Source organism: Lycium barbarum, chromosome 11 (genome assembly GCF_019175385.1).
Source record: "Lycium barbarum isolate Lr01 chromosome 11, ASM1917538v2, whole genome shotgun sequence".
Lineage (NCBI taxonomy): Eukaryota > Viridiplantae > Streptophyta > Magnoliopsida > Solanales > Solanaceae > Lycium > Lycium barbarum.
In genome coordinates this window covers 115,087,968-115,160,056 of record NC_083347.1, presented here as the reverse complement: position 1 = coordinate 115,160,056, position 72,089 = coordinate 115,087,968, and the positions used below count along the sequence as shown (strand labels likewise).

The window sequence follows — 72,089 nt, the reverse complement described above, 5'->3', positions numbered from 1 at the left end:
GCTCACACTAGAACTGGAATCAAGCACAATACCTTGTCGGGGGAAAAAATTAAACGAATTAGTGGCCGATTAAATCAGTAGAGTAACCAACATACTGTTAATGATTTTTTGAAGACAGATGCAACCAATAAGGTTGAAAATATGAATAAAAATATGTCATCAATTTCATTAACCGTAAGGCATTAAACAGCCGCAAAAACAAAATAGTAGACTTCTCCTAAAACTAAAGTATTATACTCTTACTACAACTAAGAAACTGAAAAGGAGATGTTGAATGAATTGATTGTAAATTATGAGATTTGGAAATCATTTTGCCTTCAAAAGAGGATATTAACCGTATCAAATATTAGATTCCTCTTACAACTAAATAACTAATTATTCTAGAAAAACTATAGCAATAATGGATTAACATCCAATACATATGCTGATATTCCTATCTGCTGCTTACCAGTTGTACGACCACTAGCGAACAGTGGAAGAACGGTCCGGTTTGCAATATACATGGCTGGCAGGTTGAATGCCTCAAACATGATTTGAGTCATTTTCTCTCGCTTTGCCTTTGGGTTAAGTGGTGCCTCAGTCAAGAGAACGGGATGCTCCTCAGGAGCAACACCGAGACCATTAAATGTGTGGCGCCAGATTTGCTCCATATCATCCCAGTTTCTTATGATGCCATGTTCAATTGGATGCTTCAGATGCATCATACCTCTTTTAGAGGAATGAGTTTCATAACATACTTAGGCTAGTTTATGTCCCATTCCAACCATGAGATAAGCGTGAGGAATACGACCAACTATACTTGGAAAATCAGTCCTTGGAGAATCATCCCCAGCAAACCAACCTAAAGAAACAAAATAATGCGGTCACATTGGGAGTAATAATGCGGTCACATTATAACACCATACATGGAGTTATAATTGCAAGCAGTTTATTTCTAACTAACCTTGCATATTTCAGTTCCGTTATCAATAACAAGTGGTCGGATATCTATCCCATCAGCCATCTTGCAAGGACTTCAGATATTTATTTTGCAAATATTAATTTAGGGGAGAAATCACTGGTGGTACGAACACATAGCCAAAGTGAAAATTCTTCACAGAATCAGCTCAGCCTGTGAAAAGTTGGTCAAGTTGAAACAGCGAGCTATTCGCACGAACCTCCCCTTAGTCGATTAGAAAACAAGCAGGGGATTCGTGCAAAAACGCGCGAGGGGAAGAAATAACAGAGGTCGATTGGTGCAGCGAGAGCTCATTCAAGCAATTTGAAGATATCTCACTCATGTTAAAAGCCCAACATGGACTTTCCGAAATCCTATTTCCCCTTCCTGCCTATGAAAAGAAAGAGCAAAATGCTTAAAATTAGGTAGTAATATTTCAGAAGTAACATATACCCTCTCTAGCCCAAGATATACTAGTGCACTTTAGCTTCACATATACTCTAAACCAGAAAAAAAATCAAATTTATGAAAGAATGACGGTTTTAAGATTCACAAATCTTAAGAAAACATGAAGAGAAAGGAGTTGCAGACATGCGATGCAAAGTGTTATGTATGGTGATACTGAAATATAACTTGCAACATTTGAGACAAAATTTAAGCAAAGAGTTCAAAATAATTAGTTGGGGCCAAGCCCACTTTTGCATTCTGTATAGAACCAAATGTCGCACACCAAACAGATAAAAAGAACTAAATCAAGAAAAGCCAAATGTAAATGGTGATGAACTTAAGCCACAGAATGATAATCACCATTGTAAAACAATAGTAGTAACCTTTAAGAAAACTCTACTGATGCCAATATTTGATACTTGTTTCAACTTTAATTGGCATCTCTTATTGTTTATGATGATGTTCTTCTTTTTAAACACAAATTAGCTATTGAATGTGTGGCGGATCCTCCAAAAATACGTATTTTTGGAAGATCAGATACGAGTACAACAACATTAATTATTGGAGGATCCGAGCAACATAACAAATAAGCACAAAACTTCAAGTAGATGTAATCACTTGGTGGACGGGAATCATGTTACCATACTTTTCTGCAAATATATATATCACATATGTAAATCTTGACTACCTAATTTGCATGAGCTAAACAGAAAATTATGTATCCTTATTTAATTCACATCGTGGAATCAGCCACCGACCCTTAGGGTAAGTTGCCTACCGTGGCGGAACTAGGATTTTATTAAAGGGTGTCATGATATAAAAAAGTAAATTTACGAAGAAATTAATGAAATTCAACACATAGTATTTAAACTTATACATAAAAAACTCTTTTTATGTATCTACGTAGTGTAATTTCCCAACGAAGGGGTGTCGGTTGACATCCCTTGTATGCATGTGGCTCTGCCACTGGTTGGATACATCACACACTCAACTGAATAAAAGTAAAAAATACACAAATACCACCAACAGGTACCATAGGATGGATGTGATCCTAGCATTGTTAACTGGATGTGTCGAGTTCGAGCCCAAAAATGAAGAAAGCCTAACTTATTTGGCACCAAATCTAGATTTAGAGGCAATATCATGATTGGATTCTGGATTTAAAATTTATGGGTTCCGAAGCTTATTATATGTGCATATCCATAGATTATTCAATGCATATACACAGTTTGAGTCAAAATTACTGAATTCTATCAAATCCGTACTTTCCATACTAAATCCACTCCTATCTAGAATAGGTTATAAAGCAAAAACAGGAGACGAACCAATTCAAGATCGATCACCAAATAGAATTGAATTCATCGTGATGAAATCGAATCCATTATTGTAAACTTACGCCAAACCAATGGATAGAGAACTTATATTTCTGTTCTCCATATAGATAAATATTCATAGCTTTTTTATTATAAAAGCTGAATGAGAAAGAATATTAGTATAGCGCGAAATTAAAATCCAATCTCCTTGATTTGGTGTCGCAATAGCCTTACAACAACAACACTAAGGCAGACCTTACCATTACGTACTTTGTAGGGTAGAGTCATAAAGAGGTTATTTCTGATAGACCCTCAGCTCAAAATAAGTGTAATCAAAGCATGATAGAAAAGAAAATACCGACAGTAAAATATCAAGATAAACAGAACAAATGAAACAACAGGTAATAGTGAACATTAGAAGATCAAAGATACAATGTGAATACTAACTAATACTAATATTACAACGCTCTGCTACCTAATATTCTTATCCTTGACCTCAAAATCTTCCTATCTAGAGTGTGTCCTCGTAAGCTGAAGACGTGTCATAGCCTTATCTTTGAAATTTTTTTTATCTATTATTTTGGAGACTTATATATGATTCTCATTTCATTGGTTTCCAACTTTTCCTCCAAAAACATGATACCATGACGAGAAATAGAGATGCAATAGTATTAGATTATTAATCAAAATACTCGGTCATACACACGTAGATCCAATTCACTTGAAGTTGATCACCCAACAACTATAAATTATATAGTAAGAGAACATTTTGTTGCATACAAGTATCCAAAAAGATAAAAATGAATTGGTCATCTCAAATTCTTTAATTTGTACGTAAATGTCATTGATTTGGTTTTAGATTTTGAAATAGTAATGATCATTTGATGACTTACTGTTTTTGTTTTTTACAATATTTATCATCTACTAGCAGACAAATGAATTCAATTAACAAATTCATAATGACTGATGGACTATGTAATAGTCTATGTAATTATTGTAAATATTCTCTTCCTTATGTATAGTAATTAGGTCCTATAATTTAGCCTAGTATCATTCTGATAGTGAGATACCTACTTTGTATATAATGACTTTGATACATCAATACAAATCACGGATTGATTTCCTACATGGTATCAGACTAGGTTTCTCCTAAAAACCCTAGCTTCCTAAACCCTAGCCGTCCACCTCCCTCTTCTCTCCTAACGCTAGCCGTAGCCGCCACCCCTTCCTTCTCCCTCTTCTCTCTTCAATGGCTAACAACAAAAATTTTCATTCTGCTTTAACCGTCACGAATGTGAAATCTTTAATCCCAATCACTCTAGACATGGAAACCGGCCATTATCACGAATGGGTGACACTATTCAAAGTTCTAGCCCGCGTCCACTCCGTACTTGAACACATCATACCACCAACTGACACCACTGAACTCACCGCGTACAACGCAACAAAGGTGGCTAACCTTCCGCTCTGGAAATGGCTAGATGCGGTGGTCCTTCAATGGATATACGCCACCGTATTCCATGATATTCTTACCTTTATTCTCGTGGCAGATGATGTTGCAGAGAAGGTTTGGAATCGAGTAGCTCAACTTTTCCAAGATAACAAGCACTCAAGGGCAGCGTACCTTGAAACTGAATTCACCACCACAAAAATGGCCGACTTCGGCTCGGTTATGGCCTATTATAATAGGCTCAAGTCTCTCACGGATCAGCTTGCCATCGTGGGGTCGCCGGTGTCCGACCAACGTATAGTCTTACGCCTCCTTGCAGGCTTACCGGAGACATATGCACACTTTGTCACCACCATCCAGCAGAAGGATGTGCTGCCCTCTTTCTCTGAAGTGTGCTCCAGACTCAAGCTCGAAGACGCAGCAGCCAAGGAACGTGCCCGCGATTCCAGTCCCGCGGCTCTACATGTTGATAATGATACTCCCTCCCCGCCACCTGGCGACAATAATAATTCAACTAACCGTCGTGATAATAATCGTGGCAGGAATTCTAACAGGAACAAGGGAAAGGGGAACAACAACAATAACAACCGCGAGAAATCCGGCGGCGGTGGACAGACCAGCAACGGCCAGTGGCCGACGGGACAGCCACCGGCAGGGGGGATACTACTGGCCTGCCTGGCCGCCCCAGCAGTGGCCAATGCCCCCTGCCCGTATCCGACGAGACAGTGGCAGTAGCGTCCCACCACACCGCGGCCCGGCAGCGGCATTCTCGGTGCGGGTCCACGACCTCAGCAGTCCTATTCCATGCATGGTCCGACCTATTCTGGGTACACTCCGACAGACGTGGAGGCAGCCATGCACACTCTGTCCATGCATCAACCGGATGATAATTTGTACATGGACACCGGAGCGACTTCCCACATGACTGCCAACTCAGGTACTCTCACGTCTTATTTTAATTTGAGCAATAATTCTGGAATCATTTTTGGTAATGGTAGCACTATTCCAATTCGAGGCTATGGTCATACATCTCTACCCCCACCTAATCCTCAATTACGTCTCCGAAATGTCTTGCATGCTCCAAAACTCATCAAAAACCTTTTTTCCGTACGTAAATTCACTAAGGACAATAATGTTTCTGTTGAGTTTGATCCTCTTGGGTTTTCTGTGAAGGATTTACCGACGGGGAGCCGCCTAATGAGATGTGAGAGCACCGGGGAATTGTATCCTATCATTGCCACAAAATGGACCACTCCACCATCCACCTTCATTGCCGCATCACCTAGCTTGTGGCATTCCCGACTCGGCCATCCGGGAAATGCTATCCTTAGTTCTCTTCGTAGTAATGCCTTAATTGAATGTAATAGGGCCCGAACTTCTTTTTGTGCCTCTTGTCCTTTGGGGAAACATGTTAAATTGTCATTTTATGATTCATTGTCATTTACTACTATGCCATTTGATATCATTCATAGTGATTTATGGACATCTCCTGTTTTAAGTTCTAATGGGCACCGCTATTATGTTTTCCTTCTTGATGATTATAGTAATTTTCTTTGGACTTTTCCAATCTCTGACAAGTCCCAAGTCTATTCCACTTTTCTATCTTTTAAGGCATTAATACGGACTCAATTCGAAAGAGACATTAAATGTTACACCTCGGAAAATCCCCCATACATGCACAGTGAATAGGCTAACAGATGACGTAGCGTATATGATGTTTTGACGAGTAAGAAAAGGGTATTAGATGACCCTCAACGATGTTTCAAAAGCATACGAAGCAAGGAAAGAAAGTTGCTAAGTAAAACGAACCATATGTTGTGTATCGGACAAAGAATAACGAGTAACGAATTGAGGATGATATAACGATGTCTTAGAGAAGTGTAATGATGTCCCTAAGATTGATATTGAGGTGTTAAATAAGTGCCAAGAAGGTTCCATAAGGATCGGAGATCAAAAGAGGCAACGAGAACAAAAATGGAATCACTGGGCGTTATACGGTCCAATCTACGGACCGTATAATTTCTACGGGCCGTAGAATTGGCCGTAAAATTGGAAAGGGTAAGACCAGCCTCTGGACCAGATGTACGCCAGTACATACGGTCCGTATAAATAGTACGGACCGTATGTTGGTCCGTAGATTTTATATGGACCGTATGTTGGTCCGTATAATGGTCCTCGGCCAGCTTTTTATTTCACTTAAGGGATCATTTTTCTCATTCCATTTTAATTCATTCTCCACTCTCTCTCTCTAGAACACCCTAGAATATTCTCTAAACCCTTCAACCACAAGAACACCAAGGGAATCAAAGATCAACAACATCAATTACATGAAATCAAGTGTGTAGATTCAAGAAAAGCTTATCTTCTTCAAGGAAATTCAAGGAAGAGTGAAGTAGGGTTTTGGTGCTAAGGAGGCATCTTCTTTCAAGGCTTGTTCAACCATCATCCAAGGTGAGTTTTATGATCATTCCATGTGGCTTAAGGTATTGTAAAGCTAAAATGCATGAATTTTAGCAAAACATAGAAAATGGACCATTACTGAGTGAATAGTGACATAATTGGGAGATAGCTTGATTGAACCATGAATGTTGTTATACTATGATTATGAATGCGTTGTAAATGACATGTGGACCACGAGATAAGCATGATATATGAGAAAATACGTTAGCGAACCCAAAACCATAAATGTGGGAAAATAGAGAGAAATGGTGGATTTTGCCAAATGTGATCGAATGATGATTGTAACTTGATATATTGTGGTTGTTGTTGGTAGTGTTGGGAGTTGAAATGGAACACGGGAAAAGTAGTATAAACAAAGGAAGTGATGTCCAAATTTCCTTAGAATTAGTAGTGCGTTCTTATGGCTCATTGACTAACGTTAGAACGACTCCTCATTTGAAGGTAACGACGCGATATTGAAGAAGAGCAAGTGAACGAGATTTAGCTAAGCAACCAAGGTATGTGAGGCTATCCCCTTCTTTCAAAGGCATGAATCTTATGTTACGATTTCATAAACTCTTTCATGACCTCTTTGTTGTCAGTAAAGATAGAGTTCTACGATTCCAATGCATAATTCCTTTCTTGATGACCCGTAAATGTCTTTCAAACACCTGTAACCCTCCAAGCAATGGTTTGCGATCTTGTAAGCTTTTATGATGACAATGATGAACATATTTTATTACAATGACAATGATGCCAAATATGAAAATGTTTTTCTATGATGACTACGATGGGAATGATTTCACGCTAAAGGTTTCAAATCATGATTTCAATGATGATTTAAGAATGTCGAGCTGTTTCTTAATTCCTCAATTTTATTCACAGATAGATGACTATTTTAAGACTCCAAAGTACATGAGCTGACACGTTGCGAGATTTATGATTTAATTCTATGTTCTCCTAATGTCACTCTTCATTGATAGTCCCGCCTTATAATAGTTGTTCCTTAAAGGCGAGGCAAAGCTATGACGAGTAGTCCATAATTAATAATCGGAGGTTACCGACCTTACGTCACTCCGATGGAGTTATAGCTTTTCCTTGGGTTCTCCTGCATGATATGTATATGGTATAAGTATATGATATGTATATGTACACAGGGGATATGGGGAAAGGTGAGGCGCTATAGACGCATAGCCACCTGATCAGCTGGCATATCATGATTTCATCCCGGACGCGGGGTGCCCGGACGCGGGGTATATGGGTTATGGATCGGGCCGTACGTTCCTCGGCACTAACATATTATGATTATGGATCGGGTCGTACGTTCCTCGGCACTAGCATATTATGATTATGGATCGGGCCGTACGTTCCTCGGCACTAACATTGTAATGATATGAGGATCGGGCTGCACGTTCCGCAACAAAGTATTATTAAGCATGCATGGATCCGCCTTAAGAGGCAAGCAGATATCAGTTATTTTCTTGTTCTCCTTTACTGTATTACTCTTACCATATCTACTGATGCATGCCTTACATACTCAGTACACTGTTCGTACTGACATCCTTTTCTTTGGATGTTGTGCTCATGCCCACAGGTAGACAGGGAGACGTCGCAGATCCGTAGGAGCCATCCGCAGATTACAGGAGCACTCCATTTCTCCCGAGGTGTTAATTGGTCGATCTTTTTGTGTACATTGTATATGCCATTTACTAGAGGCTCGTAGATGCTAGGTGTGGGTTATGTGGTTCCACGATGTGGATAGTATGTATGTGTATAAGTTTATTGAAACATGTTCCTGTATTAAAGCAGTATATATTTGTAACGCAAAATCCGATACTTCTTAGAGTTGACAGGAAATCGATGAATGATCGTTAAATAGGTTAAGGAAATGGTAGTACGAGCGGTGCTCGGTGGTTAGCCCCGGGTACCCGTCGCGGCCCTCAGCTGGGTCGTGGCATTAAAAACATTCAATGTGATAATGGGCGGGAGTTCGCCAATGGGCATTTTCAATCTTTTTGCGCCTCAAATGGTTTAAATTTCCGATTTTCTTGCCCCCATACCTCTCCTCAAAACGGCAAAGCGGAAAGAAAGATTAAATCCATTAACAACATAGTGTGCACTCTTCTTGTCCACTCTTTCATGCCCCCCTCTTTCTGGCATCATGCTCTCCAAATGGCCACATACCTCCTTAATGTACTTCCCACCAAAGTCCTTGGGTATAAATCACCAACGCAAGTTCTCTATCAACGAACCCCCTCCTATTCTCATCTCCGGGTTTTTGGGTGTCTATGCTATCCACTTTTCCCATCTACAACTATTCATAAGTTACAAGCAAGATCCACCCCGTGTGTATTTTTGGGCTATCCGTTGAATCATAGAGGATATAAATGTTATGATTTATCCACCAACAAAATCATCATCTCAAGGCATGTCATCTTTGAGGAAACTCAATTTCCCTTCTCCAAATTGCACTCACCAACCCCAACTTCTTATGATTTTTTGGACCATGGGATTTCTCCATATACCCTGCATTTTTTGTCACAACCTCCAACCTCCTCCACCCGTCGTTCCCTCGGTCCAGCCCCTCCCCCCACTGCCGAGCAGCCCCTCCCCCCCCCCCCCCCCCCACCCGTGACTGCCCAGCAACCCTCCCCCCCACTGCCCAGCAGTCCAACCCCACAGTCACTGCCCTACAGCCCCTACCCCCCACTGCCCCACCCGTGACTGCCCAGCATCCCACCCGCATGGTCACTAGAAGCCAACATGGGATTTTTAAGCCCAAACAACCGTTCAACTTAAATACTTCTAGCACTCCCTCCATCTCGCCTATCCTACGAAATCCTGTCAGTGCTCTAAATGACCACAATTGGAAAGCTGCCATGGTTGATGAATATAATGCTCTAATTAGTAATAAGACGTGGGAGTTGGTTCCACGTCCCACTGATGTGAATCTTATTCGTTCTATGTGGAATTTTCGTCATAAAAAGAAATCTGATGGTTCTTTTGAGAGGCACAAAGCCCGTCTTGTCTGTGATGGCAGGTCTCAACAGGTTGGAGTTGACTGCGACGAGACTTTCAGTCCGGTTGTCAAACCGACTACTATTCGCGCTGTCTTGAGCATTGCACTTGCACACTCTTGGCCCATTCATCAGTTGGACGTCAAGAATGCTTTCCTACACGGTAATCTTAATGAGACTGTTTATATGCATCAGCCTATTGGGTTTAAGGATCCAAAGCATCCACATCATGTCTGTCTCTTGAAGAAATCGTTGTACGAACTTAAGCAAGCTCCCCGTGCATGGTTCCAACGCTTTGCAGACTATGTCTCCACTATTGGTTTTTCACATAGCCGATCTGATCACTCTCTCTTTATTTATTGTCGAGGTTTTGACATTGCTTACATTCTGCTATATGTGGATGATATTATTCTCACAGCTTCCTCAGATGCTCTCAGAAAATCCATCATGTCTCTGCTTAGTGCCGAATTTGCTATGAAGGATTTGGGCCCTCTAAGCTATTTTCTGGGTATCGCTGTTACCCGGACTTCACACGACATGTTCCTCTCTCAGAAAAATTATGCAGCAGATATTATAGAGCGTGCGGGCATGACTGCCTGTAAGCCAAGTCAGACACCGGTCGACACCAAAGCCAAACTTGGTGCCACGACCGGGCCTCCTTGCGATGATCCCACCCAATATCATAAGTTGGCCGGCGCGTTGTAGTACCTTACATTCACAAGACCAGAGATCTCCTATGCGGTTCAACAAGTATGCCTTCACATGCATGATCCAAAGGTTGCACATATGCATGCTCTTAAACGCATAGTCCGATACATTCAAGGTACTATTGAGTTTGGTCTCCATCTGTACAAATCCTCCATTGCCTCTCTTGTTTCTTATACAGATGCAAATTGGGGTGGTTGTCCAGACACTCGCCGATCCACGTCAGGTTACTGTGTCTTCCTTGGCGATAATCTCCTCTCATGGTCATCCAAGCGGCAACCTACTATGTCTAAGTCGAGTGCCGAGGCTGAATACCGTGGCGTCGCTAATGTCGTCTCTGAGTCCTGTTGGCTTCGCAACCTTCTTTTGGAGCTCCGTTGTCCCATCTGGACAGCCACATTGGTTTATTGTGATAATGTTAGTGCCATATACCTATCAGGTAATCCAGTTCAGCACCAATGCACTAAACATATTGAGATGGACATACATTTCGTACGTGAGAAAGTTGCCCGTGGAGAAGTTCGTGTTCTTCACGTCCCGTCCCGTTACCAGATCGCAAATATCTTCACTAAAGGTCTTCCGCGCGTGCTCTTCGATGATTTCAGGGACAGTCTAAGCGTACGACAACCTCCCGCTTCGACTGCGGGGGTGTGATAGACTATGTAATAGTCTATGTAAATATTGTAAATATTTTCTTCCTTATGTATAGTAATTAGGTCCTATAATTTAGCATAGTGTCATTCTGATAGTGAGATACCTATTTTGTATATAATGACTTTGATACATCAATACAAATCTTGGATTGATTTCCTACCATGACAATAAAACACGTACGTAGTAGATTCAACAATGACTTCGCAGCATGTTAAAAACTGAACTCGATGTATTGGAGTCAAATATATATGTTGCAAAAAAGCTATTATAGACAACGTATTGGAGTCAAAGCTATGATATACGTTCCACGAAGTCTAAATTCTCAACCTACAACTAGATATTGAATAAAGGATATGATAATAATTTCGGGCCCTCAATTATTGCTTTCGATTTTGTTCTTGTGATATATGACTAGTCACATTTAATCTTTAATTAATTAAAATTTGTATTTTGTCCCTTATATAGGAAATATGCTATTTTTGAATTATTTACGGTACATATGAAAAAATAGTACACAGAGGCGAAGTCGGGATTTAAAATGAATTCTAATTCCTTTAAGTTATTGGGTTCTAAATAAATAATTTGTACATATTCAATGAATTTCTGAAAGTAAAGACACAATTTAGACTAAAGCTACTGAGGCTGAATTCGTAATCTGCATTTTAGCTCGCCCTGACAGTACAAGTGTAACATAACCATTGAAAATTAAGTGACAGAAACATATACGCCAGAACTAAGATCAATATTTATGAATAATTGAGGGACCAAAAAGATTACTAACCCTCAAATAAAGAATTAGAGAATTTGACATATATAACTGTCCACCAAAATAATAGTCACCAAATGTATATTTTTTTATATTAATATATAATATACGTAAAATAATATTAATATATCAAAAAATGTTGAATATTTGACTAGTGAATGTAATTATTTTTTGCCGACAGGCTAAATGTGTACTTGCCCAGCAAAATAGCGGCATAATTAATACCTAAGTCTGTCCACATAGATCCTCTCTCTCTCTTCATTTATGATTTAACAGTGCTTAGTTTACGATATTACATATTTAAGGTTGTCTTCCGTCTTTTCTTAACTACTTTTGTTTTCTTTTCCTCGTCATAAATGAAACTATATTAAACATGTTCACGTCTTTGTCAATAGCCAATCACGATCTATATATATATATAATTCTTTATAATAATTCTAGGTTTCTACTAAATAAAATTATTCAGTCATGTTCACAAATCACAATTCAGAGACCTAGTCAAGGGTGAGGGTCAAGATCGATCAATAATAATAATAATAATAATAATAATACTTAATAAATAAAAAATATTTCAAAAAAGTACAATCACAAAGTATATAAAAACGGATCTTCTAACAACCATTGGGAAGTTACTGGGGAAGAGAAATTGACGAGCTGCATAATTTGTTGCTAACTCACGTTATGAACGTGTCATGCATGTGCAATTAACCTCTACTAGGATTATTGCGGGCCAAAAGCAGTGTTTTAAAAGACGGGGCGTTTTACAGAATAAATTAGTTAGATCATTTGTTTGTAAATTATTATGACATTAACAATATCATATGCGGACTTAAGACTTAAAATTTATGATTTTTCATAGCGATCTCAAATTAATACTAAAATGATAATTAGATTCATAGTTAAGTATTTATTGATGTTTAGTGAACTTTTAACATATATATATATACTGGACAAAAGCTACTGGGTTCACCTGAACTCTTAATCGGGCCTCTAAATCCTCTCACGAATAATATTATTCAATACAATATAGCAATAATAATAATCATGTTTGTTTCACTCATAAATATCTTGGATTAGCTATATGAATCATCACTAACCATTTCTATTCAATTAAGCTAAACTCATGCCATCATCTGTTAGAATAAAACTAAATATAAAAAATAAATTATATATAAACAATAATAATAATAATAATAATAATAAATAAAAATTCTCTATATTCTTACTGGAAATATAATAATCGTAAAATCCATAATCAATATAGTAATAAAATTTAAATTATGTGCATTAACAACAATATAAAGTATGGTACACAATTGAGTCATGTGAAGATAATTATAGATAATCTTTTATGATTAGTATTATTTATATATAAAATAGTGACTAACATATGATTATTACAAGTCAAATAACACTGAAAATATATAACATAAATCATAACTAATTATTATAGCAACAAATTAAAGCGGGTGAACACAGCCCTTTGTCTTTAGTGATATTGGTTCAAATTTTATTTTAAAGGGACTGTCATTCTGTGGTATTTTAAAATTTTGTATTTCTTTGTCCTTATGTTTTTGGGCTTTACATACATCTGCTCTGAAAAACAAAATGATAGATATAGACCTCTAAATGTTCTTATATGGGCTGTACAATCTAAAGTCAAAATTCACTGATTGCTTTGTACTTTGTAGTATACATATGTAAGAACAAAGTTAATTCGCTTTAATTATATTATATATAAAAAAAGAGAGTTAATTACACAAAATATTTCTATAGTACGATTCAATTTCAGATATAGGTTTTTATTTTAAAATTAAATACTTACACCGCTTATATTATAAAAATCCTATTTATGTCCATTTCTTATTTATGCGTTTCAAAATATACATATTTTGGAAAATGTTTATTCTCTTTTTTTTTTTATAAATAAAAGACTTGAATGAGAATATTCAACAAAAATGTTTATCTTCTTTCCAAGAATTGTATAAAATAAATAAGTAAAAACATTTTATCTATAATTTTAGTTTATATTTAAAGGATTATATTTTAGTATATCCAGCCATATATATACCTTCTGGGAATATAATTGTAGGATTTTCATATATAGTATAAGGGGTATAAGTGTTTGATATTAAGATACAGAGGGTGTATACAAAACTGAATAGTATTATATGGGTGTTCAATGATATTACCTCTTAAAAACTTTTTATAATTACTTAAACAATTTATATGAGGCCATCCAAAGTCTTTAAATTAAGGCTTCTTCTTATCAGCCACAAATTATTTTATAAACCATTTTTTTAGGTTTCTTCCTATTCAGCAACAAACTAAAAACCTGTACTTTTTCTTTTAATTCCTATTTATAGTAGGTCATCAATTTCAAATGTATTTATTTGGTGCTAGCTTGATTGTGACATTGATGCTATCTTTCCATGTATGCTTGACACAGGTATGAGGAGGACAATATGGTTGAATAAAACTTTCCTTCTATTTTATTCTATTATTCGGTAGCATGTTCTAGTTATAATTTAATATATGGGGACCAAAAAAGGAAAAAATAAATAAATATATATATATATATATATAAGATGATAGCTATTATTGCGCACGATGGTATGAAATCTGTGATACTTTATTGAAAAAGATGAGCATTTAATTATACAGTTTTGGTTAGCACGAGTGATGAGTCATAAGCAGTTATTATTATTATTATTATTATTATTATTATTATTATTATTAAGCTGAATTTGGCAAAGAACAAAATCTAAGGCATGCTGATAAAAGAGTTGAAAATATTTTAAATGTTAAAATTAAATTTGTAAATAAGCAGTTTTTGTTTGGTAAATAGTAGAACAGATACATTGACATTACTATATCAAATTACCACCTTTTTTCTTTTGTTGACGTGATGCGATCTTTATGTAGATTTTATTCGTCGACATTCTTTTAGAAGATGTGTATGTAAGATCTTTTCTAAGATACTTTTGCCAACTTATTTTCATGTGAAGTTCATATTTTCAGAAGTTCATATTTTCACTGTGTTATGTATAAAATAATCCCAATAATTATAGAAACGAAATCATGATTTGAATGTTTTTGAGTTTGAAAGATTAATCCTTTAAAATTAATATTGAATTTTAAATTAATAATTTAAGCATATTCTGTGAACTTTTTCATACAAATATGCTACTCCCTCTATTCAGTGACAGATTTAGGATTTTCATTCAGGGGGTTCGAAAACAACAACAAAAGCTAAATGTAAAAAATAATGTTATCGATGGAAATCGAACCTAGGACGCTAGAGACAATTTTGAACACTCTGGGCTACTTGAGCTAACATTTTGCATTTGTTTAGGGTATTCAAAAGTTAATATATATACATACACACAGAAAATCTACCCTATATATACACTGTAACTTTACCCGAACACGAAAATCTACCCTATATATACACTGTAACTTTACCCGAAATCCCTCAACACCCTCTAAATTCGTCTCAGCCTCTGTTTCTATTTATGTGAACCTATTATTATTAGGGGAGTCTACGAGGTGGTTCTTTGACTATGCGTTCCTTATATTTTTCTAAATTATTTGGATTATAATTGTCATGACTTATAGTACTTTTAATATAGTTTCTAATTATATAAATTTTATTTTTACAAATTTGAAAAATCTATGTCAAAATTTACGGTCAAAGTTATATATAAAGTTTGACCCTCGTACTACAAAAAAGTTCACATAAATTGAAACGGAAGGAGTATAACTTAGGAGCCGTTTGGACATGATTTGAAATCATATTGATTTGAAGTCGAAATTTTATTTGGACGTGTAATATGGATTTCTTATGTTGTAATTTTTTCTCATAACTATGGAAACCTCACAATTTGTGAAAACTATCAAAACTTCCCCATCTCTTATACAATCTTACCAAATGAATAAATCATAGTTCATTAAAAAGGTATCGCAATATCTTAAGACACCGCATTAATAAATCGCATATCTCCATGTTCCTTTTATAAATAAATGCTTGCAATTACATGCTGTTACAAACATTCAAATACACATAACTTGACAAAGATTCATTGGTAAAAAAAATCGACGGTATTAGTAACTAGCAATTCTTTAATATAATCCATCTACATGGTATGAACTATTTTTTCACGTCGAGCATGGGTCTTTTTTTGTGAAATTTAAATTGATTGATCTTCTTTTACAAAATATAAACTTATGGGTCAAGTTTTACATTATTTTAAAAAATATTTGATATCACGATTTGGAATTCGTAATCCTACTTTTTGGAGAATCTAAGATATAAAATCATGATTTGAAGTTGAAATTTTATGCAGATTTCATAAACAAACGTTGATTTAAAAAATATAAGATCATGCTCCCAAATTGCATGAGCAAACACCTACCTCGACAAAAATATTGAGTTTTTTCAAATAATTTTTCCATATTTCCACTGTGTTATGTGAATGCACCCAAAAAAATCATTTTGAACCAAAATACCCCAACAAAAAAAATGTTACTAAAGTACCTTTAGCGCAGTAAAATATTACGCTATAGCACTTCACGGAGACGGAGCCGTTAAGTGCTATAGCGCAGTATTTTACTGCGCTATACGAATGTTTCTCTCACCTATAACGCAGTAAAATACTGCTATATAGGACTCCGTCATTTTCCATAACATCACATTTTCACTTCTTTTTACTTAGTTTATCTTTTTTACGTAGTTTAGCCGTATATTAATCATGCTTTGAGATTCCGAAACTTCAATATTTTATATAGAACTCTAATTATATTTGTACAATTAATAAAATAGGCTCAACACATCAAGAATACGCAATACTTTGAATTGTCGTTTTAGTGGTAGAAAAGTGCTCGAAGTCCTTTTTTGTTTGAAGACTTGTAGTCATTAGCTTTAAGTTATTTATCTTTTAGGATTTCGTCTTAGTTTTAAATTAATGCTTAACTTTATTTCGAATGTGTCACGTTTTTTTTTATTATCAATTTAGGATGTGAAACTATAAACAATAATAAAGACTAAGATAATATTTATAAATATGCAAAAAATAGATAATATTTACGATAAATTGTACAACACTAATGTATATACACTATCGAGGATGGGTCCCATATGTAGTATGCCGGAGACTATCCCTAGGCCTAAGGCTCATACCATCCCCACCGCCCTCGCTATCGTTTCCATCGCCCTTTTTCCTCTTAATAACCGGGCGCTCCAAGTCATGATCATCTCCTCTTCTTCTAGCCCTTGCGCCCTTAACTAGAACGTGATTCTTTTTGGGATCTAGTCCCGCTGGCACGGTCAGAACCTCAGGCTGAGTTGGGTCTGGAAACTCGACCTCTTCCTCGTCGGGAGTCGCCACCGCAGGCGCCGAAGGATGAACCTGAAAAGTATATAAATAGTAGTACCATTTCTTATTTATATTGAATACATTAACGTTATTTATTTAATCAAACCTGTGTGTCAACGGGCGCCTGAGTAGGCTCTTGAGATGGGTCTGTAGGCTCTTGAGATGGGTGTGGTGGTGAATATGAGGTAGTCTCCTAGACGAGATGTTGTTCGAGGTCCAAGTAAAGGTTATAAAAATTAAATAAATATTTACCTTATATTGAATAAAATTAGTTTTAAGTAAAACACTTGCATGCAGCTCGGTAGTCTCATAAGAAGACACCTCTGCCTCAGCAGGCTGATGAGAATGCTCCTGAATGGGCAGCTCCTGTGGACCCACTGGCGCCGAATCCTAAAATATGAAAAAAATGAAATAATAAGTAACATACATATTTAAAATAAGTACTTTATATGATCAAATGTGTATATTAAATATTGACCTTATATTGAATAAAACTAATTTTAATTAAAAGCTTACATGTGGCTCGATAGTCACATGGGAAGACATCGCTGGCTCGGCAGGCCCATGAGAAAATGCCTGAGTGGGTGGCTCTGGTGGACCCGCTGGCGCCGAATCCTACAATCTAAAATATTACTAAATAATGAGTAACATATATATAATTAAAATAAATAATTTTAAAGGAACAAATAAGCATTTTAAATACTAACCGGGATCGAAAACTCATCGAAGTCAAGAATCCTGGCTCCCTCTAAATTCCTCACAGGCCGCTCATCAGCTAATGAAGCGCGTAACGCCGCCCAATCAACGTTATCACGCTCCTCCATGTATGCATTCTGGCTCGGCTGTGATGAAGACCCGGGTATCTCAACAAGTAAGAGCGCCGGCGTAAACGTAGGTGAGTCCCCACGTGAGCTGCCACCGGCCTGGAACGACTGCGGATGGACTAGACCGTGAACGCCCTCTGGAATGGGATCGGCCTCATCCGCCTCATCTACCAGATGGTGTCCTCTATCACCAGGTCCTCTAGCAGCAGCGCCGCATCCTCCGGTAGCACGGCGTCCTCTGCCAGCATGGCCTCCTCCTCTGGGAGCACCCGGTGCTGCCTGATACTCATCCTCAGGAACAGGTTCCGCCATGTGCCTAATCTCGCCTGCCTGCCGGATACCATCCTCGGATCCAGGTACAAACGGGCATGACGATCAACATCGTCCTGTGGGGTGCCGTCCACAACCGGATCCAAACCTTCCAAATAAGTGCAGAGTGCACTAAGCTGAACCCGACTCTGTCCCGATATCTGGGCCGTGACATCAGGCACGAAGTGGGTGAGCCTAGTCAACTCTGTCACTCACTTCTGACCAGGAGGAGGCTCGTACCGAGTGTATAGTGGCTCTTCATCTACCCGCAATCTAAAGAGGACCTCCACATCCTGAAGTGTAATCGTGGCCTCACCAGTGCGAAGATGGAAGGTATGTGTCTCTGGCCTCCACCGCTCAACCATGGCCGTGATGAGCGCCCAATCATGCTGTACCCGACCAACGGACACGCAACGGTAGATGCCGCCCCGAAATAATATCTCCAACACGCGAGGGTGTGGGGGGTGCTAGCGTAAAAGAGTTCACGCTCTCTGCAGCCTACGGGGACGGAGCCTAGTAGATATCCCTATAGTACCGGCCCATAATAAATCTGACCTATAATTGTCTTGCAAAGACAATATTGATCTATCAGCGGGCCCCGGGTGAACAGCGGGCCCCGGGTGAACAGCGGGCCCCGGGTGATCATCGGGTGCCGGGGGAACATCGGGCGCAGGGGAAACATTCGGATCCATGAAAGAGTCCAGTCTGTACAAACTAAATTAGTCATTATTCTTGAAATGAAAGATAAATTATATTAACTAATTAATAATTTGTAGAGAATATGTGAATTATGTAGTATTATATTTTGTGAATAATTAACATGGGATATACAGTAAATTTAATATGTGATAGTAAGGACACATATGTGATGGCAAAGATTTTTAAGTTAATTACTTTTGAATTATGTGATGACAAAGACTTGTTAAGTTAATTAGTTTGGGAATCAAAATTCAGCAGTAATATTTGTTTGGAACTCTATTTTGAATATGTGATATATTTTTAGTTGACCAAATAGCCAACACAACTACGATAAAATTAAACTAAAAGAGTATATTCGACGACCACATATTTTCCTACAAACTTTACATTTTTGTCGTTAGATTATGTATTTATGAAAAGAAGAACTTTAACTATTCTTTTTAAGATAATTTTTTTTTATTTAACATATATATTCACGCTTTTAAAATTATATAGATTAACATTTCATAATCATTTACAACTTGTTTGGATGGTTGTTATCTATTGTATTATATTATGTTGTTAGTTTAAATAAAATGTTTGCTTTGATTGCTACTTTAATTTTATTGTTATGTAACGACGAAAAGTCTTATTTTATGTAACCACTGATTTGGTCCTATACAATACAACACAATACGATAAATGTCAAAACAATATATAACAATCATCCAAACAAAGTGTTAACAACATAATAATTCATTACCAATCAACTTCTTTCAATTCATAAACAATATTTAACAAATAATCAATTAACAAAATAATAATTCATTAAAAATTCATAAATAATTAACAAATTAACAATTCATAAACATAGAACAAATTAACAATTCATAAACATTTAACAAATTAACAATTCATAAACATTTAACAAATAATGAATTAAACAAAAAAAAAAAAAAATCGGAACAGTGGCAAAGCCACTGCCCAGTCCGAACAAGAGCAAAATTTTTTTATTTTTTTTTAATTTTGGAAAATAGAAAGGATTAAATGTTAAGCATGCTTAGAATATAATGTATATAACAAAATAATAACAAAAGTTCATAGTAGAAAATCTTAATCGAAGATTTTTTTGTAGAGTTATTTTAATTGAGTTGTACGCGCTTTTTCCCAAAATTCGAACTTAGAACCTTGCTCCTTGACTTGAATACACCGAGAATCTAAACTTTTCGGATGAAATTTAATAGAAAACGACGTTTTTTGGATGTGGGGACCACCTTGGCTCGCCTCCAATGGCGTTTTCAAATTTTTTTTGGCCACTGGAGGGACCAGTGGTGGAACCCGATGGGGTTTTAGTTGGGTGATATAGCGCAGTATTTTACTACGCTATAGGTGAGAGAAAAAGTCCTATAGCGCAGTATTTTACTGCGTTATAGGTGAGAGAAACATTCGTATAGCGCAGTAAAATACTGCGCTAAAGGTACTTGGTAATTTTTTTTTTATTGAGGTATTTTGGTTCAAAATAATTTTTTTGGGGGCATTTTGGTTCCGGACTCAAAAAAGAAAGACATCATATGATTCGTGAGAGGGTAAAAAGGTTCTTGGGAAGAGAAATGGTCGCATTGTTTTCATCAATTAGTAGGGAAGTCTTTTGTCATCATTGAACAAACAATCCCCACGAAAATAGAAAGTGGCCAAAGAGAAGAATAAAAAAAAAAAAAAAGAACAACTAATTTTTGTTTGAAATTTTATAAATTTCATTAAAAGATTTTATTTTAAAATTTTCAAGAAGTTTTTTTTACATTAATATTCATAAAAGTTGTTTTAGACAATGATTTAAGATGATCTTCCAACTATCAACCATATTTGTCATGTTGAAAGTAATTGATAAGTATTAACTATCAAAAAAATGTTGGAACTGATTTATAAATAAATAGTATTATAATTGGATAAATATGATGAAACAGATAATAAATCGTTGATATATTTGGTAAAAAGTATTAACTAAAATGTACGAAATATTTTTAAAGTTATTTACACAAAAAATAAGTTGATTATTACAAGATTTTTAATTCCATGTCCAATATAAATTATTTAAGTCTCAATTTACTTAAGTTATAAATTTATTAGCTAAAGTTATCTTTAATAAATATAGAGTAACTTATGATAAACTAAGTAATTAGAAGCTAATTTATTAAAACTTCCAAACCTTTAGAACAATATAACTAGGGAAAAAAAAAGCTAAAATCTGTCTTTTCTAATATCCGAAATTGATTATTTTTGGTTTATTTTTACCTCTGTTGTTAGTTAAAAGTCTCCTTTTGTCCATGATCCCTCACGAAATTTTTATTTGAAGATAATTTTAAAACACAGTGAAAAGCCGAGAGAGTAGATTCTGCATTTTTCCTCGAAGAAATTTAACAGGTGAAAGTCTACCGCATTTAAGGCTGGTGTTCCATTAATAATAATGACAAATATTAAACGATACATTAAAAGTTCAACGGGAGCAAATTTGGATCTTTTACGTTTTTTTGGTTTCTCAACTTATGTTCAATACTCGCATTATGATACACTTTTAAACCATAGTCAAAATTCGGGAGGGTAGAGTTTGACTTTTCCCCCCTCAAACGTGTGAAGTCCACCACACTTAAAGCTAGTATTCCGTTACTAATAATGACAAATATGAAATGATAGGTTAAAAGTTCAACGAGTATAAATTTGGATCTTTTACGTTTTTTGATTTCTCATCTTATGTTCGATACCCGCATTATGATATGTCGAGAAATCATAGTTAAAATTCAGGAGAGTAGATTCAGACTCTTTTCTCGAAGAATTTGAACACTTGAAGTACACCCCACTTAAAGCTGGTATTCCGTTAACGATAAATATGAAAACATATGTTAAAAGTTCAACGGGATTAAATTTGGATCTATTATGTTTTTTGGTTTCTCAGCTTATGTTCAATATCCGTATTAGGATACACCTTTAAATCATTGTTAAAATTCAGGAGGGCAGATTCTGACTTTTTTTTCTGAAGAATTTGAACATGTGAAGTTCACCCCACTTAAAGCTAGTACTCCTTTAACAATAATGACAAATATGAAACGATACGTTAAAAGTTCGACAAGAGCAAATTTGAATCCTTTACGTTTTTGGTTTCTCGGCTTATGTTCGATACTCGCATTATGATACGCCAATAAATCTAGAAGGGTAAATCCTTTCTAACAAAGGCGACTCGACTCAATAAATCATAGTAAAATTCAGGAGGGTAGATTCTGACCTTTTTTTTTCGAAAAATTTGACCTCGTGAAGTCCACCCCATTTAAAGTTGGTATTTGTTAATAATAATGACAAATATGAAACAATACGTTAAAAGTTCAACGGAAATAAATTAGGATCTTTTATGTTTTTTGGTTTTCAGCTTCTGTTCGGTACCCGCATTATAATACACCTTTAAATCATACTAGTAGTTAAAATTTAGGAAGGTAGATTCTGACTTTTACCTGAAGAATTTGAACATGTGAAGTCCACCCCATTAAAGCTGATATTCTGGTAATAATAATGACAAATATGAAACAATACGTTAAAAAATCAACGGGAACAAATTTGGATCTTTTATGTTTTTTGATTTCTCAGCTTATGTTTGATGCCCGCATTATGATACACCTTTATATCACAACAGTTAAAATTCAAAAGGGTAGATTCTGACTTTTTTCCCCGAAGAATTTGAACATGTGAAGTCCACCCCACTTAAAGCTGGTATTCTGTTAATAATAATGATAAATATAAAAGCAATATGTTAAACGTTCAACGAGAACAAATTTGGATCATTTACATTTTTTGGTTTATCAGCTTATGTTTGATACCCGCATTATGATACGCCGGAAAATTCAATATTAACGGTAAAACCTTTCTAACAAAGGTGACTCGATTCCAACTCGGAATATATCTGATTAAGAATTAAAGAATTTTGGATCTTTTCAGGACTATTGGCAAACCACATCAATCTGTTTTTTTCTTTCTAAAATAGTCCAAACGTCTCCAAATCAAGATTTGAAGTAAAATGCAGGTAAATATGGCAACTGATATACACAAATAGAAAAGAAAATTTTACAGATCCCCACTTATCATGATGTCAATAAGTGACAGATCAAAATCTGAATCTTTCCAAAGGATAGTACATAGAATAATGAGTGTATACAATGTTTTTCTATAGTAACAGATCATCTAAGCACGTTCCTCGGTCACATCACATCATATACCCTTTTTGAACTGGTTTTTAAGATCCCATCTATTTCTTTTTCTCTTTCATTGTGTCTTATTCAAAAGTCTTTCTTTTTTTCGCCTGTTTACATTAATATTACTAATGTTTACTCAGTTTTAACAAACCCCATTTTCTTGCCTTTTGAAAAAGAGCAATTGGGGTTATCTTAAAAGTTTCTTTCTTTGAATGTTTCCATACCAATTGTCTCTATATAAAGTTACAATCTTTCTTGACGTTTTAAGCTTTACATGTGGAATTTAGCAAGATTTTCCAGTTCTTGGTAGCCATTAACTGATTTTTTTTCTCTGTTTCTATCAGGTATCTTGAATTCTGCTTTTGCCATTCTTTTCTGTTTCATCATTTCTTAAATCTATTCTTGGATTAGTTGTCTTTGTTAGTTTAAAAGTGTCTTTTGGAATGAGGATGTGACATTTCCTTCATTACATGCAGTTAGAGTACTGTAGTTTCTTTTTAGTTTCCGCCCGGTGTCTGGTACCCCAATGTGGGCCCTGACTCAATCCGGATTTGCGTCGGAAGTCCCACACTGGGGTAAAATGCTTCCTAACAAAGGCGGCGACTCTGTACCCAATAGGGCTCGAGCTTGAGTAATGTAGTTAGATCTGTTAAAGTTATTCTTAAGGCTCTGTTTGGGTCTTTGAAAAGAGCAAATAGTTCTGTTTTCTTTAGGCAATTGGGTTTTTATAAAAATTTCTTTTTTGGAATGTTCCCAAACTCAATTGTCTCCATATAAAGTTCTAATCTTTCATTACTTTTTAAGCTTTACGTGTGGAATTTAGCTAGATTTTCCAATTCTAGTAGCCTTTTAACGATTTTTTCTCTATGTCTCTTAAGTTTCAGGTATCTTGATTCGCTTTGGCAATTGAATCATATTTTTGAGTAATGTAGGTAGATCTGTTAAAGTTACTGAAGGGTCTGTTTGGGTCCTTTTGCAGATTCATGACTATGCAATCGAGTCTCTATGTATGTTTTTAGGTTCTTTCTTGATTGAAGTATATCCTTTTTTGAATCTTTATGTTTTTTATGGTTCTAAATGTAGCACAGGAAATTTACTGAAGTCTAAAGTTAGGATTTTTCCTTTTGTTCTTGTTCTGATTCAAGAAAAAGAACCCGTGTTTTGTATTGACTGGTTATATTAATCATCTTGATATTTTGACATTTATGCATATTGTATACATAGAGGTATTTTTCAAGATTCAGTGTCTAATCTTCTACTGTGTTCTGATTTTGCAGGTGTTTCTGCAATTAGGGGAAGTTGAAAATTCATTTTTTTTTCTGTATAAAATCAAGAATCTGATTTATTAAGGATGAGTGGAGCTGTGCTGATTGCACTGGCTGCAGCCATTGGCAACTTGTTGCAAGGATGGGACAATGCCACAATAGCAGGTTTTACCTCATTACACTCTTGTTCTTCAATTATTTTGGAAGTAATTACATTCCAATGCCTTTTAGGTGATCTACTTTACAAAATAGCCAGCAAACGTGTATGTTATGAATATTACGTGTAAATATACATATAATATACATAAATATACATAATCAGTTACATATATTGTATATTTTGGCTAGCGCCTGTAATTAATTTGGCTGACGGGCCAGAAATGAAAAAAACCCTTTGTTTTCTCCTCTAGGGTAAACATGTCTTGCACTGTTGTTGGGAGTTCATGGTGATCCCTAATATGGCCATCATTTTCAGTATACTGTGAATATCACATTTCTTGGAAATACTTACTTGTTCGGCTTGGCCATCAGTATTTGCAAATACAGAACTTCAGCATTTGAAACGATGATGACATATTTAAAAACTTGTTTGAGGAGTACTTCAAGAGAAATTATAGTTGTTACTCACAAATCTTCAACATTTTTTCCCCGACTGAAATTCATCTATGAGCACAACTTGAACTTCCAGAAGCATTTTACCAAATTCTGAAAGAAAATGTATCTAATTTGTTTCAGGGTCTGTTCTTTACATCAAGAAGGAATTCCATTTACAAACACAGCCAACCATGGAAGGGCTAATCGTCGCGATGTCTCTAATCGGAGCGACAGTAATCACGACATTCTCGGGACCCGTATCCGACATGCTCGGGAGACGTCCATTGCTTATAATTTCATCAGTACTTTATTTCCTCAGTGGATTAGTGATGTTATGGTCTCCAAATGTTTACGTGTTGCTTTTAGCAAGGCTCTTAGATGGATTCGGAATTGGTCTTGCTGTGACGCTCGTTCCAGTGTATATATCTGAGACGGCCCCACCAGAAATACGAGGGCGCTTGAATACCTTCCCGCAGTTCACTGGTTCTGTTGGAATGTTCTTGTCATACTGCATGGTTTTCGGAATGTCGTTGACATATGCACCGAGCTGGAGGCTAATGCTTGGGGTTCTCTCGATTCCTTCTCTTGCATATTTTTTTCTTACATTGTTTTACTTGCCTGAATCTCCAAGATGGCTGGTCAGTAAAGGTCGAATGAAAGAGGCTAAACAAGTTTTACAAAGACTACGTGGCAGGGAAGATGTCTCAGGTTTGTCTCGTGGTTCCTTTCCTTGTTAACAATTTACTTATTTCATTGTTGTATGAGAGAATATATTTGATCCCTTAATTTTAACAGCTAAGAGAGCTAACTCTGTGATGCCCTCAGTATTTGTGTGATCAGCAAAGTTTCTTTTAGTGGCTTGTTTTGAAGCTTTACTTATCAGAAAAAAGAGTTTCTTTTGAAGCTTTAACCCCAATTCCATATTGTTCTTATTGAAGTTCGAAGAGTAGCTTCTTAAGTCTGTACTAGATCCTCTGCTCTAGGTACTTCAAGTAAATATAAGTGCAACCGAAATAAGAGTTTAGGCACTTTGTATGCTGTTGCAAGAGGGGCCAGTCCCATTATCCTCGAGTTTCAAACCACGTGCCAATAGCCCTTGGGGATTCCTCGGTTATCAAAAACGTGTACATTAATTCCATTGAACTATTAAAATGTTTCTCTTTAAGGTTTTGTTCTTAATGTCAGGTTATATTTTTTCATACTCAAAGTTCATGATCTGGTTTTAACACTCTAGATTCTAATGTTCAATGGAATCTTCTCAATCTACAGGTGAAATGGCATTGCTGATGGAGGGTTTAGGTGTTGGAGGTGAAGTATCTATAGAAGAGTATATAATTGGTCCGGACCATGAACTTGCTGACAACCATGATGAGAAAGATCAGATCAAGTTATATGGAGCCGAAGAGGGTCTTTCATGGATAGCAAAACCTGTGACTGGGCAAAGTACTCTAGGTCTGGCTTCCCGTCACGGGAGTATGGCAAACCAAAGCATGCCTCTTATGGATCCGTTGGTCACTCTATTTGGCAGCGTACATGAGAAGCTTCCGGAAATGGGAAGCATGCGAAGCATGCTCTTTTCGAACGTTGGCAGCATGTTCAATATAGCAGAGAATCAAGGTAAAACTGATCACTGGGATGAAGAAAGCCAAAAGGACGAGGAAAATCATCATACGTCTGATGGTTCTGGTGCAGAATCTGATGACAGTTTGAGAAGCCCATTGCTCTCACGTCAAGGTACTGGTTGTCAAACTTTCTATCTTAAAAAAAGTACTTGGACAAATTCTATTGACTACATGGTGACACATGCGACCATGCACAATTCCCTTGATTTGCAGCGGGACATGTCTCACACCCAGATTCATCCAACCTTTTTCTTATGCCTATGATTACCTCATTATGACTTCTTGACAACACTTGGCGGTCACGCGAGATTGGCTCTTGGCGACTATGCACAATGACACGTGTCACATCCCTTGACTTGCAGCGTGACACAAGTTGCGCACAGATTCATCCACCCTTTTTCTTATGCCTATAAATACCTCATTATCACTTCTTCACTTCAAGAACATTAGAAGAGTTAGCCTAACCGTCAGCCCATCATACCTACAATTCTTTCTGACTTGCTGGTTTTGTTATTGAAATTTTGTTGTTCCTGCATCCCCTCTCTTGTGGAGGTAGGCTTGTGGGAAACATTTCACATTGCTGAAAATACTTTCTTAGGACAGTGTCTAGCAAGACTCAAGCCATTTTTCTATATCTGTTCATATATAATATTTATTTTTACCCTCATCTCCCAACAGGTACAAATGCCGAAACAAATATTGGGCCTCCAACCACATTAAGCATGAGGCAAGGCAGCAATTTCATGCAAGCAAATGAGCAAGCCAGCATGGGTATTGGTGGTGGTTGGCAACTAGCGTACAGAAAAGACGAGACAAAAGAAGGAGCACTTAAAAGGATTTATTTACATGAAGAAGGAGGAGACACTGGATCACGGCGAGGGTCCATTATTTCCCTTCCTGGAGATGCTCATGCAGACGGTGAATTCATTCATGCTGCTGCTTTAGTGAGTCAGTCTGTTCTTCGTGCGGAGAGCCTCTTGGGCGGTCAACAATCTATCGTAGAAGCAGTTGAGAAACAATCTGAAAATGTTACGAAGAAGTCAGTCTGGAAAGCACTTCTCGAGCCAGGAGTCAAGCATGCACTATTTGTTGGAGTTGGAATTCAAATACTTCAGCAGGTAAAAATTGTTCTATTAACTTGCTGTTTGACCTTGATAATCAAATGAGGTGCTGGCTTAGTGGCACCTAAATTGTCTTTCTTTTGAAGTGATGCTAAAAATTGAGATGCGTCTGGTTCAACTGATCTGAAATTTCAAATGTCTTCCTTTCTTTCTTAAACTTTGTGCGCAGTCAAACGGTGCCACATAAATTGGGAAAGATGGAGTATTTGTTTTGGCATAATATCTCACTAAAGTATATCTTTTTCTTTCTAAATTTCTTATCTTATGAATGCCCGTTCGTTACATTCCCTGGTTGTGCTAAATATTAACTCCCGTTTGCCACATTATCTTCCATATGAACCAAAGCATTTACTTTCGATCCTGCTACTGATTTGCTTTTGGTCCTTGTACAGTTTTCCGGAATCAACGGGGTTCTTTATTACACTCCTCAAATTCTTGAGCAAGCAGGGGTAGGTGTTCTGCTATCAAATATGGGCATTGGTTCTGACTCTGCGTCTCTCCTCATAAGTGCTGTCACAACTTTGTTAATGCTTCCCAGCATTGGTGTTGCAATGAGACTAATGGACTTAGCTGGCAGAAGGTATCCGTGATTCTATAATTTTACAATTTATGAAACTCTGAAAATGATAACATATCAATCCTTGCTGAATTGTTTACTCGTCATTCTAGAAGCATGCGTTTTTAGCTCTTGAACTTTCCATCTAAGCAAAAGTTTAACTGTCTGTTTCTTCTTCCAGGTGGCTTTTGCTGGCTACTTTGCCCGTCTTGTTAGCGTCACTTATTGTGCTAGTCCTTGGCAATGTTATTAAAATGGGCGAGGTAATGCACGCCGTGATCTCCACCGTTAGTGTTGTGGTCTACTTCTGCACGTTCGTTATGGGGTTTGGTCCGATCCCAAATATCCTCTGCTCCGAGATATTCCCCACAGGCGTTCGTGGAATCTGCATTGCTATATGCGCTCTTACTTTTTGGATCGGAGACATCATTGTCACCTATTCACTCCCTGTTATGCTTACCTCCATCGGACTAGGAGGCGTCTTTGGCATCTACGCAGTTGTGTGTGCCTTGGCTTGGGTATTCGTTTTCTTGAAGGTTCCGGAAACAAAGGGCATGCCCCTTGAAGTCATAACGGAATTCTTTGCTGTTGGGGCTAAGAAAGCTTCCTAAAGAATTACTACTCGAGAGATTTGAAACTTACATGCTAGACCTACAGAAACGGTTGGTGATTTTACGGAAGGAATTGAAGTAATCAGTCAACAAGATTGTGGTCAGAAAGATGACTCACTTAACTGTTATCCATTTTTCTATCTTCCTTTTTTTCTCTTTGTAACTAGTCTTTCTGCTTGCTTCAAAAAAGGATCCAGCTCCTTCAGAGTTTCAAGATTTGGATATCAGTTTGCCATCAGCACCATCTAATGTTAAGTTTTGAACATTTTATTGATACACTTGTTTATTCTCTCTTTCTTCCTAATCTAAGTAGGCGTTTTGGGCAGTATTTGGTTAAAGTTGAAAAAAGAGTATTTAAAGTTGAAGTTGAGAAAGAGTGTTTTGAAGTTGAAGTTATATTTGGACATGAAGTTCACTTGGAAAAAAGTTTGTGAGTGAAGGCTGTCATTTCACTTGAAATATTCTTCAAACAGGTTTTTCAATATTTAACAAGACACCGATACTTCAAATACTGTGGCTTAAATTCACTCAACACGGGGAGACTTATCAAGTCCAAACATAGCAAGAATTGACAAACTGAAAGTTCTTTCTTGAATCTATAGGTGGTGGTGCATGACTTGTACATATGACCAAACCAATACTTGCAATGCTGAATTTTAAATATTTGCAAACAGAAGAAATGTCCATAGGTTAAGATAGAAATCAGAGAAGCTAGTGACTGAACTGTCAGTCTCCACACGATGGAGTCATCTAAATAACAGATTTTTCATACATGACAGTATAAAAAGTTTGTTACTGTCGGATTTGAATAATTAAATGTAGCCGTCTAAAAAAGCGTGAGATTTAGTAACCTGAAAAATAATACTCCGTAGTATATAGGTTACCTGCTATACAGAAGTACAGTGATAGTGTTAATATGTTTTTTTAAAAGATCAGTATATCTTAAGTCAAATCAAATATAGGTAAATATCCGTGTACGTGTAGTGGCTAGTATAAAATGGATAAAAAGAAAATATCGAGAGACCTAAAGTTTTTAAACTTGCCAGCAATTATTAAAAGACAAAATGTTTTGAGTTACATAAAATTAAAATGACATACCTTAAATAGTAATTTGCCATAGTTATATAAAACATGAAACCAATTTAAAATGTTCTCTCCCAAATGGTCACATCATCTGCTTTCCAAAGAAAGAAGTAGTGACAATGCTGTTGAATTGTTTTCATTTGTTTACCTTCTATTCTTCACTGTCATTAGTGACTTGAGTTAAACTAAATATACAGATTATACTGTCTTATACATATTGCACTTTACTGAAAGGCTTTCCCTTATAACACCAAAGGTCGTGGTGGAGTAGTAATACTCCTCCGTGCTTAACTAAAAGTCTTGGGTTCGAGTCTGGTATGGAATCGCCTTTGGTAGAAAATGCTTTACTTGTCAAAGTGGGATTTCTCGTTGTGAATCCGATTAGTTGGACTCCAAAGTGAGTTTCGGCCCCGTTTGGACATAGATTAGTTAATTAATATTTTTTTCCATTTTTTTTGAAAATATTGTTTGTGCATGGAATTTGATCAGTTTTTGGGTGAATTTTTTTCTTCTGCTCACTAAACTTCAACCTTATTTCAAGTAAAATGCATATCCAAACATAATTTCAATTTTCAAAGACTATTTTTAAAAAAATATGATATCACAATAGCACGATACAAAGCAAATGCGCAATAGATACACATCAAAGAATAGACAACTACGTGATTACTAAATAATACTACTAATAAGGAAACATGGAGAAGAGGGGGCTAGCCCCTATTTCAGTACAACAACACTCGTCTACTTATTACCCTTTTACCCTAATCCTCGATCTACATACTTTGTTATCTAGGATCATGTCCTCAGTAAGTTGAAATTATCCCATATCCTATTTAATCAATCAGCCTACCTCTACCTCTACCTCTCCTAATTCGTGCGATAGCCAACTCTCACACCTCTTTACTGGCACATCCGAACCATCTCAGTCTCACTCACCCCATTTCGTTCGCAACATAGACCACTCCTACCCTTCACCCAATTATAACAAAATATATAAATGGATTTCTGGCACAACAAAAATTGGAAAGAAATAAAAAAGTAATATTGACAAATTACCTTTGTCAATATAATGAGTATCTACGAAAATTTAAGTGAAGGTGACTTTTAAGTTTGGAAATTACTAGAGGTGACTTGTAGGGACCACATTAAGTCAAAACCCAATTAAATTTGGGATTAAGAAAATTGGGGTTGAAAATGTATTTTTCCAAACTTGTTAATCTATTATAAAATACAAAAAAGACCCCAAACCATTTAATCCAACCCCCCATTTATTTCAAACTCAACATCGGTCCAATATCAAACCGCACGAACTTCATTCAAAACACGAACTGATCTCAACTGCTCCTTCAAACTTTCAACTTCAAACCCACGAACTGATCTCAACTGCTAAATGTCACACCCCAGTCCTGATAGGGCATGATGGGCACCCGACCCTTTACTTAGAGCCGAGCGAACCCGCTGGTTCTCGTTATATTCATAATCTCACTGGACTCTTAAATCACGAAATGAAATGCATAATGAGAGCTTTAAAAAAAAAACATTCTTTTCGTCTTTCTCAAATCAAGTAAAAGCTTTAATCATATGAAATTTGTAACATGATGCATAAAGATACATCGGCTTGCAGAGCCGCTTGCAAGACTAACATGCTATATACGTGACTCTGTCTGCAAAGTCTCTAACATAAATCAATATACCATAACATAGATACTCTGACTCGGCAACGCTCCGGAAGGAAATGGAGCTCGCTAATCCAGCTGGAACATCTTCTAGCAATATCCTCTACTCATCTGTATACACCTGCGTGGCATGAAACGCAGCGTCCACAAAAAGGGACGTCAATACGAATATTGTACTGAGTATGTAAGGCATGAGTAACAACATAACACAGATATGAAAAGTAGCAAGGGATAAGAGAGATAACCTGTACATCTGAATGCCTCGTAGGGCGGATGTCATGCATGCTTAGCCTTTTAAAAAAACATTTCTATACATATACATAGTACCATGCCCAGCCATTAAGGCTCGGTGTCATATATATATATATATATATATATAGTATCATGCCCGGCCATTAAGGCTCGGTGTTATCATCATTAGCCCGCGTCCGGGACAATATCATAACATGCCTACTGCAGTGGTGTGCACATCTACGTGCCATGCCCGGCCGACTATAGTGCGGCACGGTGTGAGAAATATATATATATATATATATATATATATATATATATATATAAAGCATGCATGAGAGCCAAGTAAAAGCTATAAGTACATCGGAGTGACGTAAGGTCGGTAACCTCCGATTATATTATGGAATAATCATCGTCGCTTTGTCTCACCTTGAAGGAACAATTATTATAAGGTGAGACTATCAATGAAGAATAGCATTAAGAGAAAACATAGAATAAGATCATAAATCTCATAAGACATCAATTCATATACTTTGGAAGATTTAGAAATAAAGTCACCATCTATGAATAAATTGAGAAATCAATAAATAGCTCGACATTCTCATATCGTCATTGAAATCGTAAACTTGGAACCTTTAAACATAAAATCGTTCTCATCATAGTCATCATAATAATATTCTCATTTTTGACATCATCGTTGTCATGGAAAAACATATCCATCGTTTTTATCATAAGAGCTCACATAATCACAAACTTTGGTTTGGAAAATACTAATATTTTGGAAAACATTTATGGGTTATCAGGAAGGAAATCATGCCTTGGAATCTTAGACTTTTTAACTTTTGATAACAAGGAAAATATGGAAACATTTATGAAATCATAACCTAGGGATCATTCCTTTGAAAGAAAGGGACGAGCCTTAACATACCTGGAAGATAATTTCTCGACTTCCAACTTACTTCCTGCCTTGCAATTCACTTAAGATCATTCGTAGCTTCGTAATCTACATATATAACCATTCATAATATTGTTAGGATCATCATCTTACGCTCGTCTTAAGCCATTATCCATACCAATATACTTCCTAAAACATCCCACACAATGTCTTCTAAATTTCTCAACTAACCAACTTGTGATACGACTATTTGATAACTTTATTTCCGTAAAGAAGCCGAAATTAATACCAACAACATCCTCAACATCCTACAAGATAAATATATATATATATTATCCAAAATTCTCTTCAAACCTCAATCCATAATTCAACAACATCATCACAACAAACTATAACCTTTATTCTTGCAAATATTCCTTAATCAAAGTCGATAAAGAAAAGATTCAATGATTCATACCTTATTTTTATGAAGGTAGCAAAATCTTCAACATTTACTTGTTCCCAAGCCAACTCCAACACCAAACGAAATTATAATCGCGTCTACGCGTCGTCCGGACTTCGATTAGTATTTCGTAGCTTGAAATTTGCTCAAGATTCTCACTTTTATGTGAGATTTAAGGGCCCTTTTGTTGCTGAATTTTCTGGAACATTTGGACAATTTTTTATGATGAAAAATGGGGTTTTAACCCCTTTTTATAGTGGCTAAGTCGGCATCACTGTAGCGGTACTGTAGCAGTACTGTAGCAGTCTTGTTTCTGTGTTGACAGCTCAGTTTGTAACATCTATAATTCTCTGCTCTAATGTCCTATCGACGAACGGTTTGTTGCATTATAAACTAGACTCGACGAACTTCATTTTAGGATTTTGAAGCACCTTAAAACTCCTAATATACTAGGATATATGCCCCTCCAAAGTTGACTAAAAATCTGCCCAACATTTCTCAAATTTTCGTCGAACTTATTTTCTTCAATTCGCTTGATCTCGAAATCTTCCGAAACTCTCCATACATGATATTTATCATTTATTATACATGATAATGGCCATGTTCTTGTGTTTCAAAATAGTCTTTCCCGATTATGATTTACGAGATCATAATCATCATTTACTTAAACAATATACTTAATAATGCCTCGTTCCTCACACTCCAAAATGGTTTTACCTAGCCATAACTCGACATACTTACATTCAAATTTAACCAGTGCTCCTCCGAGGTACGGGGTGTAACACTAAATGTGCTTCTTGAAATCGTCTTCAACTTCTTCAAAAGCCGACTCTCATACGAACTGTTGCTCTCCATTTCTCTCAGGTAAAATCGCTCAACTTTTTCTTCTTTTAAAGTTAGGGTTTTGAAATCAAAGTGATAAAATGATGATTTTGGTCAGAGAAGAAGAAGAAGAATAACATGGGTTTGTCTCCAATGTTGTTTATTTTGTTGTTCAATGCTTGAGAAACCCTTATTTGCTGTATTTGTTCGAGTTGTTGGGGTTTGTGTGTTTGTAAATAGTGTATGTGGTTGTGAAATTCTGGTTTTTGGTGTTGTTTGTGTTCTCGTTCTCCTTAGGAGTTCGAAAAAAGGGCTTGTTGGGCTTGACAAAACCCGTATTTGCTCTATTTGTTCCACTTGTTGGGGTTTCTGTGTTGTTAAATAGTGTATGTGGTTGTGAAATTATGGTTTTGGTACTGTTTGTGTTCTTGTTCTCCTTGGGATTTCAAAAAAAGGGTTTGAATTTTTTTTTGGATTTTTTCCAACAGCTGAGTAAGTTGTTGCAGCAACTTCAGCACTTGTTTGACAGTTGAGGTTGGTTTATTTTGTTTAACTTGTGATGGTTGTGTGTTTGTATTGAAACAAATGTTTTTTCTGGTTCAAAAGTTAGGGTTTTGAAATAAAAGTACGAAAATGACAAATTTTGGTTAAAGAAGAAGAGGAAGAACATGGGCAGGGTGTCTATGCAATGCTGTGTATTTTGTTCAATTTTTGACTGTTGTGTGTTTGTAATACACTGATATTGCACCCTGATAATGAAATAGATGTTGTTGTCCTGTTGTTGTCCTTGTAAGGCTTAGGAAAAAGGGCCTTGGCATTTTTTTTTTGTTTTTACCCAACAGTTGAGTAATCTGTTGCAACAGATTTCTAATCTGTTGGTAAAAATCCAACCAGTTGCTGAGGTTGTTGCAGCAAGTGAATATGTTGTTGCAACAGATTTAAAATCTGTTGCAAATTATTAAAACAGTTGCTGAGGAAGATGCAACAACTGTTCTGATGATTTCCAACAGATTAGTCTGTTGGAACAACTCAATCATATGTTCCAACAACTTTACCAATTGTTGCAACAGATTATCCATCTGCTCGAATTAATCAATACAGTTGCTGAGGAAGCTGCAGCAACTGTATTGATATTTTCCAACAGATGTATAATCTGTTGCAATAACTTATGAAGTTGTTGGAACATATGATGAAGTTGTTCCAATATATTACACACTTGTTGCAACATATGCTTCAGCTATTGTAAAAATTCATTATTTATTTACTTTAAATGGTGCACAAATCAATTGAAAGTGTTTTTGCTTATCTTCTGTGTGCAGATAAAATGTCTTCACGAAAAAGAAAAGGGAGGGAATCATCTACAGTTAGTAAAAGAGCTAAGGGGGCATCATTAGATGATCTTGTTGAACAGGCAAACATTCTTTCTGAACAAACTGCTGAACAGGAAACCTCTCAAGTAGGAGTTTCTGGCCAAGAAAGTAAAAAAGATCAAGTAGATGAACAAGATAAAGAAGAAGGACAAAAAGAAAATAAAGAAGAAGAAGAAGAAGAAGAAGAAGAAGAAAACAATGATGAAAATGATGAAGAAGAAGAAGAAGAAGAAGAAGAAGAAGAAGAAGAAGAAGAAGAAGAAGAAGAAGAAGAAGAAGAAGAAGAAGAAGAAGAAGAACATGATGTAAATAATGATGGCAATGAAGAGGATAAAATTGCATCGTTTGAAAGGTCGGCGACTGGGGCTGTTGATTCTTCTATTGGGACTGATATTGACAGACCTTCCACTGATGAAGTTGTCAAAACTTCCAGTATTGAGAAGTTCCGTGTGCAGATGCCGATGGATAAACTAGGTGATTTGAATGGTGATCTTGTTGTAAAATCAGTCATGGGCAAGCCCTTTGATTACTTTAGGAAGATACTTCAGGAGGAGGACTTGGAGGATTTCTTCAGGGTCACATGTTTTGGCATGTATCTAGATTTGCCCGAGGACAACAATGCAAGGTTTCAAATGACCATTGTGTATGATCTTCTCAAACGAAGAATTATTTGCAGCAAAACTGATGAGATATGGATAAACTACTGTGGCATGCCAGTTTGTTTTGGCATCAAGGAGTTTGCCATAATCACCGGATTGAGGTGTCATGCTCCTTCTCAACCTCTTCCTACAGTTACATTAAAAAAGGGAGCCATAACACCCAAGTCATCTAAGACAGCCGAGAAAGGCAAAGCCAAGGTTGATGATGATTTGGATTTAGTGGATGTTTGTGGAAAGAGCTACAAGGTAGCGGATTTGCTAGCAGACTTGAAGTAAAAAACTATGTCAAGAAAGCACAAGGAGTCATTGTGCTTAGTTTGGTTTGTGAATTCTATTCTTTGGGCAAGGGATGTAAAGAATAATATACAACTTGGTTTGATTAAACTGTCGGAGGATTATGAGGCATTCAATAACTATCCATGGGGCCATAAAAATTTTAAGTTGACTGTTGAATATTTTTGCAAAGCTTTGAACCCTAATGTGAAGACTTCCAACATCTATGGCTTCCCTTGGGCCTTCATGGTAAACTTTCTTTCTTCAATGTTTTATCTTTTTAATTCTTTTCCTTCATTGATTATTTTGATTTTTGGTGGCATAATTTTTTCTAGACTTGGGCATTTGAAGCCATTCCTCACCTATGGAGTCAAGTCAGGGACTACTCGGAAGAAGTTTGTTTTCCAAGGATCCTCAGATGGTTGACTACCAAAAACAACAACAAAAAAACGAGTCTTGATCCTTTTTACCCCCCCCCCCCCCCAAGGAAGCAGTAAGTCAGAATCTGTTGGAAAATATCCCTGAATAGTTTTATAACAAGTAACTACTTGTTGCAACAGATACATTTATCTGCTGCAACAACCTCAGAATATGTTGGAAAAATCAAAACAGTTGCTGAGGAAGTTGCAGCAACTGTTCTGATATTTTCCAACAGATAGTGAATATGTTGCAACGACTCCTCAGATGTTGGAACAACTTTCTCAGTTGTTGCAACAGGTTCACAATCTGTTGGAAAATATCAGAACAGTTGCAGAGGAAGCTGCAGCAGCTGTTTTGGTTTTTCCAACAACTAAAGAATATGCTGCAACAATCTAGGAGGTTGTTGAAACATATGTGGGGGTTGTTCCAACAAATTACACACTTATTGGTTTAATATATCTATTTGTTTGTTGTAGGTTGTACATCCAAGGCTTATCCCGACAAAACGAGAGGTGCAGATGCCATGCCTTGTTAGTTTAGGGTATAGGGAATCTGTGCATGATGAATTGATTGATCAGATAAAAGAAGAATTGGCTGGAGCCACAACCATCATAAGGGCTGGTGTTGTTGATGGTGGTGGTGATGGAGTTGGTGGTAGTGTTGTTGATGTTAATGCTATTGGTGATGGTGATGGTGTTGGTGATGCTGATGATATGAATACTGTTGTTGATGTTGCAAGACAAGCAGTGGAAGGTCTTGTTGATAAAAGAAGAGATAATGATGGTGGTGGTGATGGAGTTAGTGGTGGAGTTGGTGGATATACTCCCCAAAGTGGTGGTGGTGGGCAGACCACAGATATCCCTTATAGGTTGGGTAGATATTCTTCAGTTGGTGCCAGTTCCTCCAAGGTGTATTCTTGTGCTTGTGAATGCAGTACTTGCAGGCTGAAAATGGAAGGTTTGATAAACATGGTTGAAGAGTTGCTTCAGGCACAAAAAGATACGAATTCAGCTATAAAGAGTTTGATGTCCAAGAGGGGTGTCCAGCCATTCAAAAAGCTCAGCTCACCCTATACTCCTATTGGGATTCGCAAGAGGGCAAAAAAAAAATTTCAAGGCACTTGCTGATTGTAGAACAAGGAAAACAAGTACTCCACAAAAGTCTATTGCTACTCCCCCTGCTGAAGTTGTGCCACAAGTGCTGAAAAAAGTTGATATTTTCAAGCGTGTAAACCCCCCTCCCCCCCCCCCCCCCCCAAAAAAAAAGAAGCTTGAAACCTTGATCAAATCCAAAAAGAGTGAGAGAGCACTGTACTCGATGCATGAATTTGGGGTCGAAGACTTCAAGGTTATGACAAACATGCACGAATGGTGGGAGGATTGGGTAAGTTTCAACACTCATATATATGTATATAATTCAGTATGTTGTTTGAACAAGTCATGTAATTCGATGAACTTGTTGCAACAAGTTAACTAGTTGTTACAACAAGTTACTAACTTGTTGCAGCAAGTTAACTAGTTGTTCCAACAAGTTAACAACCTGTTGCAGCAAGTTCACTAGTTGTTCCAACAACTCTAACTACCTGTTGCAGCAAGTGGTTGACTGTTTTGATACTTTTACTGCAGTATGTAGATGAAATCTTATTGCTGATGCGTATGAGGCAGCTCAATTTCCCTGAGCACTATGATTCCTCTGATAGAATCATGGACCTCAACTTCTACCATCACTGTCGCAACAGGTACTTAGGGTTGTCCGATGAGTCTACAAATGTAGGTGTCGTGCCCTATGATCAAATACTTGCTCTCTTTAGGTGGGACGATTATGGTCTCGCTTTTCCCAGAGGTAGTGTGCCCTACCCAGGTGGCTGCGAGTAGATTGGTGCTAAAAGGATCATAGCTGTCATGAATATTAATGACAACCATTTTGTCACTGTTGAGATCATCATTGAGGAGGGTATCATAAATGCTTATGATTGCAACATCCCATGTAATGAAGACAATGCTTTCTTCTGCCACATGCAGCCGTTAATGGATTTGTTCCCCAAGTTGCTAAAGCAGAGTGGCATGTTCTCACACTTACCTGAAAAGTTGCTGAATGAATCGTGGAAGTTTGTTCGGAAGAAGGATATCCTCGGCAATGAGACCAATAAGGCATGTGCTTCCTGGTCACTTGCTTTTGTTGAAGCTTTGCTTACCCGCACGAATATGACCAAGCCCGATACCTTATTGAGTGACAATACTGTGGAGAGGATGCAATGGAGGTGGGCTTGTGGAATTATTGATAAGGTGTTGGAGCCCTAATGTGGGGACAAACAATCTCTCTTAAACTATGTTTGCATTAAACAATTTCTCTCATATTTTGCTTGCATTTGAATTATGGTGGATGAACACATTATGTAAATTTGTTAAATATATATTATATGCTCAGTACCCTTATATATTGTTTAAGGTGTTTCAGTAGTTTTACGCGAGTGACAGATATGTTGGAACAAATACCTAAATTGTTGGTAAAAATAAAACAACTAGTGCAAATATTGCAACAGATATGAAGATGTTGCAACAAGTAAGAATCTGTTGGAACATATGGATCTTCTGTTGCAACAATTTACTTAGTTGTTGCAACAAGTAAGGAATATGTTGGAACATATGGATCTTCTGTTGCAACAATTTACTTAGTAGTTACAACAAGTAAGGCATCTGTTGGAACATATGGATCTTCTATTGCAAATAATCCAGCAGCTGCTGAAGATGTTGCAACAAGTAAGGAATCTGTTGGAACATATGGATCTTCTGTTGCAACAATTTACTTAGTTGTTGTAACAAGTTAGGAATCTGTTGGAACATATGGATCTTCTGTTGCAACAATTTACTTAGTTGTTGCAACAAATAAGGCATCTGTTGGAACATAAGGATCTTCTGTTGCAAATAATCCAGCAGCTGCTGAAGATGTTGCAACAAGTAAGGAATCTGTTGGAACATATGGATCTTCTGTTGCAACAATTTACTTAGTTGTTGCAACAATGCACTTGCAAATTGATTAAGTATTCCATTGTTTATCACTAAATATGGTTGATTTCCTTTGTTTATCACTAAATATGGGTGAATCGAGTAGTTCACATCAATTCGCTCTAATGATCACTCGATTTAGTGCATGCTGGCTTAGGAGATCCTCTTCGCTGACTCAAAATACATCAAATTGATTAAGTATTCGATTGTTTATCACTAAATATGGTTGATTTCCTTTGTTTATCACTAAATATGGGTGAATCGAGTAGTTCACATCAATTCGCTCTAATGATCACTTGATTTAGTGCATGCTGGCTTAGGTGATCCTCTTTGCTGACTCAAAATACATCAAATTGATTAAGTATTCTATTGTTTATCACTAAATATGGTTGATTTCCTTTGTTTATTACTAAATATGGGTGAATCGAGTAGTTCACATCAATTCGCTCTAACGATCACTCAATTTAGTGCATGCTGGCTTAGGAGATCCTCTTCGCTGACTCAAAATACATCAAATTGATTAAATATTCCATTGTTTATCACTAAATATGATTGATTTCCTTTGTTTATCACTAAATATGGGTGAATCGAGTAGTTGATCACTAAATTTGGGTGAACCAAGTAGTATCTGTTGTAGCAAGTATAGTATCTGCTGCAGCATGTGAGGAATCTGCTGCAACAACTATAGTATCTATTGCAGCGGCTATAGTATCCGTTGCAGCAAGTACAGTATCTGTTGCAGCAAGTATAATATCTGTTGCAGCAAGTACAACATCTGTTGCAGCAAGTACAGTATCTGTTGCAGCATATGTAGAATCTATTGCAACAATTGTAATATCTGTGCAACAAGTGATTAAGTTGTTGAACAAATCCTTACAAGTGTTGGATAAATCACAAGTTGTAACACATAACTTAGTTGAAAAAACACCAACATATAACTTGGTTGTTGCAACAGATTTATTACTTGGTGGAAGTTAAACATAAATTACCATGCTAAGAAACAATAACATTACAATGTCATAAAGTTCCAACAGATAACTATTATTAAAGCATAATGCAATTTACAACTATAGAGCATTTAGGCTTGGACATGTTGTTTTTTTGTGGCCAGCTGTTTTGCATAAGGAGCATTTGTTTTTCCTCGTTGGAAATGATTCCCCGATTCCACGCCTCATCTTTGTCCGCCTTCTTCCGGGTTTTCTTGGATCAACATATGGAGGAGGTATCTCTCTCTCTAAAATCTCCAAAGGAACTTCCCAAGATTCTTCAGAAGGCACAGGACAAATTTTCTCACAATATGCAATTATGTAATTCTCCACCTTATAATATGGAGATGAGTAGTCATAAATCCGCCTTCCAAAGTCTTCACCATATTGGACACGAAGCGCTGCCATTGCATGTGGACAAGGTATTTTGTCCAGGTCAAAAACTCTACAAGTAGAAGATCTACTTTGCAGATCGACTGTCGCAACTGCACCGTGACCGATGACACTGAACTTGTAGTTGTCTATTTGATGGGCTAACAACTTATTCCCCTAGTTGACAAATTTTGATTTTTTTTTCAACTGAAGGAACAAAGATGTTTGGTGAGTCGATGAACTCCATACGTCTCTCATGAAATTTTTCTGCAAATCTCTTGTTTATGACATCAAATAAAGCAATAATGGGAAACTCTCTTTCAACATTGAACATTGAATTCAACGACTCAGCAATGTTTGACGTCATAAGATTATACCTGTGAAAATAAAGAGCTTCAGTTATGGTCTCTGTGTCATACCAAAATGCAACAACTAAGTGAGTTGTTGGAACAACAAAATTACCTGTTGCAACAAGTGAGTTAGTTGTTCCAACAGATGTGTTACTTCTTGGAGAGAGCTTCAGTTATCGTCTCTGTGTCATAACAAAATGCAACAACTAAGTGAGTTGTTGGAACAACTAAATTACCTGTTGCAACAAGTGAGGTAGTTGTTCCAACAGATGTGTTACTTGTTGGAGAGAGCTTCAGTTATCGTTTCTGCGTCATAACAAAATGCAACAACTAAGTGAGTTGTTGGAACAACTAAATTACCTGTTGCAACAAGTGAGGTAGTTGTTCCAACAGATGTGTTACTTGTTGGAGAGAGCTTCAGTTATTGTCTCTGTGTCATAACAAAATGCAACAACTAAGTGAGTTGTTGGAACAACCAACTTACCTGTTGCAACAAGTGAGTTAGTTGTTCCAATAAATGTGTTACTTGCGGGAGAGAGCTTCAGTTATTGTCTCTGTGTCATAACAAAATGCAACAACTAAGTGAGTTGTTGGAACAACCAACTTATCTGTTGCAACAAGTGAGTTAGTTGTTCCAACAGATGTGTTACTTGTTGGAGAGAGCTTCAGTTATTGTCTCTGTGTTATAACAAAATGCAACAACTAAGTGAGTTGTTGGAACAACCAACTTACCTGTTGCAACAAGTGAGTTAGTTGCTCCAATAAATGTGTTATTTGTTGGAAAGGTAATGTATGAATACCTATTTCCGGGGAAGAATACCCTGCTCCATCTGTGGAATCCAACACGTTCAAGATGTTCAGCGGCCCCAGGGACGGTATCTCTGATTTGATTGAAACGATCATTGAACTCATCTATATTGTACGATTTTGCTGCTTTATAAAACTGAGATATGACCTTCGTATTGTGAAAGGTGGTTCGGAGATTTTCCCCTATGTGCTTCATGCAACAACCATAATGAGATAAAGGGAAGACAATTGAAACTGCCTTTTTGATACTTGGATGCCTATCAGAAATTATGCACAACTCTTTGGTATGATCTAGTAGGCTTCTCATTTGTTCAAAAAAATATTTGTATGTGGCATCACACTCCTTGTCCACTACACAAAATGCCACAGGAAAAACATGATTCTCAGCATCTTGCGCCACGGCTGACAATAACACTCATTCATACTTGCTCTTCAAGAATGTCCCATCGACAACTATGACTTTTCTCATTTGCGCAAAACCAAGCATCCAAGCCTTGTAGGCTACAAAAAAGTACTTGAACTTCCCATTAGCATCAACCTTCAATGCCGTCTTACTTCCTGGATTTGTGGAACGAAGCATATAACGGTACGCATCAAGCACTGTATACCCGTGCTCATGTGTCCCCCTTGTCAAAGATTTTGCAATCTCCATGCCCTTCCAGACCTTCCAATAACTTACCTTACAACCCAATTCTATGCGGAATGATTGGCTCATATCTTTTGTAGATGGGCCTTTACCGTCGGGAAACCAATCTTTGAAATATTCACTAATGACTTTCACTGTGGCGTGTGGATTATGGCTAGTAATATGCTCAGAACCACATGTGTGATACTTTACGTAGGTTGTAATACAAAATCTGCCAGAACTTAAAAGCTTCATAGCCCTCAGCCATCACTTGTACTCCGGATGTACACATCTAAAGCAATACACAGTGCGCGAATTAATCACCTTCTTGAGTGTAAAATCTTTCTTCATGCAAGCAAGTTTCAACATAGTTGCTAGTTGTTCTTTGTTCTTGAATGACATTCCTTTATAAAAGCATGTTTCATCATCTTGAACATGGCTGCACTGTGAAGATTATGTAGAACACGGTGTATTGCTTGCAACTTCAGGTGTAGGAATCGGCTCACCCCCACTTCCATTATCTGGAATATCCATATCTATATATACCCCATCCAATTTATCATTTAACACATCTTGTTGGTCTTGACCTAAATTATGGTTCTCTACCGGGCTTCCAACCACGTATACCCTTAAAATGGGCCTAGCTACATCATTCAAATAAGTACACAAACGATCCTGGTCGGTTATCTTAAAAGGCAAGACCCTCTGGTTTTCAAAAGAGCTATGCATGTAAGTGATGGCAAGATCTTTCGGTTCACAAGTTAATTCACAATAGGTGATGATTAAGTTCACAAAATCATCAAACACAACATCTCTTTGGACACCCATCGCTATCGTCTCTAACATGTTACTACCCTTCCATCGCCAAATATATCGATTGTTCTTCTCGATCCATTCGCCATGGCAATCAACACCTATTGTTATTGAGTCCTCCATTAATGCTACCTGAATATATTTCGTTTTTTAAAAAAAAGGTCATGACAATATAGTAACAAAATACAATAACTTAATGACTTGTTGGAACAGATGAATCAGGTGTTGCAACAAGTGGATTACCTATTGCAATAAGTACTATCCTTGTTGCACTAATTAACTAATCTGTTGGAGTCAGCTTCAGTTTTTTGAGTTCTGTTTAATCCAAAGACAGTTGAAGATGTCTAACAGATTAGTGAGTTGTTGTAACAAGTATATTACTTGTTGCAACATGTAATACACTTGTTGCAGCAACTAACTAATTTGTTGGAGTCGGCTATAGTTTTTTTTTTTGGGTCCAGTTTTTGGGTTCTGTTGGACTGAAGCTGAATCCAACGGATCAGTGAGTTGTTGCAACAAGTAAGATACTTGTTGCAACAACTCACAAATCTGTTGCAACAAGTAAGATACTTGTTGCAACAACTCACAAATCTGTTGCAACTTATTCATATTACGTATTTAACAACAATTAGTATAGAAGTTGCAACAACTACATAATCTGTTGTAATTGTGGCAACAACTACAATAGCTGTTGCATAAACTACAGCAGCTTCTGCAGAAACTACAACAGTTGTTGTAAAAATTTAGAAGCTCTTATACAGCAGCTTTAGCACTTGTTGCAACAAGTATAATTGCTACTGTAAATTGTTGGAAAATCAGCAGCAAAACCCACATAAATAATTGAAACAAAACAGCAATATTTTACTTACCAAATGAGCGGAAATTACTTCTGAACTAATGCCCAGCCAAAAAATTGCAAAATCTGCTAGTTTCATTTTTTTCTTTGTTGAGCAAATTCTTCAAAATGCCGCACCAATGGAAGAACAAGAAGCAGGGGAAGCAGCAATACTTATGAAGTAATGCCCATGTAGACACTAACGAAATCCAACCAAAAAATTTGTAAATCTGGTGGTTTAGTTTTTTCTTTTGTTGAGCAGATTTTTCAAAATGGAACAACAATGGATGAAGAAGAAGCAGGGGAAGCAGCAATGGAAGATCAGGAAGAATAATGGAGGGAGAAAAAGAATGAGAACGGGCGAATGGAAAAGAAGAAGAAGGAGGAGGAGGAAGAACAAATTAAGGAAGGAGAAGAAGAACAGTGGAGGAAAAAAGAGCAAAAACGGGTGCAGCTATTGTCGCCCTTTTTTTGGACCCATTTTAGTATTTTAGGGTTTATATTGACTGAATCTAAGTGTTAAAAATAAAAACTTGAGGACAAAATGTTAAAAATAAAGTTAAAAGTCAAAGTGTCAAAATGAAAACCGTTCCGCTCAATAGTTAAAACTTGAGTCACTCTCCCCCCCCCCCACCGCTCAATAGAAACACTTAAGAGTCACCATGGCTAAATCCCCCGAGTATCTAGGGATTAGGGATCTGGAGTATGTATGAGAGTAGTGCGTGCGACAATTCCAACAAAGGAATCCATAGTGAAGGAATCAAATGTATCAACAAGAGCAAATGGATGCTCCAACATTTAACAGTAAATCAGTTGAAAAGAAACCTGGAATTCTCATTCTTGGATCTCCCAATGTTGGCAAACGTACCCTTCTTTCCCGTAAGTTGTTTCTTTATTCTCAGTTCAACCCCCATCTTTTCTAATTTGCTACTATTCTAATCATACATTGAGACATCGATTGGATACATAAATTTCTTATGTGTGTTTAATTGGGGGTAATCTCAATTTGGGTCGAATCTAAGTTTAACCCTATGTTTTCTTTAATTTGCTATTAGTTGTTTTTGTAATTTTGGCATTGGGACGTCTTTTGGATACATGAATTTGTAATCTTTAATCTTCTTATATGAATTCTGTTGATTTGATATTAATTGGGGTAATCCCAATTTGGGCGTTAAACGCCATGTGTACTTGAATTTGCTATTTGTTGTTAGTTGTATTGTAACGAAACGCGATCAGTATAAGCGGAACGGATACTGGGTGATTCATGTGGATACAACAACAACAAGAAGCCCAGTATAATCCCATCATGTGGGGTCTGGGGAGGGTAGAGTGTACGTAGACCTAACTCCCACCTTGAAAGGTAGGGCGGCTGTTTCCGAAAGACCCTCGGCTAATTCATGTGGATGATCCAACTAATTTGGCATTGAGACTTCTATTCGATACCTAAATTTGTAAACTTTAATTTTATATATGAATCCTGCCGTATTCAATTTTCTCGTGTTATAGTCTTAAGGAAATGGAAATCGGGACGCTTTTTTGGGTTTTGCTATTAGTTTATCAAATCGACCCCCATGCTCTTTTGCTATTTCTTATGTAATGGGCTGAATAGAGCAGATTAGATACAGATTGATCCTATATAGAGAGGTTGACTGTTACATAAAGTTGTAATCTTTAATCTAATATATGAATCCTGGTGTATTTGTGTTTACTTGGGGTAATCCGTATTTGGGTAGAGGTCATCTTTCTTGTTACATTGATTTTTAGCTGTTTTATGTTTTTTGTTGAAATATCTTAGCTGGCTTCTGCATCCTTCTTTGAAGATTAGTTGAATTGTAGAGTAACTAAATGCAGAATGGCTACGGATACGGATGAATTATAAGGTTGACTCAACTAATTTGGCATTGAGATGTTGATTGATACATAAATTGTATTCTTGTGAAACAGTCTAAGGAAATGGAAATTGGGAAAAATGTCAGGGTTTTTATCAAATCAAAATTAAAATTGGAAGGCAAAGATAACGAACTGATTACCTAACTGCAGAATAGAAATTGCCATTGTCGACCTCATAACCTGCAGAATAGAAGAAGGAAGGAATGAGGATTTAGAGAATAGAAGACAGAAGAAGAAGGAAAATACCAATTTCATTATCTGCTGCTCTTCTCCGAATCTGTTTGTTATGTGTATCAACCAACTTTGAATCTTAGCCCTCTATCAGCTCTTAATCTGGACCGTACACGTTACTATTTTTATTTCTAAAAGTTCCTACCAATTTCTTATTTAAACGTTCCCGAAGAGGAGCAAATTAATAGCCGTTTGAATTTGTTCTTATTGATGTGATTGATGACACCATCAAGAGGTTTTCCATTTTCTATAAATAACCCACTCATCCTTCATTTGTAATGACACCAATTGAGCGAGACATCTAAGATTTCAGTGTCTGAGAGTGAGAGAAATTGCACTGTGTATAAGAAAATAGTCTGTGGGAAAAAATAGAGAGTGTGAACGGTGTTATAGTGAGATGTATAAATCAAAAGAGGGTTATTTCTTTTGAGTGGGCAGTGGCCTTTTGAGTATTGTACTGTCACGCCCCAAACCCGGGGAGGCGTGGCCAGCACCTGGTGCCTCACTAGGCCCGAGCGTACCAATCTATAGCTCGTATAACCTGTGTCTTAATGAATAGCTTAGGTCAATAAAGTTGATCTATAAGCGTGGTATCGTAACTTAGGCTGACAAGGCCATACACTAAACTGTCTGTAAACAACAATCAACTTAACCAAAGCGGGATCATCCCGTCATATATAACATAAAAAATCGCTATGCTGGCCAACAAAGCCGCCATTATGATACTACTGGACATACAGGATACGTCTACAATCCTCTAAAGAGTGACAATTGTGCTATGGTTGGGACAGGGCCCCGGCGTGCCCATCATTTGTGTATACACAAAAATCTGGACCTGGTAACTCCGAATGACATGGAGCTTACCACACTAGTTAGTGCGCCAAGAGGATTTTCCAGGCCCCAATTTTTTTTCTCGTTCTCATTAATATTTCGCCACACAAGCATGTGCGCCGTGTCCCGCGTTGCCCCATGCGGTGCACACGGTCAATTTTTACCGGGGACGAGTTTTTGCCTTAATTCCAACCCCACTTAAGTGCTTGCTTCCTTTTTCATTCGAATTGCTGCTCCAAAATCCTGCACTATCCACACATTCAATACTAGTAACCGCATTAGTACAACTAAAATTAAAAAAAAAAAAACATGTAAAGGTTGGGTTGCCTCCCAACAAGTGCCTTAGTTAAGGTCGTGGCACGGCATCTTTTTGTATTTTCTCATTCTTCTCATATTTTTTTTTTGTTCTTTTCTTTATGATTATAGTACAAACACGGGTTGTCTCCCGAGAAGCGCTTGATTTAACGTTGCGGCAGGACGTAGACTCCTTCTCAAGCCTCTTCAAGTTCCACAGAGGTCCTTGCTGGATCGATGACCTCTCCGAAATAGTGCTTCGCTCGCTGCCCGTTCACCAAGAAAGTCCAATCCGCATCTAGTGGTTTCAACTCAACCGCTCTATGCGCGGCCACAAGAACTACTTCAAATGGTCAGACCACTTATACTTCAGCTAAACCAAACACCTTAAGCCTCGAGTTATACAACAATACTAATTGTCCGGGCTCAAACTCACGACGTTGAATGTGCTTGTCGTACATCCTGTTCGTCCGTTTCTTATAAAGCTTCGCGTTCTCATATGCATGAAAACAGAATTCATCAAGCTCATGCAGCTGCAACAATCGCTTCTCACCTACTGTTTCCATATCTAGGTTCAACTTCTTTATTGCCAATATGCCCTATGTTCAAGCTCGATGGGGAGATGGCATGCCTTACCGAAAACTAACCTATATGGAGAGGTTCCAATAGGAGTTTTGTAAGCAGTTCGGTAGGCCCAAAGAGCATCATCATGCTTTAACGAATTTTGTGATTTAGATGACTGGGAAAAAGACTGTAAGGTTTATCTGATGAGAGAGAATTTCAGGGTCATGGCTTTCGACAATTCAGTTAGTCTTCTGACAATTCTACTTATCTTATTTCCTGGTTTACTAGTTGACGGGTTAATTATTGCTTTATGAGTATCTTCCGAGTTGCTCACTAGCCTGTAGATGTTACTCTAACGCCTATATTCCTATGGTTATCAGAAAATAACAAGAATGCATTTATAGCTCCGTATTCAACTAAGCAAAGCTAAAGGGTATATTCCTATCCTCATTAGCGAACGATTATTCGAACAAGCTGTATTTATTCTTATTGCGCATACAAATTCCCTATCCGTAGTTCAATTTACACGCCACAGATAGTGTCTAATTAGTGATCAAGTAATTAAACAATTGAGTACAAGAATAAATAAGCAACCCAAAATTCGAAAAATTAATCGATAGAAATTGTCGTCAAACCAACTATCATGTCTTTTGCCACAACCCTAGAATAAGAGAACTTAGCTACTCATGATTCGAGAAGAAGAACAAGAATTCATGAATAATCTAGGATTGAACGAAGAAAATAAAGTAAAACTTAAGAGAGAGAACAAGATGACGGCTTACAAGTCTTAAGAAAATCCCAGCACACAGTTTCTAGCCTAAAAATGTCTATTTATAGTCTAGGACAAAATCTGAAATAATTAAAATCAAATCCCGATCGAAACGGAAAAACTTCACGAAACTTGGCCCGGCGCGCCGCCGCCCGCGGCGCCCCATGTGGCGCGCCAGGAGGGACTTCCAGGGAGTATTTTTTTTTTGTTTTTTGCTTCAGTGATATCTTGTCTTGTTCTGGCGCGTTGCGGGTGCGCCAGGTCTCCTGTCCTGTTTTTCGGCACTTTCCTTCACCTCTTCACGTGCACACTTGGTCCTTGATTCCAAACTCGACTCCAATTGAATTTAAAGGCTTTTACTCAGACTTCAAAGCTCCCTGATCAACAATAGCTCATTTCTCCTCTGCTTTACTCCTAAACATCAACAAGACAATATTAAGCACAAAGCGGCAAAAGTAATATTCAAAAGATAGCAAAAGTACTAAAATGTAAGATAATTATCGACTAAATCGCCGAACATCACTTTTCTTGGTTGAGTCCCGAAGAATGTTGGGCGTTTTATCATTTAGTGTTGTATCAACAATGATGTTATTTGTCTTGGGTACATTGACTAAGTATCATATTTCAAATAAAATATAATGGGTTAATGACCTAATCCTGTAGAGGTGAGTGTAATTTATTTTACACAGCCAGATAATCTTCTATTTTTGGTATGCAGGACTACTTTCAGTAGATTCTGAAGATGCCTTCGATTCATCTTCTAACATCCTATCCTATCCGTAAGTTGACAAAGTATATCCCCTCCCCTTTCATTAGCTATATTGTTGCAAAAGATGCTCTAGTATCTAGAACTTCTTTTTTTATGTTCTCATTATGCATCATTGAGTTGTTACCAGGTGGACAATCAACACCAAGTATTATAATGCTGATGTTTCTGTTTGGATGGCCCATCTTCATGAGGATTTTTCCATTGGAGCCCTGCCAGCATACGATCAGCTTGTTGCATTGGTGATGGTCTTTGACGTTAGTGATGTAAGCCTGACCTTTTTTACCCTATTCGTTTCATTGCTACTTTAGAGAATATCACAAAAATGATCTCTTATGTTTGAGTGTAGGTTTAAAATCGTCCCTCAAAACAATTTTGGTCCTTAAGTTTGCCAAAAGTTGATACTTTTAGTCTCAGTCAAATATTAACCAAACTCTGTCCATTAGAGTTAATGGGAATTATGAAAAGAAAAAGAAATTAGTTGTAACTCACATTTGGAGGTACGATTTTTGTAGTTTCTGTTTTTGTTTTTTTCTAGAGTTTGGTGGCGCTCTTTAAGGTATAATTTTTGCTATTTCTTTTATATTTTTTTTGGTGTCTAGTGTAGTTTTTTGCGTTGCATATTTTAGGATTTGATGAAATTTTCTTAGTGTTTATGGTTAAATCTTTTTTTCCACAGTTTCCATCAAATCTAACCAACATAAATGTTAAATATTTGAGGGAGACTAAAAATGTTAACTTTTGGCAAACTTAAAGGACCAAAAATGTCCGGTGCATACTTGAGGGACGATTTTGTACCTATCCTCAAACATAAGTACCATTTTTATCATTTTCTCTCCTACTTTACAAAAGCTTTGTGATCCACTAGATTATGGACTACTTCAGAAATCTGATGACTTCTCTTCTGCCACCATCTGCAGCTCTCATCTTTTGATGCGCTGAAAGATTTAGTCTCCCGCACGGACATCCATAAGTTTGAGATTTTATTATGCATTGGAAACAAAGTGGACCTTCTTCCTGGTCATTCAGCTCATGTTGAATATAGACGGCACCTGTTGAAAAAAGCAGACTTGTCTGGCAGCCCTCTATTGGATTCTGGAATTTCTGAAGCAGAAGGAAGCAGCTTATTAGGAGATGATTCATCATCATCATCTGATATTAAGAATTCCTACTTGGATTGGTGCCTCGAACACAACATAGAATATGTTGAAGCCTGTGGATCAAATGCTGATTTTGACAAATGTACGTCTTGGTTTTTGACTTTTTGTCATGACATTTTTATCCTTCTTTGCCACAACTTTCCTGAATCCCCTGTTTTTCGATCTTCTCTTTTGCAAATTAGACGATAAAATCCTTTGCTTCATCACTTATATACGGTAGAAAAAGAGTGAAAGGAAGAGAATTGAGGTGGTTAAGGTTATCTATTCCGCTTTTTGGTCATATAATTTTAAGGGGAGTGTCTGAAGGTTCCCATTAGAGTTTATTTATTTTAGTCCAAGTTATTTTACTGTTCAACCATTGATATGAGATTTGTGGCAGTATAAATCATCATCTATACATTGTAGGTTTTAGTTCCAAATGGAGTCTTTTGTCACACCGAGGTTGTCTGTTGGTGTTAAATCCTTATGTAGAAAGATACTGGAACATGTCCCTGGATATGCTTTTGTATTAATCTGCATATTGGTATATGCAAATGGGAGTAAATCTGAAATGTAATTGAATTATGCCCCAATAGTTCACTTACTGGCCCTAAATGCCGACATTAGTACCACTCATGAAAAATCCATGATACAACGCATTTTTTGATATCGTGGCATCATGCCTGCTCCATTTTGCAACCAATTATGGTTCATAACTTTTCACTACGCTTTTTATTGTATTCATCTGCTGGTTCTAGTTTGTCTTTTTGACATGCTAGCCGAAATGGTAGTGTTCTTCCCTCTCCCCTCCTTTTTTGTTAAACCATAGTGTCCAGGCCAGCTTGCGCGCACCTCGACTAATTCCACGGGATACCTGATACCTCCCACCAACACAGGTACCAGGTAACTCTATTCACCAGGGCTTGGCCAGATGGCAAGAAATCACCAAGTGTTTGCGCCTCCGCTAGGAATTGAACCTGAGACCTCGTGGTTCTCAACCCACTTCATTGACCACTAGGTCACACCTTGGGTGCTGTTCTTCCACCTTTTTAACTTTAGTATTTTCTTGGAATTCAGTATTAAGAATTTTTTATGACAGGTCTTTCTGTGGATGGTGATTCTCAGGGCGCCGAACGGCTCTTTGGGGCACTTTCAGCTTATATGTGGCCTGGAATGATCTTGAAGTCTGGTGATAAGATTACCGAGCCTTCATTACCTGACCAACAAGGTTTTACAATTTCTTGTCAATGATGCAATATTTCTTTATCCTTTTTGAGGGTCTATTCAAATGGTGTAACGTTTTCATCCCCACCTTTCAGAATTGTCAGATGAAGAAGAGTCCGATTACGAACTTGAATATGAAATCCTATCTGCTGGCTCAGCTGATCCGTGGGATGACACGGATATAGGATGGGTATCTGCAAATACTCCCGAGGGATCGGTTCCCAATGGAAAGAGTGAAATCGAGTTAATTAGAGATGAAATGCAAGCTTCATCATCTACATCTCAATTGGAAGGAGAAAGTGACAGAAAAGAAATGCCTAGAGGAGATACAGCTGATGGTGATTCAGAGGATGATAAAGGAACAGCATATGACTTTGAGAATTTGGAACAGTTAATGTCTGAGATTGGGAATGTCCGAGACAGCTTAAGGTTAATGCCGGACTTCCAAAGGAGGGAAATGGCTGCAAATTTGGCAATGAAAATGGCTGCCATGTTTGGTGATAGCAGTGGAGATGAAGGAGGATTTGATTGATAGAAGCCGCATAAAGTTCACTGATCACATATGCCCCTCAGTTTCACTTCTTGTGGAGCTGTTCATAAACTAAAGGAATCTGATAAGCACGTTGTGCATTCATGTTTAAGTGAGATCGACGAGCTGTTTATCAAAGATATCTGCTATAAAAAATCACAGCTTTAATTTTGTGTGTTTATGATCCTAGCAGGTGATTGGAAAGGGTAGAAATGTCTTTAGCTTGTTCAGGCTTCTATAGTAGTGTTTTAGATTTTCCTACCAGAAGTGATTTGTGTAGTATTAGCAAGATTAATATATTATGTTATGAGAATCAGCTGTGGCTTAATTTGTTGAACTTCTGGTTATGTTATGAGAATCAGCTATGTTCTTTTGCTGACACACGCAAGAGGAAACAGAACGGTTAGTTTTCATGAGAAGCTGTTCTCATTTTCATTAAATCCTGCTGGCTATGTTGTTCGGACTCTTCTAAAACATTGCCGCACCCGTGTCAGATCTCCAAAAAAAATTCACTAGTTTTGGAGGATCCAACACACACCCATCGATATTTTTGAAGAGTGAGCAACGTAGTCTGCTGGTACATTCATGTCCACTATATTTTTGACCTCATGTAGATGTTACATTTCAAGAATGATCCTTGCAGAAAGGTTGCCTTGAGGGACACGATATCTTGAGGTGCAAATCGATGGTGCAAGAAGCAGGTACCATGCTGCTTTTCTTGAGTTAAGTTTTCCATGGAGTGTTTGGGGTAAAACCTACTTACACCCGGTCTTTACACAAAATCAACAAGTATATGACGTGTACATGCATTATTGTCACTTAACAATAGTTAGTTAATACACATTGGCCCCATGACATCATCACCTAATCAGGTAACTAGTTTAGTTTGTGTAAATACCGAGTGTAGGTAAGTTTTTCCGTGGTTTCTTGTGTCATCTAGAGGCAAAGCAAAAACCACAATGTGTCACTCATTTCTATCTTGTACGTTGGGATAAATACTCAAATTCCGCAAGAGTCTTCTGGTTTGGAAGATGTCAAACTGCCACAGTGCCACCGGTGGAAGTTATAGTATGGACTATGGAGTAAACAGTGGGATGAAAGTTTAAAAGTGATGAGAAAGCCATGAAAAGAAGCTTAGTGCACGTCCTATTCACCCAGATTTAGAAAGGTCCTAGGGTGGAACTGACATAGTGACATATTTATCTTCTTGCACTTTTTCTATCTTCTAACCTTTTTTACACATGCAATGTCTTCTGCTTGTTCTAGTGGTTCCTTTGCATTAGGTGCGTTAAATGTGCGAGTAGGTCTGAATTTGGACGGGTCAAAAGTTACTTGGGCTAAAAAATGAGTCATAACTCAACCCGCTCAATTCTTATTAAGTTTTAATTTCTTTGTTTGTTTTCTTATAATTTGCTTAAGTATTTTTTTTTTTTTTTTTTTTTGTTAATAGATTTCCCATGGGTTAATCTCGGGCTACATATCAGCCCAACTTTTAGATAGACTAAATTGGGCGGGTAAAAACTGGGAGGCCATTTGCACAATTGTCCTTATTTCGGGGTGGTCTTTAATTTTTGCCCTTAAACTGCTGGTCTTTAATTTTTGCCCTTCGCATAAAACTCCTGAATTACGTGTTCGAATTCCCGCTCAGTCAAAAATTAAAAAGAATTTGCAAGGCAGAGTTTGGGATTCGCAAGGCAGAGTTTGCCTCAAACTCTACCTTATCAGGCATAGTTTGACTGCAAACTTTACCTTATCGGGCATAGTTTGATTGCAAACTCTACTTAAGGCAGAATTTTGCCTTCAGCATAAGGCAAATCAGGCATAAGGCAAAACTCTGCCTTAAGGTAGATGTTGGCATTAAGGCAATATAATTTTTTTTTTACTCAACTGAAATTTTACAAAACTTCCTAATTTTGCTACGAAACTCTGCCTTGCAATTTTTTTTTTAATTATGTCGGGTTCGAACCCCAAGCCTCGAGGTATTAGGCGAAGGGCAAAAATTAAAGACTGGCAATTCGAGGGGCAAAAATTAAAGACCAATGGCTTTGAAGGACAATCCGCGCAAAAAAAAAAAAAAGAAAAAAAAAAAAGAAAACTGGGCCAATTTGATAAATGGACGGTCATTTGCTCATTGGTTGGTGGTAAGTCGCTATTTTTTTATCGGCTAATTTTGTCATCCCTGCTCACCTACACAAGTTGATGACATTGACTATTGACATCAGCAGATATCCGAGAGTATTAACGTTTAGTTGCTTTTTAGCGCAATTTGTGCTTTTATGACACAGTGATAATTGATAAGGTTGTATTTGTGATAGGGAGTTTCTTCTCTATCTGTAATAAATAACAATCCTTTTGGTTCATTGCTTTTTGCCTAGCAGTGAACTGGACTCCAGATGTTCCCTGTATAGAAGCATCCATAGCATTGGCTGATTAATAACTCTCTCAATTAGCCCAAAGACTTTTGATCTAGTTGTAACAACGCAACACATAATGCTTGAGTTAAACACACATAATGTATTCGCATCTTATCGCAAACAAAATCATGATATTTGAGTAGAAAAGATAAAAGGGCGAACTCATTATTCATTGACTTTTGTATTGTTCATCACAAGTCTTTCAGAATTTCTCAATTATCAAAAGAATAACTCTTGATTACCTTGAATAACGTATTTAGGCTTCTTAATAACCAAAAACTATCCATTGGGCCGAAAGAAAGTACATTATTTTGACCCACGTAAAAGATTTCCCAACAATTGAAAGTAATTTCTTTTGCTTTAACATGGAAAGCCAGAAGAAAAAGAAAATAGGATTCTATGCTTTGAATCTCGGAAAAATTAACCAAGTGCTAGAATATGCAAAATAAAATGGAAAGTGCAACTAGCAAGCAAAACAATGGTTTCCCAATTAACATCGTCCGTGCTCCTATTACTTTAATCAATACCATATCAAAATAGACAGAGGTCCCGAATTTTAGTTTGCATGTCCACTAACTATCAGAAAATAAAAATTCATGTCTGGTCTAAAAAGGAAAATTAAACTTACACGTGAGAGAATGCATTGAAAGCATAATTAAATATTAAAAAAATATGATTCTTTTAACATTTTATACTTTAGATAATGATTCTTTTAACATTTTATACTTTAGATAAGATTATTATATATTTCAAAAAATTTCATCTTTAATTAGACATCTCCGATTTACACTTCAAAAATAGAGCATCTTAGTGCTAATGTATACAAAGGCGAAGCTACAATATCAGGCACGAGTTCGAACAAATTCAGTAACTTTTACTTATATACTTTATGTATTAGAAAATTCAATAAATATGTAAAAATATTAAATTGCGAACTCAGTAACTAAAACGAGCTCTGAATCAATAGAAAATACAAAATTCATAAACTTTAAATTCTAATTCCGCATCTAAATATATACTTTGCTAATCTTTGTGGTTAATACCTGACGCCAATACAAATTAGTAATTTTTTTTCAAATACTAAATACATAAAACGAAAACAAAAATGAAAAAAAAAAAAAAAAAACTCCTCAACTTTCTTCGTTTCTCCAATAGCCATAATTACATTTTTGTCACCTTTTACACTCCCATCATAATCACATGGAAAACATTGTTCATCCTTATCATGTGGGGCCCCCTATCCAACAGCTGATGGAAGTCCGTTTCCAATTTACAGTTACAATAATGGCCGGCGACTTTTTGCGTGTTAACTCCGTTACTTTTCCCGTTTACCTTGAACCAAATAATTACTTGTACTACCCCAAGAAAAAATTCCCAACAAAATTTACAAAGTGCACTTACATGGAAAATTTCTTGCAAATATACAAAGAGATTGATTTTTAATTTATTTTTTGTTCAATTTACCTATCCTCAGATATTATGTTGAGGCTAAGTTACTCCAAATTTACGAATTTACCTAAGAAATTGATACTTGTAGATTTATTTTCCCAAATAAGAGCCTGTTTGGATGAACTTAAAAAAAATTGATTATAAGCTGTTGGAATAGTCCAACTTACTTTTTTCTTACCCCAATTTATTTTTTCAGCTTATAAGCTGCTTTAAATAAGTTAAGTCAAACTGACCCAATTAATTTTTTAGATTTATTTTAAGCACAAAATGACTTTAAACTGATCAGTCAAACACTCAAAAATGCTGAAACTTATAAGCCAATTCAAACGGGCTCTAAATCCCTAGGTATTGTGTTGGAGCTAAATTTATCTGAGAAAATTATCCGCATGTAAACATTTTAGATTTTAGGAATGATAAGAATTCTCCATGAAAATCCGTAGAAACTTACTAAGGAAAAAATTTCCCAAGTAAAATCCCCACGTAATCTGCACATTTTTAGTAGTGATCGGACCATCTTCCAGCACCAAGTACGAAAACTTAGCTTTCAGCCAAGCGTACCATTAAGACTTTTTATATCACGTCTCCTAGTAGATAATATCAGATCAGTTCTACAAACTATATACATAAAAAATTTAGTGTTGCCGAGAGAGCACAGGTTCACATGTCTCGTAAAAAACATAGTAATAATTGTGCCCCCTGCCTACAGCAAATAGTTACTTGTACTAGCACAAGTGCGAGATTCCACCGCCGGCGTTATAATCGAACCACCACCGTTGCCGGATAATTCGCCGGACATTGCCGGAACCTCGCCGCACTTCCGGCACGGAGCACGAGCAACAACTAGTATCTGCCTACACGTAGGACACGACGAATTCGACACAAGCCACGTGTCAACACACTGTAAATGAAACCTATGTCCACAATTCGGCAACACTCGTATCTCATCTCCTTCAACATACTCTAACAAACAAATTGCACACTCCGTACCACCACCAAAACTCGCCGTTGGATCATACTTGAATTTCGGTAAGTTCTTCAAAACTTTCTTCTTCAATCCTTTATTCTTCTTCACCATAGTTGGTGAATTATCATTTTCTGGCGTGTTATTGCTACGTCGTAGCCAAGTGCAACGAGCAACTGCAATAACACCGGAGACACATATTACCGCGCAGAGTAGCGCGGCGAGGATCACGACGAAGTCGGATTCCCCTGCCACCGGCGGATCAGGCGGCGGATACGGATCCGCCGCCTGATCCGACGCACCGGATATTGTAGAGGTAGAGTTGGTGGTGGTTAGAAGGAATCTAGAGAGACGAGTCATGATAACTTAGTGAGAGATGTTAATAATTGAAGGGGTTAAGGTTTTTCAATATTTTGTAAGAGGGGGGGTTGATATGTCGTTATGGATATATATAAGTATATAGGTAAGATATATGTAAGTGTCTGGTAAGCTGTGGATATTGATAATTAATAAATATATAGTGGACCGATGGAGTTGTTGGACGGTTGAAAGGAGGGTGCCTTAAGCGCTTAGACTTTAATCAGAGATTTCAGATTCGAATTTCGGAGACATAAAAAATTATATTGGGAGCGGTGCTCCCAGAATAGGCTCTACAACGTGTGATCTAGATTTAGCTGTGTTTCAACTTTCAATACAAATACTGAACATCAGATAGTAAAAAAAAAATGTTTTATAAGTGAAAGAATAGATAATAAGTAGCTCCGTATGGAGGAGTGAATATTTGGAATGTGAATAATGTAAAATAGGAGCCAAGAATAGAGTAAATGGATGAGTCGGACTTTGATATCATGTAAATGAAGTGAATATTGGGCCAAACTCAATGCTGAAAACTAGTTCATGAGTTAAGTATTGTCCGATGTAATGTGACGACACATTCATTTCCTAAACTAATATAAGATTTTCAGGGTTGAGGGTTAGTTCACTCGATGAGTTTTCTATCTTCCACAATTAAAGTGTATTGAGACCGGATGTGATTGGACCAGTTTGTCCGGTTACGTCAGTGAATCGGTGAAATCCATACCATAAATTTTTAATCTAAATACAGAGTATAAATAAAAATCACTGAGTTCACGTGAACCCATACCTCAACTGTTAGATCGGCCCCGAGTGTGTTAAGGGTGAAACAACCAAAAGTTAGTTAATGGGAGGAAGACTTGGCAGTTAATAGAAATCTAGAGGGACGAATCATAATTTAGTGACAGATGTAATAATTGAGGGGTTATTAGGTTTTTAATTTGAAAGAGAGGAGGTTGAAATGTCGTTATGGATATATAAGTAGACACTACACAGTAGCTAAGATATATGTAAGTGGAGTAAGCTATGATTATTATTGCGTATATAGTGGGGCAGATGGAGCTGTTGGACTTGCTAGAAGGGAAGGTGCTTTACTGTTGAAAGAATTAAGGGCTAGTTTGGTACGAGGTATAAGGGATAATTAATTTCGAAATTAAATTTGGGATGAATTTATTTTAAATTGAGGGTGGAATAACTATCCCGAGATAATTTTCCCGACCAAACAAGCCCTAAAAGTTAGTTAATGCGGTAAGTATTGTCCAAAATCATATAAGAAGAAGATAGCTAGACAATAGCTAATGCACACGTAGAATTGGATATTTCAAACGCGAATAATGTAAAATGGAAGCCAGGTATAGAGTGAATAAAGTAAATATGGATGATCCTGACTTTAATATCATGTAAAGAAAGTGAATATTGGACCAAACTCAATGCTCAAAACTAGTTCATGAGTTAAGTATTGTCCAATATAATGTGAGGAGACAACACATTCATTTCCTGAATTAATATAAGATTTTCAGGATTGAGGGTTAGTTCACTCGATGAATTTCTTATCTTCCACCATTAAGGTGGAAGGTTCAAATCTCATGTTGGAGAAAGATTATTATGAAAGGTTTTTTTTGCTTCACACTTATAAGAATTTATTTTTAAGATTCGAATTCAATATTATTGATTAAAGGTGGAATAACTTTTACTATTTCACCATACCATTTGGTGGCGTAAATTTTGGATCTTGAATGTTGTGAGTTGTACAATAGACTATGATTATCGGAAAAGTCAAATCTTTTGAAATATTTTTGAAGATGAAATTGATGTCATGTCAAATAATTTATATTAGTGTTAATTGATTCTCATCATATGTATAGTCAAACATGGAGGCAGGTGTTGTCACCAACAAAACCACACTAAAATAAGGGTTTAGGAGAAGGCATATAAAAGATTGGCTCCGTCGCATATGTGGTGTGAAAAGCTAGTCTTGAAAAAGTAGCCAAGTAGCTCTTGAGATAAGAGAAAGGAGCAACCTTATGGAGTATCCAATTAGGAGACAATATTTTTGATCTTGTGTCAATTCAACTATATGTTCCAACTCGAATGTATTAATTATAAAAAGTTCAAATGAAAAATGGTTTAAAATGTAGCATATTGAAATTGATTTAAATTTATCCTCCTTTCACTTGTTACACTTTAATTGTTATTAACTCTAATTTTCTTGTTAAATTTTTTTCTCCTTCCACTTATTCGATCACAATTACTTTTTATGGTTAAAATGCCCTTCCTTTTAACGGAGTTATGAGATTACATATGCGGGGCTTTAATTAAATAGGTTTACTAATTTATTGATCCATGTGGATATTAGATTTCATACCATAAATAACATGATCCATACAAATTTGTTTGTTTGGAATTGTTAGGGTTGGATTTCTAAGAATCCATCATTGTTAAAGGATGAAGAAGCTAAGTTGAACTTAGATTTGGAATTGATTGAAGCTTGTTTGCACCGATCTTGAACGAAAAATCACAGCTTCAATCGAAGAAGACGTCATTTTTTGAATCCATTCAGACGCAAAACGTTAATAATCGAAGGACGTGTACGAACAAATGGTCTCTACTTGTTTTCAGTTAACTCGAACGAGTCAGGTTATTTATGATTGCAGCCACGTGGATAAATAATTCAGTGCCACATATTTAATTAAAGCCCTACATGTGCCAAACGGGATAATATTAATGAACATTGAAATTCAATAGTTAGAAAATGGAGCATCTTTTACCCGAAAACTAATGTTAAGGGTAAATAGGTGGAAAAAATATAAATCTTAAGCCATTTTGAGTACTTTAGTTGCATTTTGACCCTTTTTTGAAGTTCAAACTTACAAACACTATGATTTTTTCTTTTCAATAAAACAAAAAAGAAGGATTGGTTGATTTCAATTTGCGTGACAAGAGTCAATTCATGAACTAGTATTGAGTCTTTACGCCATGGATTCAACTGACAGTCAATTTGCGTTTCTTTCCCAATAATTAACGATAATAATCATTTTATATGTCATCCAAATAACATAAAATAATTTATGTGAGGGTTCTCCTTGTTACTCGACAAGTGGACTTATAGGTCCCGTTTGCTTGCTCCAAATCATGAGATTGGAAAAAACCATTTCAACTTTTTATATTTTAAATTATTTTATTAAATATCTTAATTGAGAAGTCTTGAACTTCATAATCGCCTTTTTGATTTTGTATTATAGCAAGTAAGTAGGACCAATGGATCACGCGTCTTGTAACTAGTAATAACAGTGATTCAACATAAATTATGTCGGTTATGTGATAATAAAAAAAATTAGTTGCAGCTGATATTTCCGTCAAATTAAGTAAATAAAGTTTAGTGATTAAAAATAAAAATAAAAATACATATTATATCTAGTGTGAATAACTATATATACGGCGCATGAGCTAGAAGTCGGGTACGGATTCGACCGAATATAGTAGCTTTTGCTCAAAGAAAATATTTATGTATTTATCAAATATGTAGAAATATTAAATTTAGAAGTAGTTATTACTACTTAAAGTTATCGATCTAACCTTAAAAACTCATAAAGTTGGATTTTTGACTCCGGTGAAATACATACATAATTTCTCATGATTTAACATTAGAATAGACGACAAAATAGGACTATTTTAGTGATAACAGATGATACTATATGTGTGTGTACATATATATATAAGTGGATATATAATGTGAACCGAAAATGGAATCTGTTGGCAGTCGTTCTATCAATAGCCTAAATTGGTTTATAATCCTTACACTTTACCTCTCATATCATTGTATCTTACCTTTGCCTGAATGCAAAAAAAGTTGATATATCATATCATAGATGATAAAGCAAAATAAAGCGCAGATTTTGGCTTAGATTTTTATAAAGCGCAGATTTTGGCTTAGATTTTTATAAAGCGCAGATTTTGGCTTAGATTTTTCCTTTTTAAAGCATGGGAATTGACAACACAACGCAAATTCCCTCGTTTTTATTGCGTTTAAATTGACTGGTCCACCGTGAAGCATTTTTCTCTCAACCATTTCTTGTAGGGTTGTATATATCACTTGGTCGATGGTGTTAACACTTCTGATATCAAATTCCAAAAATAGTGAAAGGTTCCCCACTCTTCTTTGATTTATCTTAGGACAGAGTGGAAGTCTCGACCTGAGCAAAGTGCAATGTGTCTGAAAACTCAAGGTTGTAAATGCATTCAAGTACTATTCTGAGGTGACTAAGTGGAATGAGAAGGAAAGCCATTCGATCGACGAACAAAATAGTCACCTCCCTAGAACATGGTAATGTAATTGTCAATGAATTTCCGAGCAATTCTCAATATAGGTCTATGTATAACCATGCTAAACCGATAATTGAATCAATAAATATTGATTATTGGTTATTAATGGTTCGGTTATGATTTGGTCTATGTAGGCTGGACAAATGAGCCACTGAAGTTGCAAAGAAAAAAGATTTCCTTGGCATATTTTAAGTCTAATTTTTTTTTTTGACATTAAGAAACGAGAGAGTGAAAATGTAAGGTTGCTTTATATACAAAAGGGGTAAAATGCAATTTTTTTAAAAGCTTATTGTGTTGTCGGCTAAACCACTAGAGAAATTTAACAAGCAGAATCCTTAATCGATAACTCGATAATCAAATACTATTGTACTTTTTTCAAACCTTTAAATAATCCGATATCTACGAACCAATCATATATTCTCAAATCGGGGTTATCGATTTTACCCGAAATATTCAGAACCTTAGTTTCTTATCCCAAACCCACCATGGGCTAGTCTTTCATTCTATTATCTTTCCTTTTTGTTTTACTTAATTCAGTGCACATACTTTCATTATTTTCTCCAGCCAAAATGGCAAAATTGTAGGTGTTTAGATAAGATTTAGTTGAAGTTTGAAAAAAGGGAATATTTAAAGTTGATGAAATTTAAAAAATTAAAGAAGGCTTTTAACATGTAAGTTAAATATATGTTAAACACTAAAAAAATATCATTTTAAATGAGTGATAGTGAGAGTTTCAGATGTCTTTTAATTTTTCTCTCTTCTTATAAGAGCATGAACTCTTCAACCAAGTAACCTCTAACAAGTAATTCCACTAAAGCCAAAATAGAGATAATTATAAGATTAAAATAATTTTCAAAAAGAAAGATATATTATTCGTGTGTTTAGACAGATTAAGTAATTAAAGAAAGGGGGGGGGGGGGGGGGGGGGGGGGGAAGAGAAGAGATAACAAGGACTAGTGTGATTTGTCAACTTCAGTTTACTTTTTTTTCTGTGGTGGAGGAAGCTCGTTTCACATTCAAAGAATCATATCATATATACAAAGAAAAAGCTTTTATAGAAAAAAATGGGACATAATCTTTTTTTTTTTTTTGACTTTCTTTTTGCTGTTTGAACTTTCACAACTTCATCGAGGAGCAAAGCCAAGTGAAAGCCAGGGGTTCATTCTAAAATGGTTAGGAAGTATTACTATTTCGATAGAAAAAGGAAAAATACTACTAACATAAAAGATGATTCTAATCCTTTTGCATACAAAAGATTGAAATGCTAATTAATAGACATCTATTCTATCGAAATTGTCCAATAATTTTTGTTTAGGAAAAGTTTAACGTCAAAGTTACTAGATAGACTGGACCATTTGTGTCGGTAGGGGTATATATGCACCACTTTTTTAACGAGGGTATATCTGATTTAAATCACAAAGTTGAGGGGTACATTTGCACCTTTGCCCTTATTTTTAATCTACTAATTATTTAGCAAAACTACCAAATTAACTATGGAAGAAATTAAAGAAAATAAATACTACCAGAAAATCCTTAATTCCCGAAGATATTTTGTTAGAATTTGGCTTGTCGATAAGCGGATTTTGACGGAAAGTTGTAGGAAACGTTATCGACTGGCCAAATCTCAACCAATTCGGTAAAAATTAACGATTTTATAATAGTAAAAGAATGAAATAATTAATGAAATGCTTAACTTTTCCCCACGCACGCATGCTTGGACAGTACGTAAAGATTGTTTGTATTTTACAATGGATATATGAAAAGGAATTTGTAATTAAATATGCTAATCATTGAGAAAGAATCTTAAAATAAGGCATGATTGGAGAATATGACTAGGCAATTATTAGTGTTAAATATACAAGTAATTCACCTATGTGAGCTAAGGATGTCAACTACTGTATCAGCACACGTGTACCAGCAAACGTACATGAATATGTTTAAGTATTATATAGTAAGGGATTGGTTTGGCGTGTAAACTAGCTAGTCATAAAGAATTAATTGTCTTTTGTATTTGCCTGTGTTATCTTCTTCATCGCCGACTAGATATGCCATATGCTCATGTAGAAATAAAAATGCAGGATGTTTGTTAGATGTAGAGACGCAGTATGCTCCAAAAAATGAGAATAGAAAAATCAGAAAAAATGAAATAGAGTGATTAAGCTATGTATTTTTAGGCGATTCCTCCCCCAAAGCTCCAATATCAAGAATAAAAAGAGACACCCATTTCAATGGCAATAAGTGCAATATTATTAATATGACATCAATTAAAACATAATTGATTTTTAATGCGTAAATAAAAGAGATAAATTTGCCCCTAGTTAAAACACGAGAAATTTTCTCATTTATTTGGCCTTTTTCAAATTAATTAAGACGTGTGCAGATTATGTGCATTTTTCTCAAATTAGTTAAAATACGTGAATCATTGCACTTTTTCATTTCAATTTTACCTATATGTTGACAATATAACTAGATTAAGATTAATTGCTTTTGAAAGCAAACCACTCTTTAAAATGTAACCAATTTGAAATGAAATTGAGATGAAATAATTATTCAATTAATAAATTAATTTAAGTTTCTAGACTTTAAAGTGTAACCATGACGAGACTCGTAGCGGAGTTAACGCTAAGCTAGATGGTTGGAGGCAGGCGTTGGAGTCTAAAGGATTCAAGCTGAGTAGGACCAAGACGAAGTACATGGAGTGCAGGTTCAGTGGTGTACCAAATGAGGTTGACGTGGAAGTGAGACTTGGTACCCAGGCCGTCCAAAAGAAAGAAAGTTTCAAGTACCTTGGGTCTATTATACAAGGAAATGGGGATATCGACAATGATGTCACTCATCGTATTGGTGCAGGGTGGATGAAATGAAGGCTCGCTTCTGGAGTGTTGTGTGACAAGAAAGTGCCACCAAAACTTAAGGGCAAGTTCTAAAAAGTGGTGGTTAGACTGACTTTGTTGTACGGGGCAGAATGTTGGCCAGTCAAGAAATCTTATGTGCAGAAGATGAAAGTCGCGGAAATGAGAATGTTACGGTGGATGTGTGGGCACACTAGGAGAGATAGAATTAGGAATGAAGACATCCGGGACAAGGTGGGAGTGGCATCGGTGGAGGACAAGATGCGGGAAGCGAGACTGAGATGGTTTGGGCATGTGAAGAGGAGAGACACAGATGCCCCAGTGCGGCGGTGTGAGAGGTTGGCTATGGACGGTCTCAGGAGAGGTAGAGGTAGGCCAAAGAAGTATTGGAGAGAGGTGATTAGATAGGACATGACGCAGTTTCAGCTTACCGAGGACATGACCTTAGACAGGAGGTTGTGGAGGACTCAGATTAGGATAGAAGGTTAGTAGGTAGTCTCACTTATTCTCTTGCACTAGCGTCGTAGTTTTGCTCTTTCGTTTATTGCCCTTTGATTTTTGCTTATATTTGTTGGCTCTTCGCTTTGGTTATTTCTTATTTTTCTCATTTTCTTGATATGCTTGTCATTATCTGACTCTTTTGCTTTGTTTTCTCTTAAGCTGAGGGTCTTCCGGAAACAACCTCCCTACCTCTCAAGGTGAGGGTAAGGTCTGCGTACACTTTACCCTCCCCAGACTCCACATTGTGGGATTTCACTGGGTATGTTGTTGTTGTTGACTTTAAAGTGTAACCAATTTGCTGTTTTGGCGTGCAGATTGGTAATGACTGATTTTGATTTTCGTATATCACGCTACGACTCAAGTTCGAGCTTCTGTAAGTTGGACAGGGCCAAAAGCGCTGACATGGTTCTTATACTACCTTGTCGGCACTTTTATACTTTTGTTCATCGTAATTGTCTTTTATGTATTCGCCCGTGTTATCTTCGTCATTATCGACAAGAGATGTCAGATGCTCCTGTAGATTAAGCTATTTATTTTTGGGGCATTCCTTCCCAAAAGCTCCAATGTCCAGACTAAAAAGAGACACCCCTTTTGAATGGCAATAAGTGCCATGTTACTAATATTTCAACATCAATTAAAATATAATCAAAAATAGATAATTAATGCGGAAATAAAATTTAGATAAAAGTATCTCTAGTTAAAACATGAGAAACCTCATTTATTTGATTTCTTTCAGATTAATTAAGACATTCGCAAATTATGTGCATTTTCTCAAATTAATTGAAATCGTGCAAATCATGTGCATTTTTTAAGGATATCATTTGCCCATTGATTTAAATCTTAGTTAATAAATCATTGCACATTTTCATTTCCATTGTAATCAAAACTTTGACAATATAACCAGATTAAGATCAATTGATTTTTAAATAAAACAACTCTTTAAAATGTACAGTAACTAATATGAGCTGAAACTGAGATGAAATAATTATCCAATTAATTAATTAAGCTATTTGACTTTAAAATGTAACCAATTTGCTATTTTGGCGTACAAATAGATATGCCTGATTTTGGCTTTCGAACAATGCTCTATGGCTCAAGTTCGTGCTACGGTAAGTTGGACAAAACAAAAAGTGAGGACATGATTCTTATACTATTTTGTCGGCGCTTTTATACATTTGTTCATCATAATTGTCATTTGTATTCGCTTGTGTTATCTTCATCATTGCCGACCGTAAATACCAGATGCTTTGATAGAAATAGGAATGCAGGATGCTCCTGTAGGTATAGAAACACATAATGCTCAAAAAATGAGAATAGGAAAATCAAAAAAACTAAAATAGAGTGATTAAGCTAAATATTTTTAGGCAGTTACCCCCTCAAAACTATCACCCCCGAACAATGACCTGGGCGAAACGCGGCACTCGGTGTCTTACTGCATGTAACCGAGCGAACCACATGGCTTGCTGAATCATCATGAGGCATACATGAGCGGAATATAACATGAAACATGATGGGCTTTACGAAAACACACGAAGTCATAATAATTAATAAAATACTCGTTTAAAACATGAATGCCGAAATACCATGAATTGAGCCAAAGATGGCTAAACAACTCTAAATATCTGATATAACATAACTAACTAGTCTATGAAACCTCTATCATGAGTCTGGATTGTAAAACATACTTGCTGGGACAAGGCCCCCAGCATACCTTTAATGCATGACTAACATAAGGAAATAGATGAATGACTAAAACCCGAAGGAGATGGGGCTCACCAATAAGCTGATACGTGAAGAATCCTACTGAGCAGATGCGTCGTCCTGTAAATTCGTACCTGCATCGTGACATGCAGGCTCCCGGGCAATATAAAGGGGACGTCAGCACATTTGAATTGTACTGGTATGTAAAATGACTGAATGAAATAACATGGGATATGAAATAACATGATAAGAAGTGAAACTGAAACTAAAACCTGGTCATGAACATGAATATACATAGATATGACATGCGTAAAAACATTTTAAGTAGAGAGAGCATAAATATAACCAACATGAAGTCTGCTACTTGGGCCCTACCAGCAAAGCCTCTCATACCTTGCCAGGGTATAAGATGTAATATGACATGAAATGATCCAATCAATATTAAGGAATCGTTCTATTGGGCGGAACGATCCTTATCCTACAGTGGCTAACGTAGTTTCAGGCTACTTGAAGCCTTCTCGGTAATTAGTACAACTCCCAAAAATATGAACATGATATAGTTGGCTAAAAAGCCCATTAATTATATAACTTGCTTGTAAACATGATTCTTGCTTGTATTAAAATATGAAGATAATATATAATATAACTTGTATGGAAATATGGAAAACATGTAGAAGTTCATGAAAATAAACATAAAAGTTCATATCTTGCATTTAAGAAATCATGGAATGCAAAGTATGAGTTTTCATGGATTACGGATAGATTCTCAATAGCCAAAAGGGAATATTAAGAACACAATATTGAACTATTAAAGCAAACATGGTATATGATGCTACATGAACTAAGGGTTATCATGAACATGGCTAAACCCCTAGTTTTTGGTAAACATCCACATAATCATGGAGGAATGTGGTATGGGGAAGAACAATGATGTTCTCACACGTAGATAGAAACTCTACATACCTTAAACGCTCCAAAAACTTGAGAAAAGTCTGAATCTTTGAAGAAAATTCCAAAATCTTAAATCTTGGACCTTGAGATGAATTTTCTTGAAAACCATAGGTTTTTAACATAGGATTTCGCTTAGAATTCATGTATAATCATTAAAATTCGCTTGGGAATACTTGGGAGGGACCTACCTTGATGTATGAGGATGAGGATAAGAGAGAATGGTTGTTCTAGGGCTTGGGGATGTGAAGAATGAAGTGAAAAAGCCTTAAAACGAAGTTTTAAAATTGCTGTCGGACTTGTTTTACACTCACTTTAGGCCCATTTTACGGCCTATAAATTATATTTATGGACCGAAAATACTACCGTAAATCCGTAACAGTTTGCTGGATTTTACGGCCCATAAATTCTGCCGTAAATCGGCAAAACACTGTTTTAGTAAAATAGGCATAACTTTTTGTACAGATGTCTGTTTGACCTCCATAATATACCTTTGGAAAGGTATTTCAAAGATATACAACTTATAAGAAGTAAGTTTACCTATTTTCCATATAGAATTTTCCTTATACTCATTTTAAGTGAGGCCTAGTGGAAACTCACTTGAAAACACGCTCCGTAGGGTAGATTCCGACTTTACTTTGCCCAAGGACCCTTCTTATGTTTTGATTGGGTTTCAAACACCGTTTCTACACCACTCATATTGACTTTATTTTACCCCCGTCTTATGAATCAAATCTAAACCCGAATGCACAAGATGTTACAGAAACTCCAATGTCAAGATTAAAAAGAGATGACCCTTTCAATGGGAATAAGTGCCATTTTACTAATATTTCGACATCAATTATAATATAACTAGTATTTGATGCGGAAATAATATTTAGATAAAAGTACCCCAAGGATATCATTTGCACACTGACTTAGAATACGTGCAAATCGTATGCATTTTTCAAGGATATCATTTGCACACTGATTTAAATTTCAGCTAATAAATTGCTACACTTTTTCGTTTCAATTGTAACCAAAATGTTGACAATATAATCAAATTAAGATTAATTGGTTTTGAATTCAAACCACTCTTTAAAATGTAACCAATGTGAAATAAAATTGGGATGGAATAATTATTCAATTAATTAATTAGTTAAACTTCTTGACTTTAAAATATAGACAATTTGCTATTTTGGCGTACAAATAGGTATGACCGATTTTGGATTTTATAGTGTTCAAAGAACAATGGAAGAGGTGAATGAGATAATTCATATATAAAGGTAATGAAAGAGTGGGAAATTAAGTAGACTGTTGATGTGCAATTAGAACCCGCATGCAAGTAAAACAAATGTCACATAGATAAAAATTTATTGACAGATTATTGCAAGTAGCTGTTATATCCTAAAAAGTATATTATTTTCAACGGAATAGGTGAATGAGCAATAATAAGAATTATATATTTTCGTATTTTATTTCTAGAAAGAAAAAGAAAGAAGAACTTTATTCAAATAGGGAAAACTCTCACAGGAAAATATTGCATAAGGAGGTTACTGTTCTCATAATATTTGGAGAGAGTATTGTTTCCCAACCCTTAAATGTTAAGAAGGTAAAGTGGGATTGACTCTTTTTCTTTTAACTTTTTAATTTTTCTCTTTATCTATTGTCTTCTCCAATAGAGAAGGTACCATTATAGTGTCAGCAAGAAGGAAGATAAAGATGGGTTTTTCCTGTATGCATTAGGGTTAGGGTTAATGAGTGTTGTTGATATAGAGAGTTTAGTTGTAGTAAGGGCAATGGAGATGCTCGTAATCTCTTCCTTCCTTTTTTTTAAACTCTTATTCACTTTGTCTGATTTGTTTTCTTCCAGTATTGGCCTTTACCAGAGTGAAATTGGCTTGAATCACCACTTTCCTAATCTTCTTGTAGTGGCCTTTAGCGAGTTTGATTTGGGTATGATTTTTTGAATTTGTGTCTCCCAGATTTGAATTTTTTTTTGAGATCAATCAAGTTCCTTGTGCTTAAGGAGATGGTTAGGAAGAAGTTCAAAAGTTGGTTTATTGGAGAAGAAGGGTTGAAAAGATTTTTTTTTCTTTTAAAAAAAAATCGAACTGTGGCTTTTAAAAAAGAAAAAAAAAAAGATGAATGAAAAATACAAATAATATAAAAAAGAATGAAAAGAGTGAAAGTTTGAAATTTAATCAATTGTTGACGAAGCTGACGTGGTGCTGATGTGGCGGGAGTGTGTTTTACACAGCCCATTACAAGATCGGTCTGGGCAAGGGTGGGTTGAACAGAATTCACTTGAAATTTGTTTAGGGGGGCCTAAACGCTAGTAAAGTTAAATTGCTAAAGTGAGTTTTGGGAACTAATTTAGGGGGGATGTTATGCATTTTCCCTTTTCAAATTAATTATGGCATGTGCAAATCATGTGCAGTATTTAAGGATATCATTTGCACATTAATTCAAATTTTAGTTAATAAATCATTGCACTTTTCCATTTCAATTGTAACCAATATGTTGTCAACATTGTTTTAAAAGGCAGTGTTAGGACTCGCCCCGGGGCTCGCCTCGGGGCAGGGCAGTGGCAAAACGCCCTGGGGCTAACGTGCGGGGCTTAGTTCCTATGAGGCTTACGCCTTAAGCGCCCAACCGTACGTCCTAAACACGCCTAACGCCCAACGCCCAAGGCTCGCCTAACAGTTCTTACACGCCTAACGCCCAACGCCCAGGGCTCGCCTAACAGTTCTTACACAAATTATATTTTAAATTCCTTAATTAAAATCATTCACCCTCATAATTGTTTAACAAAATAATGATACTTAATAGTTTTTCATCTATAGAAATAGAATATTGGGTGTAACTCATCTAACAAGTCGTAGTATTGGATATTTACTATTTGAGAACGTCGTGAGGGTGAATATCACTTAATTTTAAAAAAAAAAAAACACATAGCGGAATTGTACATTTTCACTTGTCATTGGTCATAAGTCCTATGTATCAGAATTATCATATAATTTTATTTTTTGTTCATGAAGAAGTTATGTTTTAATTGTAATATTGATAAATTTTATTGATTATTTGCTTATAGGGAGATAAAATGAATAGTATGATAGTAATAGTGTTTTAAGAAACTATGTTTTTTTCCGTGTTTGAAAGTTAAAATGTTAGAATTGATTTGCATTTCATAATAGCTTTTAGTTCATTGTATTGTTTATACTTGTAAAATTATGTTATATATAATTACAAGTTATAAGCGGTGTATAATGGATTGCTTTGATCATTTTTTTGTGAGGATCAACGCGCGCGCGCGCGCACACACACGCACGCACGCGCACGCGCACACACACACACATATATATACAGTTTTCTTTTATTTTTTTATGTAATTTTACCTATTTAAAAATATTTATTGTAATTATATTATTTTAAGAAATACTAAAAATTAAATACCCATGGGGCTTACGCCCCGTGCCTCGAGGCTTACGCCTCATCGAGGCGTATGTAAAACGCCCCGCCTTACGCCCCCGCCTTTTAAAACACTGGTTGTCAATATGCCAATCAAACCACTCTTTAAAATATAACCGATTTGAGATGAAATTGAGAAGCTTCTTGACTTTAAAATGTAATCAATTTGCTATTTTGGCGTACAAACAGGTATGACTGATTTTGACTTTCGCACATAACGCTACGGCTCAAGTTCGAGCTACTGTAAGTTGGGCAGAGCTAAAAGTGTCGTCATGTCTTTTGTATTGGTAATTATCTTATATAGTACTGCATAGCTA

General features: G+C 36.3%; 4 protein-coding genes and 1 pseudogene across 7 annotated transcripts; 2 read left to right on the top strand and 3 right to left on the bottom strand.

Annotated features, from left to right (window-relative positions):
* Nucleotides 1-1,517, bottom strand: part of LOC132618358 (actin-7-like) — a 2,906-nt pseudogene extending 1,389 nt beyond the window's left edge.
* Nucleotides 1,518-23,229: 21,712 nt separating this feature from the next.
* On the top strand, nucleotides 23,230-29,192 carry LOC132617024 (monosaccharide-sensing protein 2-like). 3 transcript variants are annotated; one of them, XM_060331867.1, is made up of 7 exons: nucleotides 23,230-23,493; nucleotides 24,427-24,579; nucleotides 25,150-25,716; nucleotides 26,278-26,742; nucleotides 27,309-27,748; nucleotides 28,144-28,331; nucleotides 28,489-29,192. In XM_060331867.1, the coding sequence occupies exons 2-7, from the start codon at nucleotides 24,501-24,503 to the stop codon at nucleotides 28,916-28,918; spliced, it is 2,169 nt and encodes a 722-aa protein (XP_060187850.1). In that variant the 5' UTR covers nucleotides 23,230-23,493; nucleotides 24,427-24,500; the 3' UTR covers nucleotides 28,919-29,192. The 3 variants fall into 3 exon arrangements, with proteins under 3 accessions (XP_060187850.1, XP_060187853.1, XP_060187851.1); XM_060331870.1 differs by lacking the exon at nucleotides 23,230-23,493 and adding an exon at nucleotides 23,854-24,033; XM_060331868.1 differs by lacking the exon at nucleotides 23,230-23,493 and adding an exon at nucleotides 24,044-24,156.
* Nucleotides 29,193-39,232: 10,040 nt separating this feature from the next.
* Nucleotides 39,233-44,682, bottom strand: LOC132620160 (uncharacterized). The gene is made up of 5 exons (XM_060334857.1): nucleotides 44,617-44,682; nucleotides 42,303-42,499; nucleotides 41,402-41,529; nucleotides 40,413-40,527; nucleotides 39,233-39,284 (listed from the first exon to the last, which is right to left on the bottom strand). Exons 1-5 carry the CDS (start codon nucleotides 44,680-44,682, stop codon nucleotides 39,233-39,235), a joined length of 558 nt encoding a protein of 185 aa, XP_060190840.1.
* A 534-nt stretch (nucleotides 44,683-45,216) lies between these two features.
* On the top strand, nucleotides 45,217-53,198 carry LOC132617272 (uncharacterized). Of its 2 annotated transcripts, none has more exons than XM_060332239.1 (6): nucleotides 45,217-45,461; nucleotides 49,880-49,940; nucleotides 50,058-50,193; nucleotides 50,848-51,169; nucleotides 52,166-52,294; nucleotides 52,386-53,198. In XM_060332239.1, the coding sequence occupies exons 1-6, from the start codon at nucleotides 45,347-45,349 to the stop codon at nucleotides 52,820-52,822; spliced, it is 1,200 nt and encodes a 399-aa protein (XP_060188222.1). In that variant the 5' UTR covers nucleotides 45,217-45,346; the 3' UTR covers nucleotides 52,823-53,198. The 2 variants fall into 2 exon arrangements, with proteins under 2 accessions (XP_060188222.1, XP_060188223.1); XM_060332240.1 differs by having other exon boundaries at nucleotides 49,880-49,953.
* Nucleotides 53,199-57,210: 4,012 nt separating this feature from the next.
* On the bottom strand, nucleotides 57,211-58,092 carry LOC132618318 (RING-H2 finger protein ATL8-like). The gene has a single exon (XM_060333385.1). It carries the CDS (start codon nucleotides 58,001-58,003, stop codon nucleotides 57,383-57,385), a length of 621 nt encoding a protein of 206 aa, XP_060189368.1. The 5' UTR covers nucleotides 58,004-58,092; the 3' UTR covers nucleotides 57,211-57,382.
* Nucleotides 58,093-72,089: the final 13,997 nt, after the last annotated feature.

Coding starts and splice junctions, on each gene's coding strand:
- LOC132617024 (XM_060331867.1), top strand. CDS start 24,501: ATGAGTGGAGCTGTGCTGATTGCACTGGCTGCAGCCATTGGCAACTTG. Junction 24,580..25,149: donor GGACAATGCCACAATAGCAG/GTTTTACCTCAT, acceptor AATTTGTTTCAG/GGTCTGTTCTTTACATCAAG. Junction 27,749..28,143: donor GAATTCAAATACTTCAGCAG/GTAAAAATTGTT, acceptor GTCCTTGTACAG/TTTTCCGGAATCAACGGGGT.
- LOC132620160 (XM_060334857.1), bottom strand. CDS start 44,682: ATGAAACTAGCAGATTTTGCAATTTTTTGGCTGGGCATTAGTTCAGAA. Junction 41,530..42,302: donor GTATTCTTCCCCGGAAATAG/GTATTCATACAT, acceptor TTATTTTCACAG/GTATAATCTTATGACGTCAA. Junction 40,528..41,401: donor AGAAAAATTTCATGAGAGAC/GTATGGAGTTCA, acceptor TTGCTGCAACAG/ATACTGTACTTGCTGCAACG.
- LOC132617272 (XM_060332239.1), top strand. CDS start 45,347: ATGTATCAACAAGAGCAAATGGATGCTCCAACATTTAACAGTAAATCA. Junction 45,462..49,879: donor CAAACGTACCCTTCTTTCCC/GTAAGTTGTTTC, acceptor TTTGGTATGCAG/GACTACTTTCAGTAGATTCT. Junction 50,194..50,847: donor TGGTCTTTGACGTTAGTGAT/GTAAGCCTGACC, acceptor CACCATCTGCAG/CTCTCATCTTTTGATGCGCT.
- LOC132618318 (XM_060333385.1), bottom strand. CDS start 58,003: ATGACTCGTCTCTCTAGATTCCTTCTAACCACCACCAACTCTACCTCT.